Source organism: Lytechinus pictus, chromosome 4, assembly GCF_037042905.1.
Source record: "Lytechinus pictus isolate F3 Inbred chromosome 4, Lp3.0, whole genome shotgun sequence".
Taxonomy (NCBI): domain Eukaryota; kingdom Metazoa; phylum Echinodermata; class Echinoidea; order Temnopleuroida; family Toxopneustidae; genus Lytechinus; species Lytechinus pictus.
The window spans coordinates 15042913-15114674 of record NC_087248.1 but is presented as its reverse complement, the minus strand read 5'-3'; the positions used below and the strand labels follow the sequence as shown (position 1 = coordinate 15114674).

Genomic DNA, 71762 nt, shown 5'->3' with positions numbered 1-71762 from the left:
GAAAACAACCTTTATTAATTTTAATTAAAACCACCTATAGGCCTATGTAGTTGGTACAAAAAATGTTAAAACGGCTGTTTTCGACTCGCCGTACGGCCGCCGTATATAGAGCAAATGTGACCAAGGTATTAACGCCATTAATTTCCCTCCAAATATCAACTTAATCTAAATCACACACAAAATTATCAAAGTTCTTCTGAAAAGACTGAAGACTGTCTTGAATTATTTCCCATGTAGTCTAAGTCAATTTCAAAAGTGATGGAGGGACCATTGCCCACCCCCCCCCCACAGTTGAAAAACTTAAAGTTAGTAGCAAAGGTGATAACTTTGAATATAGCTTGCTCCTCCCCCCCCCCAAAAAAAAAGGGGGGCGGGGAGAATAGAGCAGAATAAGAAAAGATCAAGACTCAATTGAGCAGAACATGCAAGCTAAAGCATGGAGCTCCATGGCTAAAGGGACTCAAACACAAGACTAGTTCATCACGTGTATTGCAAAATCATCATTATGTAATATTTTCGTGTATGACGATATTGTGACCACTACACTGCTCTTGCTCTGGCACATTTTGGAGGCTTGATCAATATCAAAAATGCCTGATAAGAAAGAAATCGAAGGATCTGTGAGTGGAGAGGGGGATGCTAAGCCAAAGTTGAAACCATGCTGTGCCTGTCCAGAAACGAAAAAAGTCAGAGATGCATGGTAAGTTTCCAGTAATTGCAGTCAAAATCTGGCTCCGACTCCGGCTAGCGCGAGGCCGAGTCAGATTGGTAACTCGGGCCGGGCCCTGCACCCCAAATTACGGCACTAGGCGATAATCGAGAGAAAGCTCCGCCTCTGCTTCGGCGGCTGTGCTACTGCTAGTGCTCGTGTTGCTGGCCTAGGGCTAGGTCGCTGCGCCTTATCTGTATTTCTTCATCAAAATCTTAGCCTTTGTTTATGTCAATATTTCAGTTTATTACTGGATTATCTCATTTCATCAATGTGTATGCCCAAAATTTATAAAACAACATGTGTAGGATGATGAATTTTTCTATTTCAGAATCGGGCGGCTCAGACACGACACTGGCAGACTGGAGTGAAGACAGAAGAGTTTCAGTTTTGTGACAGCTACCCGTACTCGATAAAGTGCAACCCCCCCCCCCCATAGATCTATAGAGAACAGATTAGGTTAGGTTTAGGAGTAGGGTTAGGATATATAACAGTAGAGGCGCACGGCCAATAGGGGAGACAATCTCCCACATTATTTGGAGACTTGCTTTGCAAAAGGACAAAAGAAACAACACCAACAAAAGCATGATTTTTTCCACCAAAAATGTTGTCTCACTGAGCACGTGAGGTCAGATTCTCAGAAGCCCATTTGTTTTGTGTGTGATTGACAACAAAAATCCTTATCAAAACGAAAGTAGACGGTGAAAAGGGGTAATTTTTCATGAGGAATCTGCTTATCACATTTTTATTCGCCGCCAAGGTAATCCTTTTGCAGCAAATGTAAACAAAGGAAATTGGACTCCAAAACTGGAGACTGTCTCTGAAATTGGATACCCAAATTCTTTACAAAAGTCTCTGATATTGGAGATAATCTCCCACATTGGAGACAGTCTCCAATATTGGCCGTGCGCCTCTACTGTATAAGGGTTAGGCCTTAGCATAGACCAAAAGCTTCGGACTCTGTTTTATTGGTTGTTCCGTTGAACTCTGTTGGCTCCACTCACTAGTTACAGAGACCGAAGTTCTAACTCGATCTGTACAGGGACTCAATGGCCATATGCAGGGTCCACGGAACGGTTTTCAAAGTGGGGGGGGGGGGGGGCTGAGCATGCAAAAAAGCACAATCATATGGTAATTTTTACGTTTTTATACACGGTTTTGGGAGAAAAAAAACCAGCCCCCACTTCCGCGGCCCCTGATATGTTCATTAAGTTTGGATAAACCAGGGAAGTGAAGTTGCGCGACAGCCGAATTAAGTCACTGTTTTGGTCCTTTTAAGTTTATTTTGTCCAGTTTTGGTGCATTTCAGGCCAAAACAGAATAATAACCTTTATTTTGGTCCAGTTCTTTTTATATGATTTATGAAATAAAGACAAAAACGGATGAGCACCGTTGGGGGGATTTTGCATTTTTAACCCCCTGATGGAGGCTGCAAGACCGCGAGCCGTCTGTGTACGAGGAGAAATGAAAAAAAAATGTTAAAAAACTCCTCGAAGCAGACGGCTGCCAGCTGTCGAGCCAGCCGTGTTGAAATTACTTTTTATTTTTAAGGAGCCATTTTGAAAAAATTTTGAGAGACATTTTTCATTTTACCAGAGCCATTATTTCTATTTTTCATGATTCAACGCATGGTTTAGCATCGCTGTTTGTCCTGCTTGTTTACAAATTCATTTAATGTTTAACATTGTTTTTTTAATTGACATTTATTTTTTCTTCATTGTAATTTGTTAAATGATTATTTAATTTATTGTTCATTTAATGTTTATTGTGCATCACACATTAAATCAACTGAACATTCTTTTACATCTTTTTCAATCAAATTGATTTAGATGAAGGTTATCAAATTTGAACAGGATTTGTGCTCAGAGAAATCCTTATCATAATTTTTGATTTATTATTTGATAAAAACTCACTTGAAAATTATTTTATGAAATATTGAATGCATTGCAGCCTGACAGTGACAGCTATTACCTCAACATGTCAACTTATTTCAAAAGCTAAGCTACGCCTACTCCAGCACAGCTAGTAGCATAGGTCACAGTCAATCATTACTGCAATACAGGCGGGTATGAAACTGCATTAACGCCTTTACATGTATATACTGAGGCACTGACTGTAACCAAAAATCGGGGCTGAAAATCCTAATTTCGCCCTTCAAATTGCGGGATCCGCACCATATTTCCAGAGTACCTGGTGGCTTAGTTAGGATTTAAGAAGTGGGGTCGCCAAAAACATGCTAAAATGAAAAAATCTGTGATTTTGTTCTGAGTACACAAACTTATTTTCTAGCAAATTTAGGTTGGTATCTTCAAAAACAATTAATTTTTCTCTATCAAAGTTCCGGCAAGACAGGTGCCGCACAGTGTTTTGAAAAATAGTGCTCCGGGATATCGGAGTATCAGTGAACTGGATACGCATTTTCTGAAACGCCGTGCTCGTGACTATAAAAAGTACACTCAGTTACACGTCAAAAAGTGACAATGCATAGAAGTCTGTCTGGCTTGTACATGTATGCAAGCGTGGATGGGAGACCGGATGGGCGCGGACGGGAGCCATTTTCATGTTGGGAGTCGCTCCGTACTCGGCAGTTTTTAGGCAGTTGCGAGAGCGATTCAAAAGCACACAAGAGCGGAATCGCTCGTCGCTCCCGTCTGTTTTCAAAGCTGGGCTTTAGGGTTAGGGTGACTGTCACAAAAGGAACCCTTTCCAGCCTGGAAATGTACTAGATCTAGGGCTATAAATTTTTATAATTTTTACATTCTTTACGGTGCCTGGCCAAAGGCAATAATGTTAATGTTACTTTTAAATTATGCCCAATCGCCATTATTAATGATAGAAGACCCAAAAAATCTAGGTTAATGTTTTGTTTTTCTTATCCAAATTCACTAATTCTGATATCAAGTTATCAACAGAATTATGATGTTCCTAGTCCAATGGCCTGGGGCCGGCCTGAGTAGGATTCTTGCGAATTTGATGGTGGGTAGATGATAAATCTACATGCGTTAAAACTGTAATATCTTGTGCCTGACCAAATAAAGAATCTGCATAGATGTAGGCCAGGATCTTTTTTATTTCTGATTGCATCTTTAGATTTGATGACCGTTGGGCAGTTTCCTGTCAGAAAATGTATACCTTATTGCTATCGTAATATACAATGTGATGCGGAAGCAAAAATCACCATGTTATCCCAAAGTACGCAACCACACGATGCATGACTGTAGAAAGCAATTTGTAATCAAGGGAGGCGCGATAGCTCCGTCGTTAGAGCGGGGGTTTCGGATTCCGGTGACCCGGGTTCGATTCCCAAGTGGTGCGCTAGTGCCCTTTGGTAAGGCATTTATCCTCATTACCAGGTCCCTTGGAAAGGACCTTAAGCCGTTGGTCCCCTGGTTGCTTGCTCACAGGCATTCGTGCTTTCTTAGCAGTCGGGTAAAAAACCTCGGTATATAAATAAAAGATAAATAGTGTCAGTGAAGAGGTGGGGTGTGGGGCTACATGTATAATAGAGTTCTGTGATGATTGTGGAAGTTTTTTCATCTTGAAATAATAGACTTTATCGCAGGCCTGATTGTGGATATTTTAAACCAGGATTGGATTCCACTATCCTAAAAAAAGCCCCATCAAACAGACGTACATGTTGTGGCTAATTAAGTATGTGTGATATATTTTTTTTAACCATTAAAACAACACTTTCTAATTAAAGACATCTTGTTGACATTGCCAGACATGCTGTGACGTAGTTCCATGCATGCATTCTGTGAATCTGGCAGCCAAAAAATATCAATTGCGATGTTGCTGAAACATCCAAACTCAATACAATGAAAAATTGTTGTTTCATGCAGGCCCTACATGTATGTATTTGTCTGTTTGACAAAGAAGAGGGTTAAATTGTTTTGTTTTCATTTGTGTTCATCAAATTGTCCATTATCCATCATCTCTCTCATGTAATTCTCTGTTTGTTTTTCCAAAGCATAATGGAGAAAGGAGAAGCACAGTGTGGCGATCTAATTGAAGCGCATAAGGAGTGCATGAGGTCCCTGGGGTTCAAAATCTGACCTTTGATCTTTCAACGACAGATTTCCCTTCCATTTCAATATAGGTGAGTTGGTTTGACACCTTTACGGTTGATCATGAACGGGTCGATAAAAATCTGAAAAAATGTTGAATGTTTCAGAGAGCTCGCTCTGGGATCACCTTGCTTTGACGCACTGTGGTGGTTTATTTTTGCTGCTAAGAAATCCAGGATCTGGACAGGAATCAATCGACTGACTATTTTGAAATTAAGTCAGAAGTTTGAGATACATGGTTTTATCAGCAAGCAGATAAGATGACTATATGCAATTAAGGCTGTTGATTTTCTGCTTACATTTTGCTTTTATGAATGAAAAAGTGAAGGGAGGGATGTTGTTATAGTGTTGGATACCCCCTCTGAACCGAGCAGAAAACAAGAAAAAACATTCCAATCATGGTTTCAATTCAAGAATATATTGGCAGCGAAGCGAGTCAAACAACTGAGCTTATTACAAACTTTTAAATAGGTGTTTAGGGTGAAAAGCTGTGGAATTGCAATTAGAATTTTTCAAAAAATATCTTGTGGGCCACCTCCATACAATGTAGTTATTGGAACTCTCCAGTTTGAACACTAATTTAATCTTTTTTTCAAAATTAAACAGTACAGCCACCTATATGAATGCCCCTTTAAATATCAGATTCAGTTCAAAATGCTGGCTACAAGAATTTGGAAGCACCGAGTGTCATTTCTGTATTGAGTAATTGAGAGGATAATGATTTTTTTTTTCTGTCCTTTTTTTTTCCAGATTTATCCAGTGATTTGATTCTAGGATTCATCAGGAATGCTTTGGCTGGTACTTGGTATTCTTTCAATTCAAATCTAGTCTTCCCATCTCTCTACCGTGGTTCCTCTCAAGCAGACAGTGGTGGAACAATTTTCTGCCAAGCAAAGATGAAGATGTCAAATGACACTATATTTCAAAGATGAAAACCTTAATTATAAAAGTATGAGGGGGAAGGCGACTGTAGGCCCACTGGATCTGCCCCTGGAACTGGCTGCATTACAGTCTGGCCTCTTTTAATTGGTTATCTTCCCGACAACTCTTTTAACCAGCAACAACCTCTTGGCAGACCTTCTTTACATTAATTGAACTTTTTCTATTTACCTGTATTCTTTGTTTGAACTCTTCTAAATTCATTCAAACCAATGTAATTCATAAACTGATGTAAATTCGCCTCATTCATCCAGTCGTCGTGATCAATATAATGTAATTCATACATGTAAGATATTCATCATTCCAAAGGAGATCAGGTTTTTAAAAGAAAATATGATTGAAAACAAATAAATTGAAAAAGTACAGTGTAGACATTACAAGTAAATAAATATCAAATTCAGCGAGATAGCAGACCTGTATATATGTTCATATGTGTGCTGGTTATGACTATACATGTACCTTTCAAATTAGATTGCATTCTAAATAAGATTTTAGTTTCTGCAATATTGTGTAACATGATATTGCTAAGTTTGAGATAGATACGAGAGGTTATCACTAATTTTGATGAAAAAGGTTGTAGATATTTGAAGAAACTCACATCTTATCTCATCCTTTCTTTATCTTCCTCCATGTTTTAGAATTATACAGAGAAAATTATTTCTGAACTTACTGAAAGGAAACTTTATAACCTTCAAATGAAATGAATTAAGTACACGAACAATTTTGCCTGGATGCAATGTATCTTTATATAGATTGATTTATGTTTAATAAATTTTAAGTTTAACTGATTTACCACTTCTTACATGTATGTGTGAATTATACTAAAAGCATACATGTTATGGGGTCCATTGCTGAAAGAGTTGGAATCACTCGCAAGTCCAAAGATCAATCGCAGTTTGATTTTTTACCAATCAGAAGCACCCATTTGGGATCTGAGTATGATGATCTGTAAAATAAGTTTAAACACAATTTTTTGTGCAATGGAGCCCCATAGAGCCCTATGTGTAGCCTTTAATCTGGGCTGAAGCTTTTGTCTGTGCTTTTACATGAATCATCAGAAATACATCTGATGCCAAATACTACAAAGTCTGTGAAGCAGTCACCACCTCGGTCTTGCATTTGTTCTTGTTTATTTTTTACTAGATTTGGTGTGGGTTTTTTCGTCAAGAGAAATCAAGAACTAACACAAGATGGGAGTATATAGGCCGTCGCTGCTTTGCAGTCACATTTTGTAGTCTTCCGAATTCCAGAGCATGTATTTGTATCTGTATCTCACTATATTCATATTTTCTGTTATCAAATTTCACTGTATTCCTTCTATGCTCATGTACTTTTGTGATATTTTGTGCATTCCAGAGCATTTAATAAATAACAGATTGTTTTATGTATTCAAACTTATTTGAGGTATAGAAGGAGAAAGTAATCTTTTTGTATACTTGTTATAAAACTGGTGAGAATGGGAATATGGGGGTTCTGGATATGCCTAAGGAAATGTGAATTACTAATGGTGAATTGGTCAAGAGTTTGAGGACCACTATTTGTAGATAAAAGAATTTTGGTTACCTATTCTATAAAAAAAAAAAAAGATACAAGACTGTTGATAAATCAGGTTTATTTTCAAATTTTACTTTATGATGTAAAAAGATCCGAGGAATGTGTGAACTTGAAAGGGATGCATCTTTAAACCGTATAAAATTTGAAATTATATGAATAAAATGCAATGTTTTAATGCTTCTGATTTCTGAAAAAATGTTCAGAACTTGATTGCATTGCAATTGAATTTGCAAGTACCTGATAGTACATTACATGTATTTACTGTATGTTGATATATGTTCTGTGAACAATAAAGTATACACTAAGTTTATTGTACTTAGATGCATTTAAAGAAATATATCAATTGATGCTATGGCAAAGTATTTTTTTATTCTTATTAATAAGACAATGGTTTGATGGACTTGGGGGATAGGAAAGAATGGCATTATTTATACCATGATGATGATGATCATCATCGTTCATCACCATTATCATCATCATTATCACCATGATATCATTCATCATCATCACCATTATCATTCATTCACCATTATCAAATATTGTTGTCTGTACAACAATCAATCACTTTTCAAGACTTGAATGATATGTGTGTTTGTTAGTATTTTGATATGATTTGTCTCATCATCTCTGAACACTGTTCTGTGCCTCAGTCACACGAGCAAACTAATGATGCAGATTTAAACTCTGCAACCATGCAGTATTGATGAGTCATTAGTTGGTGTAACCGAGACATTACAGTGTTAAGAAAAAAATGCATTTAGAAAATGAGAGTGCATGAGATTGAGAGTAAAACGACACACATGAGAGAAGGGTTTGAAATGGAAAGCTGGATTTGGAATAAAGCAAGAAAAGTATACCCATTATAAAAGAAATCTGATATGAAAAGAAATTAATGAATGTATCATCTACCAAAACCTCAGTATGCTTTCATTCAAGCAGACCATCCACTCTATTTCTCTCCTCTTTCTCCCTCTCTGTCATGCATTTTGCAATCTTCCCCATCTCTCTCTCCCTATTATTTGCTTTTCTTATCTCTTCGAACATGTATCTGTTCATCATCTTTATTCATTATGTCCCACAGTGATTTAAAAAAAAACATCACCCAGAAATATCTTTATAAAAGTAAACATTTATTGTTTCTTGTCTGAATCATCAAACAGATGAGATTAACAATAAAAATGAAATTGATTTGTCCACACATTATTGAGAAATCTGAATGGAAAACCTAGCATCATAAAACACAAGTCCCATGAATGTGTGGCGGCCAAGCCTGGCCAGACATTTGACTTGCTGAACAGATCCTACAAAAGCAGAATGTGACTTTAAAAGGGAATCTAACATATTTAAAATGATTTGTGTGAAAGGAAAATAATGTGAAATGCAGAATGGTGAAAGAGGAGAATCTGTTGAAGATTTAGAGTTTTTTTAAACATGATGAGATCACTAATTTTGTACATTATTCACTCGGTCTCAAAATAGCAATATTTTCTTGAGTAGATAGTGACAAGTGGTAGGGACATCTCCCACATTTCTGAGTATTTGTTAATCAGGAATTTGTGGTTTCTCCGGAGCCTCTTTACCTTAATAACTTTTCACAACTTCGAAATTCATTTTGTGAAAAAAAATGAAAACAAAACATAACTGTCACCTATCTGCTCCTCTGGTTTCTTTTCTTTTAAATTAAAATAAATTCTCATTTTGGGTTGGATTCCCCTCCATCTAAATGCAATAATATTGATTACAAAGTGAGTGGAGAATTGAAATAGGAGAAAATCATTTTGTTAACTTGTTACAATCATATGTACAATTTGCTTTCCGAAACTGACAATAAAAGCTATTAAAACCATCAAAACTGTTTTCATTTGAATTTCAAGAGTGACACTATTGGGTTACATTCTGATATAAATAGAATTATGGATAGAATTTCATGAAATGCTTTTTTTTTGCTATTGACCACTGATTACCATTTTAAATTCACTGAAGACAGCCTGCATACAAATATGCAGGTTGGGCTATATGGAAAATGAGTTTGATGTCACTATGTTCTATTTTTTTTAAATATAAAACTGCTTACAAGTTATAAACATGACATGAAGTGAACTGGAAATTACCGGTTTCTTTGAATCGCTGTATTATTCAATCACTAAATTCTTAAGATAAATGCTCAAAAGGCCCTTTTTGAGGAAAAAAACATTACCGATGGTGCTAGTTTACTGCTAGATATCTAAGAAAATCAAAATTCAAATTCTCTCAAAGAATTAACAGCTGAAAAAAATTGACAAGTACACTTGATCGGAATGTCAAGTATGATTTACACTGAACCTTTGGCTTTAACCATAGGCAAAGCTTGGCAAAAGACATGGTTCAAAACTTCAGGAAATAAAGTACCTTGAAAAAGTTAAAATTTTTATCAGATTGCCAAAATAAAACCTGCCATAGCAACAAAGAGCTACACTCAATTTTTTGGCACATCTATATGGAAGATTTGATGCTGTTATAGATCTTCAACACTTTTTTGGAAGTTCAAGACATGTTCTCATTCCCAGATAATAAGGTCCGTCCAAGAAGTTGAACTATTCCTCAACACTTAAAAATTGTCAATGCTGTCCTTGATCCTGTGGCTGGGTAGAACTTAAACCTGCTGAATCACTTGGTTATGATCATCTTGGCTTGGAGAGATCATGAATCAGTCACAAAGCTTTAATGGTGGTTTCTTGCGGCCTCCTGACATACTCCCTGGTGCTGGTTTTTGGGGATTCATCGACATCAACTGCCGCTTCATAGCCTTCACCATGTTGATGTCATCTGGAATTTGCACATAGCGAACAAGGCTTGCCTGGACGAAGAACGAGTCCATGTGCGTTTTCTCTCCATCCATGTTCACGAACAGAACCTTGGACATTGTCACATTCATAAAACCATCGACGTCATCCACATAGCCAGTCGCTGAACATTCATTTCTGAGTTCCACAGTTGTGATACGGCCAACTACTGCACGAAGAAGACAAACCAGCGTATGTCTGGCTTTGTATTTCTCTCTTATGGATAGTGTATTTGCCATTTTCTGGGTTATTGGTGGTAAGCATTAAGCAATCTTCAGTTCATTTTCAGGTGCACTCAGGTTGGGTGCACAAGTACTAATTCCACTTCAGAAATTAGTCAAGCTCACTGCACAGAGACTGAGCTGAGTGAGTTAAATGAAATATGACCGAGTGTCACTGCACTGACCCACTGCACTGTCAGTGTCTAATCAGAAAAGCAGAACTCCAGTCCTGACTGGTCATTCAACAAAGCACAGGAAGTGACACCCGAATTCTTACACTATAAAGACAAAATATCGGGCGACAATCTAGAGAAGTGTTTGATCCCTATAACGAGTCAAAATAAGCTAGATGTTGGATAATTCTATTTTTTGCACAAAATAAAACCGGCGCGCCGTGGCGTTATCAGGTGATACATCACGTGATAAATTGCAAGCAGGATCGGGGATTTCCCGAATTTTCGTCTGGTTCGATCGCGCGTGAATTTGAGTCGATGAGCTGATGCCCGCAGTGATGGAAAAAAATTGCTTCAATCAAACGACGAGAAATATAGACTTTTTATAGTGATTTCAACAAGTTAAACATACACTGCCAAGCAAGGAACTGGTACATTGTATTAAGTCTCGGGGCAGAAGACCTGCAAAGTCCATGAACTGTACTGGGTACAATTTGTAGTGGAAATCGGCACTTGAACGCGAATGAAAATGAACCAGATTCCAGCACACGACTTCCCCTTGAACTCTGGCGGACGAAACACAAGCGAAGACCCCTTACATTCTGGCCTTTTGAACTGGCTCTGCGATGCTACTCTGATTGGTGGTGGTGGCGGTTTTGCATCTAGTAGGATTTCTGGAAAGATGGTAAATCCTGAATTATTTGCTATTTTTTATTTTTGGACTCTAAAAATTCAAATGATTTTTTAAATGGAAATTGAATCGTGACTTATTTCCAATCATTAGTATTACTATTACTAAGTAATATAGACTTAACTCAGTTCTATGATCTAACTCTAACTCTAAGTACCTGCATTGACCTGAGTCTAAGTTAGCAGGTTAGTCTAGAAACTGAGATAGGACAGGTCTATTTGAAAGCAAAACCTTCATCATGTTCATGGTCTCTGTGCTGTGCAGTTAGTTGTTTCCTAACCCAGCGGGCCGGAGCCCAGGAGTCGACCGTGCAAAATGAGGGAGACACTCACTCAAGGGTTCATTACATGCCGCCACGCACAGAAAAATCAAGCCATAGAAGTCGTGTGTTGTGGACACCAGAAGTGGGATCGCAGCACGCGCGACCCTGTCCCACTAGTTAGAAATCCACTGCCAAACGCGGTTCATGGTGCGAGGTTAGTATACAGCTATACTAATACTTAGACCAAAAGCTTCAGTCTCTGTATTTTGGTTGTTCCGCTGAACTACGTTGGCTCCACTCACCAAATACAGAGACCGAAGTTCTAGCGCGATCTGTACAGGGGACAATGGCCATATGTTTATGTATTAAGTTTGGATAAAACAGGGAAGTTAAGTTGCGTGACAGCCGAAGTAAGTCACTGTTTTTTTCCCCTTTTAAGTTTATTTTTCCCCGTTTTGGTGCATTTCAGGCCAAAACGGAATAATAATCTTTATTTTGGTACAGTTCTTCTTATATATTTTTTATGAAATAAAGACAAAAATCAATGAGCCCCGACAGGGGGATTTTTATTTGCATTGTAAGTCCCCTAATGGTGGCTGCACGATAGTGAGCCGTCTGTGTACGAGGAGAAATTAAAAAAATAAAAAATGCTTAAAACTCCTCGAAAACGAAACAGACGGCTGCCAGCTGTCTAACTAATACTAACCTCGCAATACGTGTGAGTGGGAGACACTGGGGTAGATTGGGGTCTCAATAGTAATCTTAATAAAATGTGGAAACAGAAATTATGCACTTACCATGATTATATGGATGAAGGTCTATCGTGACACACAAATCTTGACATCGAGGCACAGACTGGAACCTCAAAAAAACGAAAAGTTATGTCGCGATACCTCTCCTTCTTTCAAAATTCAAAACAAAATGGCCGATCGAGACCGAGGCTATATATTTTTTTTTTAGGTTCCAGTCTGTGCCTCGATGTCAGGATTTGTGTGTCACGATAGACCTTCATCCATATAATCGTGGTAAGTGCATAATTTCTGTTTCCACATTTTATTAAGATTACTATTGAGACCCCAAACTACCCCAGTCCCGTGTCTCCGTCGTTTTGCACGGTCGACTCCTGGGCTCCGGCCGGCTTTGCGGGCCGGAGCTCCCTGGGTTAGTTGTTTCCCTGAACTGTTGAACTCTTTACTTGGCCTAGGTCTAGGAATGTGATGATGGACAAAATTTCAGAATTTGTTTTTATATAAATCCCCAAAAAAGACTGTTAACAGACTCTAGTTTGATACAAGACTTCTCAATCATAACTTTCAAACTAACCCCAGTTAATTATTTATCCATCAAAGCGGCAGAGCTTCCTGGAATAAGTTTAATCATGTTAATTGAAATCATTGAGTTTCATTTTTCTGCATTGTTTTATAGATTGAGAAAGGAGAAGAGGAATCACTGAGTAAACTATTGGGTAAGAGATTTCTAAGGTCATATTACCAGTATTATATTTTTTTTAAACCAAAAAATTTACAATACAGTTGATCAATTATGGTTTTCTGAATTTTTTAAGAGTCTAATGCATTTATTTCTTGAATTCTTTGAGAGTTTATTTTATTGAAAATCATATCTAGTAATTGCATGCGTGCATTGTAAATAATTGTTTGAAAAAAAAAACAAGTTACCTTGATAGAACATAGTGCAAACTACCAAACTTTCATAAGATAATATTTCAGTTATAAAAAAGATTGCCAGTGAAAAAGAATTTGTTTGGCTTTCTTGATTTTCTATCAAGATCATCAATACCAACACATTTTGTTTCCCACATTACCCTGAATAGATTGCAGTTTTCATTTTGAATCAAATGTAAAAAAACTTTATGTATGTGAGCTTAAGATTATAATAGGCATCCTCTTCTTCTTTTTTCCTTCCTTCCCATTTTCCTCCTCTTCCTCCCCCTTCTGCTTCCCCATCTCCCCTTCTTCTCGCTCTTCTTTCTTTCTCACCCCCTTGACCTCTTCGCAATCATAGGTCTCCTCTTCCTCATACATTTTTACAAACTGATTTTTGAAATACTAATAACTTGTAATGAAGTTTCTTTTCATGATTCATATCAGGCCTTCCACTCACAGAGACTCACCTCCAGACTGTTCTCAGTGCAACATGCAAACATGCGATTAACAATCTAAGAAGATCAGGCGAGCATGGACCGGATGGTCTGGTAGGGTTAAGTCGCCCGATGATCAACCAAGCCTTCAGAAGAGGTAAGCTGAGGAAAGCATATAGAGGGACCCGCTGCAATGGGTTGGTTTTAGTGGTAAAGCATCCAACAATTGAACAAAATAGTAATGATTCAAGTCAAGCACAAAAGGGGGGTTTCAAATGAAACTCGGCCAACATTGAATTTTCATTTGCCCTTCCATTATGTTTTTGAAATATAAAAATATGTAATTTCTTGAGAATTGTAAAAGAACATTAATTTATTTCTGATTGTTTTCTTTTTTAATTGAAAAAGTGTAGTTTGATTTATTCATTTTATTTTTCTTTAGATGGAGGGTGTGTGAATTAATTCTATCTATTTTTTTTAAATAAAGAGCATTTCTCCTGGTTATACTCATAGAAGTGATTTAAAACTCTTGACCCTGATTGATTTTTTTTTTTTGCTGAAGGGGGGGGGGGGCTCAACATATTTAGCATGGGTTTGTATATTTATCAAGAAAGTCTATTGAATGTGAATTGGACACTGTCAAACCTAAACTTTTTTCTTTCAGTCTACAGGTTTTTGTATGGTGAGGAGGCTCCACAAGAAGATGACATCACCATCATGATTCAGAAGATTTCAATTAAATCGTCAGGTAAATTCAACATAAAAATTATATTAAAAGTATGCTTCTATTAAACTTACTATATACCGTGCCTTTCAGATGCAGAGACGTTATCTTATAATATCATTCACAGTAGGCCTACTCTACTTACTCTAGAATATATTTGTAACATTTGTAAAAAATTACTATACAGTATGAAACAAGCCTCCATATCAAATTCTTGTCGGCCCCCAAAAATTCCTGCAAATAAAATTATGGAGATTTGAAGTCACTAGCTAGACAATAAACTAGCTACACAATCATAATCAGTCGCTTGAATTCAATATCTTTCACATATTTTCTTGGTCGTGGTTTTCTTGATAGTTACACTATTTGTGTCTTTCTTTGTGATTCATATGTCAAGTATGATGGCAGTAATTTTCTTGATAAGTAATACACTACCTACTATTATTGTTCAAAACATTGTCAGAGCTCTGGTGAATCATTTGAATAAACTGTCATTTTTGTTTTGTTTGGAAACTGTAAATTTGAACAAGGCCTTGTGGTTTTATATATGTACCTTGTAGTTCTTTTCATTTTCATTTTTTTATTTGGTTATGAAATCTTTCATATGTTTTGTATTATTATTTTAAGAATTGAATATGGTATTATAGTAAACTGACTATATGGATGTTAACCTAAATAAAGTAAGCTGGATTACCGAGAACCATATACTCACCTTAATCCTGGGTCAATCCGTCTTAATCTTACAAAGGATGAAGACTTCGATGACTTGTAAGTATATAGAGCTTGTCGTAGAACTTGTAAGTAGACTTGTCGTAGAACCTGATGACTCGTGTGAACTTGAGGGACGTATACGTAGTAGACTGTAGTACTGTACTGATCGAGAGCTGAACGTGAGAATGCCTCTGATCTTGGGATCCTGATTCTGCGTACGTATGGAGGGTTTCTGGGGGGCATGGTCGCACGCACGGTCGCGCGTATTGTAGCACTTCGCGCGGGCGACCAAGTTCCCCATATTCCCCCCAACCGTAAAAATAAAGGGGAGATTGATTATTAACTGTACTTTCCTAATCACTCATGTAGATATAAAGATAGGTCTGAGGAGTGGACAAAAAAGTAACAATAAACCGGTACATGTAGTACCAAGAATAAAAACACTCGTCCTAGACCCCTGAAAGGAACTATTTACTTCCCAGTATCTCGGAAATATCACGAAAACATATACTAAGGAAATTTAGGTTTCTTTCCCTATACTCGTGGGCATTAAACAGACCCTCAAAAAACTTTATTGAACATATACATATATATGTATACATGTCTTTAGGTTACGAGCTACTAAGCATGTAGTTCATGTAGTTCATGCGTGAAAAGGACTATTTACACACAAAAAAATATGGATGGCCCCAAATCTCAATCCCCAATCTTTGGAGGATGATAACCAAGTAATAAGCCTTGCTTGGCCAGCAGACTTTAAAACTAAATTGAAGACCATATCGCCTGGATATCATTAAAGGAAATGTATAATTTTACCTGTGACGTCATTCGGCACAATGGTTGAAATAACTAAAAAACTTTGTGTGACACAACTTGGCACAATATTGTCTTTGAAAACCAAACCTATATCCGCTGGATAGTATGTAAAGAAATTTATAAACTCACTTGTGACGTATTTTGGCACCACGGTTGGAATAAATATAATATCACCTGGATATATAACTTTACGTGCGACACAAGTTGGCACAATATTTCAAAAAACTAAACCAATGTCCCTTGGGCTTTATGGAATATAAGAGTCCGCAACCTTTACCAGTCCCTGAAGACTAAGGAGGGTCCGAAAGATGACAGCCAACAGACACTTTCCACTTGGGAATGTAAAATCTGGTCTAGTTCGGCCCGGTACGTTGGGAAAACTTCTCAGTCCTTCTCCGCCACGATACAGAATAGAAACGTTCTCCGGAGAGAGAAAATACTGCATCGCAGAAGAGAAGAACCTAAGACCCCTCAATTACATGGATAGGCCGCGACTTTATCTTTTAATTAACTTCCAAAGTAGGAAGGGCAAGATTTTGGACAGAAAAATAAAACATGAGACAGGGGCCACCAAAAAAATGAATAACATACCCTATTACCCTAACAGGCCATACAGTAGTTTTGCATTGTATGTGGCTTGGGCCATTATAGTGGCCAAGGGCTGCCCCCGCAGGTTGGCTACCACCGCCCCCACATCACCCAGGCTTTCAGGTGAAGTCACCGTCATGTCCGGGCGAGGAGGGAGATGCGGAGCATCGGTCTCCAGAATTAGCCGATCCGCGGGGACGGCCCTAAGGCCTTGAATTTGTTCTGTTGTGAAGTACGCTGCCATCCCGGCAATACCGAAATAGCAATATGGAAAGGCAGCGATCCATTTCCCGGCTTGCAAAGCATCGCTGGAGAAGTTATGGATGTGTATCCTTTGGAGTGGGGAGCAGTGCTTTGCAAGAAGCCGGCGGGCCAAAGTGTGCGCCGCGTACGCGGTATTATTCTTCGAATCACCCCTTAGGTGAAGGATAAGGACCCTCCCTTGGGTGCCCTGACCAAGAAGTCGCAGAAAGAGCGCTTCCTGGTCAGGCCACCACTGGGAGTTGACAGAAAAGTCAAAGCCCAGTTCGCTTACGCCTACAACCAAGGGGCTTTGAAGTAGGGCAACCAAACGCTGCCACTGATCTTCGGTGTACTGCGAGGCCTGTTTAGGGTGTATCCCTACTGCTAATCTCCAGCTCCCGTCCCTCTTGTTGTATGGGGGGCTGTGAGCCAGCACCCGGGAAAGAAAGCCGGGGTCCATAAAGAACTCTGGGTCACAGAAGTTCAGGACCCCTCCGACTATCTCTACCGGGTGCTTTGTCACCACGCTCTTCCCCTTTCTCTTACTGTACCAACCACACCTGTCTGGGTGAAAATGGCTATCAAACCCTAGCAGAGGCGGGGGATGGGAGCTCGGAGCAGGGGCGGGGGCATCCATTAAAGAGAAATCTTCTCGGTTGAGGTAATTCAAGAGACCCCTCCCTCTCCCCTTACTATGGAAAGTACCGGGCGTGCCGGGTGTTATGGGACCCTTGCGGACCCTTGCAAACCCTCTCCCCCTCCCCATTCCTTTGGATGGCTTAACGCCCTTCATCATGACAGGGGCAGGACCGGGAGTTTCCTTTAGGGAATTAGGGGAATCCCTGGACCCTGCCCTTAACCGACTCCGTAATCGACGCAACTTACGGAGCCACGTACGTTTTTGTCTACTGCCAGGGGGCGGGATTGGGCCCATCCGTGCATCTATTTCTGCTTGCCAGGCAGCCTCTGGAGGGATAGCCTCTGGGGGGGTAGAGGGGGGCCGGGTGTCCATTTCCACCTCGAAGGTTGACTCGGCGTGGAGTTCTAGCTCATCCATCTGAAAAGAGAAAAGGAAATGGGTTACCCACAGCTACAAAAAGGACAAAAATACTTGTCAATAGACATTCCTTCCGCATGGGTAACACCAACACATGCACCATGGAACCACTCATCGCACCCATCACATTGAATCATGAACGATCCATCGTCGGGGGTTCTACAGTAGCAATACCTTTCCTTCCTCCAGTCAGGGCCTGAGGGCTTGGCCTCGTCAAGGCACCTTTTGAGCTGGTCATGGTTTACAGTCAGGGCCTTGTTCCGATAGATCACCCGGTATACATAAGGGGTATATCGCTTCACGATAATAGCCGGACCCTTCCAGGGAGATTGCAGCTTCTTGCATTTTCCCTTGGGGGTCGCCTTGGCGAGAAGGTATACTCGGTCCCCTTCTTTAAATTGCCGCAAGTATACCTTTATGTCGTAATCCCGCTTCAACCGTCGCTGTGTATTCCGGAGGGTGGCTCTCGCAGCATCGTGCGCCTCTCGGATGCTCTGAGATGAATATTCATCCAGAGGTCGGTCAGAGACGGATGGGGGAAGTGGAAAAATCAGCTCCGCTGGTTGATTAGTTTCACGCCCCAGCATCAATTGATTGGGCGTGAATCCCGTACTACGGTTGATCGTGGAACGAATCGCTCCAGCGATCTGGGCGAGGTTGTGGTCCCAATGAGTCTGGGACTTCCCAATGTAGCACCTTACCGCATCCATTAAGGTTCGGTTGAAACGTTCAACCTGGCCGTTTGCGGAAGGTCGGTACGGGGAAGTCCTAGCCTTATGTATATGGAGCAGTTTACAGATGTTCGTGAATAACCTGCTCTCAAAATTTCTGCCCTGATCAGTAAAAATCTGGAATGGATAGCCAAAGCGGCAAAAGAACTCGCTAATGGCTGCCTGAGCAGTTACTTCCGCTGTCTGAGAGGGCAGTGGGACACACTCAACCCACTTGGTGAACTGGTCCACCATCATCAAGATGTACACGTTACCTCGTGAGGTTTTGGGTAAAGGACCCATGAAATCGAGGTGTACACGTTCCATCGGGGCCCCCGCATGATAAGTTATCATGGGGTGTTTCCCATACCTCACGGCTTTCTTATTTTTATTACAGACGGCACATCTCCGAATATACTCTTGGATGTCGCCCGACATACCATACCAGTAGTATTTGGACCGAAGTTTACCTTTAGTACGGTTCACACCAGCATGAGCTGCTGAAGGAGGATCATGATTTAGCTTGATCACTTCAGTACGCAAAGACTTGGGCACTACAAGTAGGAGATTGTCATCGCCTTTACGCCAAATGACACCATCCTTAAGCACAAACAGCTCTCGGTTGACCCATAGGAACTTTCCAGCGGGGTCCCACAGAAGAACAGTTCCCTCGTCTGGTTCCTCTTTATCGAGCAGCCATTTGCGCAAGGGGGTCAGTTGACCATCAGCCTCTTGTTCTTTCCGAAGAAAGTCCATTGAGGTGAGGTCGATACCAGACCCGGCATCATGGGTTACCCCGTTGACCCTAAAAGAGAATGGACCGTCGATTGGACCAATATCCAGGTGAGTGATAAAGAGGTCCTCCGATTCTCCGGGGTCAAGGGTAACTTCCGAAACTTTACTCCTTTGTGCCAATTGGATCACATTGTCCACAGCATCAGTGAAGTGTGCCCAGTCTGTGTGGGCCTTCAGGCAGTATGCACAACCACCACAGGGCAAACTCTTGGGGTCAATACCCAGACGGTAGTTCTCACATGTAAAGTCGCCGTCGGGTATACGAGACAATGCATCGGCATTCTGATGTTTCTTGCCAGGGCGGTGTTCAACTGCCATATCATATTGGCCCAGTTCTTCGAGCCACCGGGCAAGCTGCCCTTGAGGCTCCCTAAAGTTCATTAACCATGTCAGACTCCCATGGTCCGTGCGAACTGTAAAAGGTTTTCCGAGGAGGTAATGCCTATACTGGCGGGTAAACCGTACCACTGCCAACAGCTCACGCCTGGTTACACAATAGCGTCGTTGTTCAGGGGTCAGGGAAAAACTGCCATATGCAATAGTTCGCTCTTGCCCCTGTTGGACTTGGGTTAAAACAGCCCCAATAGCTGTGCCAGACGCATCGGTATCCAGAATGAACGGATCCGTGGAGTTGGGTAGTGCGAGGATAGGGGCGGTGGTCATGAGCCTCTTGACTTCCTCAAAAGCCACTTGATGCTGGTCCTCCCAGCGGAAGTCATTGTTCCCAGTGAGGCCATATAGTGGCCCTACAACCTGGGCATAGTCTTTAAGGAAGACACGGTGATAATTTACAAGTCCGAGGAGCCGTTCCACCTCCTTTGTGGACTTAGGGGTGGGCCAGTCCACTACGGCTTGAACATGCTCTTCCTTAAGGTGGAGACCATTCCCATCAACCTCTCTACCAAGAAACTCTACCCGACGTTGGAAGAAGGAACATTTCTTTGGCTTCAACTTAAGCTTAAAGTCCCTAAATCGTTCCAACACCTGTCTGATGTTAGTGACGTGATCAGAGAAAGAGGTGCCGAGCACTACAACATCATCCAAGAAGGCTAAAGCGATATCCCAGTTCAATCCCCTGAGGATGAGATTCATTGCTCGAGAGAACGTGGCTGGGGCATTACATAAGCCGAAGCCCATGCGAACAAACTCGTATAAACCATACTTGGTGATAAATGCTGTCTTTTCACGGTCTTCCGGCCTGAGATTGACTTGCCAATAGGCAGAATTTGCATCTAGTTTGGAGAACCATGAATTCTCTGCTAAGGTATCCAAACACTCTTCGATGCAAGGAAGCGGGTAGACATCTTTCTTCGTAACGTTGTTAAGTTTACGATAGTCTATACACCAACGGACGCTACCGTCCCGTTTTCGGATTAAGACAGGGGCGGACGCCCATTCCGACATCGAAGGTTGGATCACCCCGGCGGACAGCATTTTGTTAAGACATGCTCGCTCCTCTTGAACAAAGTTCATGGGTGTACGCCTCATCTTTTGCTTGATGGGCGTAGCTTCGCCTGTGTCGATTGAATGGGTAATGGCTGTGAAATTACCCAAGTCGAATTCATCCCGGGCAAAGACACCCTCAAATTCTAGCAACAAGCCCTTTAATATTCCTTGCTGTTCAGGAATTAAGTGTTCCGAAGATCGTTTCCAAAGATCTTCCAAATGGGTGGGGATTTTGGCATCCCCAGTCAAGTCAACCTGGCTGACACTTGGAATAGGATTGTCAAAGTCGGGGGGTTCTCTAGAACCTACGCGAGAAGCCTGTCCAAGGTGTTGACCTTTATCCCAATGGATGGAAACATCAGTAGCATTCACAGCATATAACTGTATAGAGCTACTCCCAGAATGCAATGTGCGGGGAACCAATCCTATAAGGGCAACATCCGGCTCTACCATAAACTGGTCAAACGTGCAAGAAGAATCAAGTTCGCATTGTACTCGTTTGACTGACATTGGGGGGATGGTCACAGAATTTGAAACGAAAACCTGAGAGGTATCAGTGTCTTCACCACAAGTCATGGTAATGCACTCGCCCTGAAAGATTAACAAGGAATCCGGTATATTGATGAATGCACTGTGCTTCTTGAGGAGATCAGCTCCAAGCAGCATATCATCGTCTATCGGGGCAACATAGACGCATTCACTAAACGTCTGGCCACCTAGGGTCATATCAACCGGTCCTACAATTATTCCAGTCATACTCATATTTCTTCCAGCTGTATTTAGGACGACTGACCTAATAACTGGAGGAGCGGGGCGTAGTGCATGGTAGATTTTATCAGACATTATAGTCACCTCTGCAGCAGTATCGATTACGGCACGCATCAATTGGTTACCGACCAATATATTTATGCTATAAGTAGATGATGACTTTATCCGGCAGACTACAACGTCCGAGGCCTGTTCGAGGTCCTTCAGGATCCAGCTATCTAATTGCGGATCCTCTTCAGGGGGTGGCCAGGGGGGTACCAACCAGGGGCTGGGCTCCAATGGAGGCCTAGGCGTATCAATCACCTGGCTGATGGGGGGTGGAGAGGAGAGTTCCTTGACACTCGGAACTTTCCCTGACCCTTCAGTGATACCAATACCGTCCTGACCGCCATCTCTCAGTTCGGATTCTTTAACAATCAATTCAGGAGAGGGAACACCCAGTTCCTTACTTCCTCTGGGAAGAGAGTCTTTGCTATCCAACGACCTGTTAGCCTCAAGTACTACCAAGGATATATCTGTTTCTTGCTCCTCTTGAGAGAGCGAATCCTGTAAAAGTACTTTGGCATTTTCGGAATCCAAATTAGAATTGGGGTCCGCTTTTAGTGGGATCGGGGTCGGACCTCCTCCTCCGATCCCGAATCGTTTCCCAAAACTTCACAGACAAAGGAAACGCTCGGTCGGGGGCCTCGTTCTGGACACTCGTTCTTGAAGTGTCCAGACTTTCCACAGTGGAAGCAGGCACCAATACGACCCGGTGACATATTCCCTCGGGCAGGAGATGCTCTGCCTCTACCACGAGGAGAAACTACTAACTTTTTTACACTCTCAGCTAGGCTTTGAACAGTAGCCGGCAAAGACCCAAGTGCTTCCAATTGCTTTAGTGCAGAGTCCATCTTCCCTTCTAAAGCGGAAACCCTTCGCTCTAAAACGGTATACGCTGGGGAAGTATGGGGCGCACTCACCTGCCTTGCGGTTGGTTCAAGGGGGGTCTTTTCAGACAAGGAGACATGTTTAACCTCCCTGCGCGGTTTCCCATAAATAGCTCGGTGTGAGTGTTGATACCATTTAACAAGATCAACAGCCTCTTCCACAGTCTTAGGTCTGGAATTGAGTGCATGTTGCCCAGCTTCCTTATCTGCGGAGCCCTGGCAGAAACGCATCACTACCTGCTGCTGCACATATGCCTCGGGCAAATTAGGAAAAGCCTGAGAGGCTAAGGTAAGCAACCGAGCAGCCCACTTGGTGACATTCTCGTCAGGGGCCTGTCTTGCATAAGAGAAATTCATTTGCGATACCTCAGGCATTTCTTTAAGTGTGAACCTCTTTTCCATCCTATTCACCATAATGTTATATGGCATATCGGGCTCTCGCTCAAGAAGCGTGGCTAAATAGGAGCTAGCCTCCCCATCTAACGTCCAACATAAGTAATTACGCGATTGTTTGGCGTCCCACCCATTCTCACTGGCGAATAATTTAAACTTCGCAATGAAGGCTTGCCAGCTGCCCGTACCGTTAAAGGTTATGGACTTTGGCACCGAAACCAGTCGGGGTCTGTCCCCTTCCCCTGTACTGGTACTTAAGGATCTTCGTACCGGTGGTGGGTTGTGGGACTCGAAATCATGCTCTTGGGATTGGGGGGCCTGCGTTTCAGGGGCACGGTTGATGGCAAATAGTGATTGCAAAACACGCGATGATAAATCAACTGCTACGTCTTCATTTGACTGTCTTGCATCCCGCCTATTGTGGTCTTGTGTTCTTCGGGGGGATGATGACCTACGAGGGCCATGGTCAGGCGAGTGGGAACGGTTAGAGTTTGACCTATGCCAATCATCACGACCTCTACACGGACTGTGATTACCCCTATAATATCGTGGGGGAGAATCATAACGGTCATTTCGATATCGGCGAGGGGAATAGCGATACCTGTTCCTATAGTAGTCATATCGATCCCTACTGCAATCATAACGATCCCTACTCCGATCATAACGATCCCTACTATGATCATATCGATCCCGCCTGTGACCTCTAGGTGACCCTTGTCGGCGCCCACCATAATCCCGAAAAGGAGAATCAAATCGACTATCCCGGCGGTTTGTACGTGGTGATCCACGGCGGCTGTTGTGGCGACCAGATGTGGGTGACCGAGATATAGGTGACCCGTGGCTACCCCTTGGTGGGTTAGCATGATCCCTAGATGACCTAGGACTGGCCTGGTCACTTGAGGGTGACTTCATAGGGGAAGAAAGCCCATCATCCTCACCTTCCCTCGGTGGGGGTGTGCGTTTTCGCGGCGAAGAGAAAACCACATGCTTCCGTGAGGGCGAATTGCCTCTAGCTACCTTATCTCTGCGTGAGCTGGCAGCCCCTGACTCTCCACTCTCTCTCCCCATTACTATTTTAAGATGTCCTGGCAACGAATCTTGAGGATAGGATTCAAAAGGGTAGGGAGAGGGGGATTGGGTTGGCTGCTCATCGCCCTGTGCTGCTACATCACCTGCCGCAGCAGGGCCTACTATCACTCTTTCCTCAATAGAATCGGTAGAATTTGTGCCAGATTCTAAAACAGCATAAGGGGCAAAATCAAAATACCCTGCAATCTCAGAGGCATTACGTATGTGCGGAATATCTAAGAAAGTTTCCATCGTAATATCATTAGCCTCTCGGAGGACCAATATTCGCTCGGCCAAAGTACTACCAATTCCTGGGACCTTCAATAGCTCCTCTGGTTCACAACAATTAATTTGAATCTTGGACATGATTCGAGGAAGGGTGACTAAATTTTGAAAGTTCTATCTTACGCTAACAAGCACCTAAGTACTGAGTAAAGCTCCTTCGAAAATCAGAATTATCACTGATCAGTGATCACCACCAAATAGGATTGATCACTTTCAATCATCAATCTTACCAGAGAGCTAAACAACAACAACTAAAAACTAAGTTTGTTTGGAAAACCTAATTATTAAAATTTATCAAAGGTTTAAAGCTCTGATATGGCCAATATGAGGCCTATATTATTAAAGTACAAATGTGTAAATATACCGAAAATAAAACACTAGCCTCTACTCCGATGCTGAGCTAACCAGGTGCACCCAGCACCTATATGTGTACTAAGTGGAAAATGCCTCCACTGCTGACACAAAAGTTTAAATTATCTTCGGGCGTATATATATATACTTTGCTTATCCCTTATCTATAAGCTTTGTATACTGAAAACACCCTTCAGATAATTAAAAACTAAAAATGACCTTGCTTGTCGATGACCAAAGAAAATGACCAAATACTGATATAAACTAAGAATACCGAAATAAATTACAAGCACCCTATGCTCTTATAATTAGATGGAAGTTCTAAAATATTATATCTCAAAGTCAAATTTGTTTGGAATAATTCTTTCCTATATAAACTCGAATTACAGATTCAAAACTTTCTATCTCAGAACCGAATGAAAATTTTATTTTCTTCTTTATTCAAAGCAAAATTTATATAAGTATTTTTTTGTTTTCAAAGCAAAATTGACATAAGTATTTCTTTTCTCGAATAAATTCAATAGAAATAACAAGAAGTTCTAGTATTAACTAAGTTAAGTACAAATTTCTGTCCTAAAGAACTCCAAAGTATAAACCTCCAAACGATCCAGCAAAATCCTTACTCCAGATCAGCTTAAACAATCCACAAAGGCCCTATTAATAATATCGTTGTACTTTTAATTGACAGCAGGTGCGACTTTGCAACAAACTACCGGTGGCCAGAGATTGTTATAACGGTCAAAATATATAATCTTTAACTCCAATAAACTATTAAGTTTTTTTCTCTAAATAAATTCCCAACGGGTGTACGGAAGTCTGAACAGATTAAGTACGAGAGAGTTTTTTGGAACTACACTAACGCAAGTAGCGTCGGATTATAATGAGACGGACCGTATTATAAAAATACAAAGTCAAAAGTTAACTTTCAGTCCTAAAATAAAATTAGCACAATAATTGTCCGAAATACGAGCGTCACCAATGTACGTGACGGGAATCAATGAGTATATTCACTAAATCCGAAGACAAGTTAGGCCAATATAATATAATTGGTCGAGTCCCCAGACTTATGTTCAAGCTCCAAAAAATACTCTAAGTATTCACCAACTGACTAAGTAATTAATTAATATAAATACCATCCACTAAAATTTGTAGCTTAATGCCACTCTAAATATAAGCATTGGTGGCTTGCAACGGCATATAAAATATATCAATCACTCCTTATTTTATTATTTTTATTTTTATTTATTTATTTATTTATTTTTTTTTTTTGAGATGATATCTTAATACCGAGATGAAATCAAATTGATCATTAAATAAAGTCCACAAGAGAAACCCGACGTACTAAAGTCGTATGAGGGTAACTCCGTTTTAGCCAGATAACACTAGGATAATTCCATACAAAAAAGTCACGGTATAATTCAGACTTCACGCACCTATAAAACGGCAATAGTAAAATCCTCCCTATATGCAAAACGGCAATCTAAACGGCGCCGAATAAATCCGTAAAACGGCAACCTAACTGGCGCCAAAAAATGATTACTGCAAGACGGGAAAATCTGTATAAGAAATGGTCAAAATTCGTTTTCACTCGTAATATCAATACACGACCTCACGAATCAAGAACGGCATATACAGAATCATCATAACTCAACTACTCAACGTACGTAGATTCCTCGTCGTCTGCTACAGCTAAAGGGGGGAAAGTCAGGTTAAGCAATACGATCTTTCACCAATCACGCAATCATTAAATCACCAACAGCCAAATTCAACAATAAATATATATCTCAGTTACGTACAATTCCTAAATTTAATTATCCTACATCAAAATTCAAATCCTAATTTAATTAAATCCTAACAGGGAAAGGGGGTACATACAAAATCATCGCCAGAACCACACCCCAAGCAACTCTCAGGCAAGGCATACATTCAGCCCTAACACACAATAGAATGCGGGGAGCGGCGAACAATAGAAAACGTTTAACGCTATTTGCATAAATGGCGTGCCCTACGTGGCGTCCTGCCACACCCAAAATTTAAACCGGGTTAAGGGGATAGTGTAAGGGTTTAAAACCTACGCAAAAACGCTGAGAATAAGCCCTAAAACACTGCTATTATTTGTTTAAGATAACTATAATACAGATCTATATCGCTGTAGGACGGCGGATTGAATCAAAAGTTTAAACAATTTATAAAGAGTGCGATTTACTTTGCCGCCCTACGGTACACTTTTCCCTACTTTTAAGCACTTAAAACGATGTCTAGCCAATTTAGTTTTCTGCGCCGCTTTTTTTACTGCATTTACAAAACTAGCGCAGAGTCGTGTTCATACGCAGCGCCAATATATAGTAAACTGACTATATGGATGTTAACCTAAATAAAGTAAGCTGGATTACCGAGAACCATATACTCACCTTAATCCTGGGTCAATCCGTCTTAATCTTACAAAGGATGAAGACTTCGATGACTTGTAAGTATATAGAGCTTGTCGTAGAACTTGTAAGTAGACTTGTCGTAGAACCTGATGACTCGTGTGAACTTGAGGGACGTATACGTAGTAGACTGTAGTACTGTACTGATCGAGAGCTGAACGTGAGAATGCGTCTGATCTTGGGATCCTGATTCTGCGTACGTATGGAGGGTTTCTGGGGGGCATGGTCGCACGCACGGTCGCGCGTATTGTAGCACTTCGCGCGGGCGACCAAGTTCCCCATAGTATTAAAAATAAATTTTATCAAATCAAATTGAATCTTCTTATTGGTTAGAAATTTTATCATGATTTATTTATTTATTTATTCATTTTTTGATAGGGAACAAGAAAATGGCTAACGAACAATACTAGATATCGTTTTTTCTTCATGATAGATTTGAATGGTGTTGGAAATCAAGTAGTTCTCCTGAGTTTGATGTTTTGTTTGGAAACTGTAAAATTGTACGAGGCCTTGTGGTTTTATATATGTACCTTGTAGTTCTCCATTTCATTTTCATTTGTTAATTTGGTTATGAAATCTTTCATATGTTTTGTATTGTTATTTTAAGAATTGAATATGGTATTAAAAATAAATTGTATCAAATCAAATTGAATCTTCTTATTGGTTAGAAATTTTTATCATGATTTATTTATTTTTTATAGGGAACAAGAAAATGGCTAACGAACAATACTAGATATCGTTTTTTTTTTCATGATAGATTTGAATGGTGTTGGAAATAAAGTAGTTCTCTTGGGTTTGATGTGGATATCATGCTGTTTACTACAAAGATGGTCCGTGGAACTTCAGCTTGGCTATATAGAACAGATGTTACAGACAAATGATGAGGTATATTATTATGTCATGCTGACATTCCTGCAAAATTGATGTTCTTTAAGTTTCTGTGGTCCATGTAGTTTAGGTATTTATAGCATTGAAATATACTTCTAAAGTTTTCCATGATACTCTCACCTAATTTGGTGCGCCATCTATCGGTTGCAATGGACAGGCCAAAATTCTCGCAATGCCTCATTGGAAAAAGTCGACATCTGTTTGCTGTGCTAGTGCATAATATTGTGTGCGATTATGCTGCGCTGGCCGACATGGCTCGACCGGCTTGCATTAGCTGTTTACTAGGGTCCAGGAGGTGGGAGAGAAATTTGCAGCATATTTCTTTGCAAAATTTTGATCTTTTTTTTTTCAGTAAATTTTTCCTACGCTTTTGCCAATTTTTTTTCATTTTTAAGGCATCACAGTCACATTAAAGTAAACTAGCACTAGTGCGCTGCCTGCTCCTGTGCGCGAAGTCGAATGTATTGCTGTACACATGCTTGACCAAATTATTTCCAAACACCCCCTAAACAAGTTTTTTCTCTGTGTGCAAAATAACCCCCTCAACAAGTTTTTCGCGGGCTTTATTTACACATTTTGGCCCCTAAACAAGTTGTCGCCAGAATTAGACCCCTGGGAAAAAGCTTGGGGAAAAAACATACCCTAAATACATTTGACCCCGTGATTGACAGTTGACCAGTCTTTTAAAACCACCCTTTTTCTTGAAAATCGGTGTTTTTGATACCCTTAAAGAGGGCACGCGAAGCCCTCGTCCAAAACTGAAAAAACACCCCTTTAAACACATTTTTTTGGTCATGCATGTGTACAGGAATATATTAGACTGCCCCCCCCCCCCGGATGGTAACAATAGGGCTCAGTAGCCAAAAATCAAAAGCAGAGTTTCCATGGTAGTTACCATAACTGTATGTCTTTATGAAACTAGACCCAAACTCTGGTACAATTCAATGATCAAGTGATCAAGAACAATTCGAATTAGTATTAAAACCAAAAGTAAATGGTAAAAACTGGGAATGGATGAAACAAAATATAAAAGGGGCAACATTTGTAAGAGTGGTATTAAGTTAACTGCATTGATTTATCTATAAATTTATTGATAAATACTTCATATCTTGGGTTTTTTCAGAGTCAGAGACATAGCCGAGTACAAGCACAAGATTCAACTCATCACCAACAACAGACTGCAACAGAGAATTTGGGTAAGGCCATGGCAATGAAGCTGGTCAACACTGACTATAGTTGTCATCGTCGGTTACCATAGAAACAGTCAGGGAACAGCACTTCTTGGTCAATTAAAATTTGGTATTTCACTGAAATTGTTGGAGCTGATGATTTACTTAGTTCTGACAACTTTCATGAATTGGTGCTCTATATCCATTTCCAAATATTTGCAAATTGAGAATATGTGCACAACAAGATGTGTGTGAATTACATTTTCTTGTAAAGCTTTGGCTAGACATTCTTTCAAAGCATTTTGCATGTATTTGTGGAAATACATGCAGAAAATGTTTTTTTTTTTAAATATTACCAAGCAATTGTATGTCAATGTCATCTTTGGAGATATTTATGATCAATCAGAGGAATGGAGATGTTATAAAATAATGTGATAAGCACTATACAAGAACTGTTATTATTATAGTTATTATTATTATCGTAATTATTATTATTGTAATTATTATCATTATTATTATAATTATTATTGTAGTTATTATTATTATTGTAATTATTATTATTATTGTAATTATTATTATTACTGTAATTATTATTGTCCATATGTTGTATATAACATAACATAAATTGTTTTATTATTTCAGGTTTCAGAATGCAGTTGAGAGGTATCATAAGCTACCTGAGAGTATGTTCTTTGGTTCAAGCTGAAGAATGGATCAAATGTGTTGAGATTATCAATAAAGAGCTGCATTCTATACCGGATCAACTACAGGATCAAGTCCAGTATATAAGAGGTCAGTTGAAAAAAATGAAAATCCATATCCATTTGTTGTTGGAATGGATTTGGCCTTTAATCAGCATAAAAGGATTAAGATAGATAGAAGAAGGAAGTGAGAGGAAGAGGAGACCCCAAAAAATGTATTTATACCATTTCTCTCTTATTTACTCCCCTCCCCTTCAACTTGATATAGAGTCATTTTGACAAATGGTGGTGAAATTTTCCCTGCCCCTTGAGTTTTCAGCCTCTGTATGAAAGTTTAGACTTACAGGTACTCTTTCTGAACTTTTGTGACATTCTGGTTGCAATTTGATTTGATTCCATGCCCATTATCTGGAATACATGTGAATTTCAATTAATGTATAATATGATATTTATTGTAGTTTTCTTCGTATAATCATAGGCGGCGGAAGCCAAAAAAATTTAGGGGGGGACCACCCAAATTTTTTGACAAACCCCCCAAAAAAGGTATCAACCAAAATTTTAGGGGGGGACCATTGAAAAATTTTTGGGGGTCCAGGCAGGAAACAAAATTGACAAGCAAAAAAAAAAAAGGGTTATCAACTACAAATTTAGGGGGGGGGGGATCGGCAACCCCCCCCCCCCCCCCCCCCCCCCCGCTTTCACCGCCTATGCGTATAATCAAACCATTTAGGGTACAAGCCCAATTACTACCATACTAATCAAACTAATGAAAAAATTGAAATGTTTTACAAGGATGTCATCTCCTTCTCCAGCCTTCTGTCTATATCACCATGGCAACTTCACTGAAGCGCTAGATGCCTGTCAGCGACTGACTGAGATTATCTCCAAAGATGGTGTCTCTGTCCAAGTATACAACCTTATGGGATGCTGTCTTAGGCAAATGGTGAGATCTGTCTTCCTATTGGTGATGTAACACTGATGACAAATATTATCAATAGATAGACATTTACCAGGATTTAAGAAAGTATAGGAGGGAATTATCCATCCAAGGTTGGACTGGCAACGAGGGGGGGAGGGGGCATTGCCCGTCAAAATGAGGATGAATAATTTTCACCAATAGTTTTGAACCTTTGTTAATTTGGTTTGGAAAATTAAATCTCGGTAATCTTGGCACATGAAATCTTAGTTTTGCCATATCCACATTCTGGACCAAATTTGTTCAGCCACTGTGGTCAGCGGAATCTGATTAGATGAAAGATGAAAATCCATATTTTATTGTTCGAAATAGACATGAAATGTAATACTCCGAAAATTTACTTTGCCCAATTGATCGTGGGCCTGGCAGCTGCTATGCAGCGCCAGATTGACGAGGCTCTATCCCTTTAATTGTTGAACATGGTAGGGGCAACTCCCTCTTTTAGCGTCTTTTGGTCTGACGCGGCCGGGGTTTGTACCCCCGACCTCCCGGTTGTGAGACGGACGCTCTACCAACTGACCCAACACACCGGTTCTAGTGTCTACAACATTACATTACCAGGGAAAAAACCTGTTTCTCAGGTGTACCCCAGTGATTTAACAGTGTAGAAACTAATCAGATTCCATCAAGCCCAGTGGCTAAACGAAAGAGGCACTATAATTTTCCATTGTATTTTAATTTTTTTCTTGAATTTTAACATTGGATATTTACCGGTAGATAACTCGAATGAGCAAGCATGACCATGAATTTTGTCTCATTCTCTTGCTACCAGGGAAAACCTCATATGGCACAGCAGCAGTTCAGGAAAGCTCTTGCAAGCTGTTCAGTCATTCCACCACTGTCCCTCTTCAACCTGTCTGTTACCTATAGAGATCTGGGGGATGAAGACGCAGAAATGAAATCTCTCCATCTCTTAGTAAAGGTCAGTATATTTGCTCTCCTTTCAAGCATAAAAATTAGTTGAAATGTGCGATTTTTATGACAATGAAAAATCTGCAGAAGGAGACAAAGTTCTCAATTTGCGTATAATTTGTAAAACGTGTACCGAGTGTGATAATTGAATAATTAAAGAAATACTTCACTGAACATGGTATCTAAAGCACAGAGAGAAGGATTAATCAGCAGACCTTTAAGTGTAATGATAATATGGATTTATAAATGCCTATCTAGTAATAATCTCTGATTGAAATACATGAGACATAACTAGTGGACCACAGTGCCCCCACTGTATGATTTTAGAAAAAAATGTAGTCTTTAACCAAGTGTAGAGCTGTAGTGTGAACAGGGTTTCAAGAATACTTAATGTTATTTATAGATGTCTTCTTCATTATTCTTGTTCATCCTCTCTCCTCTGTTAGTCATCAAAATTCCATCTTTTCTTCCATCACCTTCTTTACATTCCTTTCAACATACCAGATTCATTCTTCCATCCCTCTCTTTTGTTCATGCTCATGTTCACACATACTTGACTCTTGCCAAGTTCTTATTCTCTGATTGGTTCTCTCCCTCTGACTTAAGTTCATTAATATTCAATAGCAGCTATTCATATCCATGTATATTCATGTATTTCTTTTTTTTGCTACCTTTGCTATTTGAATATCCATTATTTATCTTTGTTATATATAAATCAAGCATGTACATTTTTTATGCCAAATAAACCCCTGAGGTTCAAAGTTGTTCAGCCCAGGGCAGTTCATCACAGGCAATCATCGAGTAAGGTTGTCCACTTCATTTCTCTGTAAGTTAGAACTACACCCCTTGCCTACCGCTCTGGCCACTTTACACAAGGTTTGTAATCACTTTGAAAGAGATACAAAACGATGTCTGATTTTAAGTACACTATTGGTGACAAATCTCTAGGATTTAACGCAGGGCAGTGATGTCTGTCGTTACACTAAGGTTGCTGATTTTATAAGTAGGCTAAATGTCACACAGACTTGTGTAAAGTCGTCAGACTTCTGTCGTCACATATATTATAGGCCCTTGCGTTAGACCAGACTGCAGATGAGAATGGAGACGATACCTTTATCAGTCCTAGTCCTGCATGGCCAGCAGTGCTGCTACTTCCAGTTTCTTGGACAAAGAGGAAGTCTAATTTTCCCATACAATCCTTTGATTATTGGACAGGGGTCTACATCCTGGCAAAGCGTAGCCATGATCTCAACCAGTGAGTATTTTATAGCCAGGAGGGTCTTTCATACAGCTGTTCGTAAGTAAAGAACGACTGGTGAACCTTTCTAACACACTAAATAATCACCAATGAACAATTAATGGTCAATATCATTTACCACTAGAAAGGATCACCAGTCTTAACGTACAAACAGCTTTATGAAACAGCCCCCGGCCCATCAATGGGGTTAGGCAACCCCCCCCCAAAAAAAAAAAAATTTGCCATAACCTGACCAACCTTTGCCAAGTCAGCTAAATCATATTTTTATTTAAATAGGACCCCCCTCCCCCACAAAAAAAAAAAAAAAAAAAAAAAAGGTGCTTGCCAACCATAACTTTAATTGTTTGCTGAATTATTTGTTTTGTTTTACTGGTGAATGGCAAGGTAAATGTTCATCCATGACTGGGAAGGAGAAGAAAAAACACTGACTGACTGACCCATTTTGTTTTACCTCCATTGCAGCAAACATATATTATTTTAGGCATTACTATAATGTGTTTGGTTTCTTGCAATCCAATATCAATTTCCTGTATGTAAATTAAATTTCCTGCATGTAAATGTCACTGAGTCGTTCTAAAACCTGTTTTCCATCTTGTTGTAACACATTGATTTCTCAGAATTGCACATGAACCGCCCTGTATGGATCTAGGAGATCCCTGTGCTAAACATTTTTCTCACAATTGTTCTCGGTTATGTCCCGGAGCTTCATATTCTGGATGATTGTTACATCATAAAACTGAGAAGTGCACTGCATACACCTTTCAAATCAAAGTGCATACCCATTATATAAAACAATGGTAAAAATGCACTGATTTTCTCTTGTGATATAATTTAAAGAGTGCTGCTATCGTCTTCACAAAATAAAAAACCCAACACGTCTCCACATCACAGAAATTGTACTGCAGTCTTGATCTGCCTAATATCAAGGGAGCATTCCATGAAACAAGTTGTCAGTGATTTTCACTGACTATTTGTTATAAGCTACTGAAATCCTTGCATCTGATTGGCTTAGAGCAATTTAGTCAGTGAAAATAACTTTATTTTTGCTTCATGAAACTCTCCCTGGTAGAATGATGAGCTTGGAGCATTGCCGTTATTGCTGTTCACTTTGTATCTAATTGTGCAGGACTGACATTGCTGTTGATATGTTTATGGCCTTACTCTCTGACGTTGGACTACTTGAAAACGGCTCTCTGGCCTTTGTAAGTTTGTTCAGTTTCATTGCAATACAAGCCTGTAAAATATGGTTGTCATCAACAAAAGCATTAGACCATGAAAGTAGGAGAGGTTGATATTTGCCACATTGAAAAATATCAGGAGCAAAAAGAAGAAAAGGAAAAAAAAGTGTACCCCTCATATGCCCTGTATTATTACTATTTCAAAGAGTTGTGATTAAATCAAATGAAGCTCCAATTGACATTGTTCTCACTCTTTAATAGTTAGGCACACTATTGAGATCAATCTTAATTTGAGTTTTCTTTTTTGGTAATCAATCATAAGACAAATTTTTGTAAATCTTGAGAAATTTGAAGGAATTTGAGGGCAATTCTACAAAAAGAATCAACTTTTTGGACGTCTGACACCTCATTTTTTCCATTCTTACTTCAGTTCATGAAATGCCCAAGTAATGACCATTTGAGAGCAATACAAATTTGTATATAAGATCTACATGCAGAAAAGAGAGTCAAATAAGTTTATGAAGGTCCCACATTATAGGGGGTTGGCTGTATTTTATAGAATCACTTTCAAATTAAGAATTCTTTTCATTCAGATAACATGTGCATTTGCAAAGTATTTTTATGGGAACATGTTATTTCTAAAAATTTTACTGGAAGAGGGAGTGGATATGTATTTGATCACGGATGGTTTTATCTATCTTTTCAGGATAGAGGCAGCCGAGGTAATTCACTCCTGCCTCCTCTGAAAACCATTTATTTGGATGCTGCCACTGCCCTCCTGAAGGCAGGCAAAACCCAGGAAGCACTGGCGGTGTGTGATAAACTCCTGTCCAAATCGTCTCTTCTCCAACATGACAACATACCAGATTCATCCTCTGAGATGGATGATGATGAAACCAAGAGGTCATCCCGCAGGTTCCCTTTCTTGGTGCCATGTGCAACACCGTCTTCCGAGGAGCGTTCCAAGGCGGAGAGGAGCTCACACCCAGTCAACCAAGGAGGCGGGGATGGTAGGGATGGGAGTATACCTGGATGCAGCAGTGGTTCCGGTGGACATCACACCCTTGGACATGGTATTAATGTTGGCCATCATGGTACTGGCATGCAAGGTCAAAGCGGTTCTGGGGACACTGTAGGCAGAAGGAAGAGGCAGCGGGAGCAGAATGAGACCTTGGCAGTCACAGGAACATCCTCATCAACACTTGAAAACCAAGTCCACATTGACAGTAGCAATTCTGATAGTGGAAGACAAGAGAAGGAAGAGGATGAAATCTACACCGCACATGCCCTGATACTGCAAGCACATTGCCTCTTCAAGGAACATAAAGCCGAGCTGGCCATGACAGAAGTTGAGTGTGCTTTGGGAATCTTGCAGACCAGTATAGCGGAAAGAGTCGAGGATGGCCAAAGGATAGAGGAGAATGAGGGCACAGATGATATCAGCAAGGCTAAAAGGAGAAGAATCGATTCAGGTAAAACATATTTTCTATCTGCTAAAATCTGATTAATATCAATTATCATGTTATGAGTCATGATGATATTGCCAAATAGAACCCCCCCCCCCAATAAAAGGGAGTTGATGTGACCAAATTGGTGAATGATATTATGTAGAAAAAAAATCCTAAACAAAGATTGTCTCAATGACTGCTCACTATAGGAAGGGAATTTCTCTTTTTACCTCTGAACTCTTTTCTTGAATTTGTACTGTTTCTAGACTTATCCCGTATACTGTATGTATCAATTATTATCTTTCAAATGCTAAAACAGTGATCTTTTAATCTCTTTTGGTACAAATGCATGAGTCAACCCGCCCTGCCACTTTTCACATCAGTTACTAGTATGTTACCTCTCACCAAAGGAGGGTGCTGGTGGCATGATGATTTGGGGTTGTCTGTCCATCCGTCCGTCTGTACCATATTTTTCGAGTTATCAACTTCAAACTTTACTCATGTATGCATATAGTAGGGGTTACAAGGTTGAAGGTCAAAAGTAACAAAGATCATTATTTGATAATCGTAGAAGTTTGGTGTTCTGATGTGCGTACAGTCAAGGATCTGTCTTGTTCAAGTTGTTTTGTCTCAGCTCCATATTTTAACCTATTATTTTCTGGGTATTTCTAGTCTTGTCAGTCAGGGATTGGGGGGCATTATTACCCCCTCAAAACCTCGGCTGCAAATTGTGCGATCACAACAGAATATTGCACGATGGTAAAAAAACTTACATGATCTATAAGGTTACATGGCCAGATTTCACTGAATCTCTTTTACATGAATTAATTGTGCTAATTTATGCATGAATTTATGATGTGGCTGTAAATCTATAAATAAAGCAATCATTCTGTCTCGGGACTCATTGTAGGATTTTGATCACATGCACATAAACTTTAAAATTGGTATGAAAATGTTACTTTCCACTGTAGGTATTTTATTGTTTTAAAAATTTCCTGTGTATTTTTGTTTTTATTTCTATTTTTTCTATTGTTTCTTTGATGGTTAATGTGGTTGATACTTTTCCAATAATTAAGATCAATCTCTTTCTTAGTATTGTAATGTTGTCAGCATCAATTTTTCATATGTCTTGAATTTTATTTCCTTTGCATTCTTGAGATAAAGGGTTTTGACACCTGTCACTTCTGACTTTATTTTCCAACATACAGTATCAGATGGCCTGAAAATACCAGACAATATAGGAAGCTCCCTATTCGACAGTCAGTCAACGCAGTCATCAATCCTGAAATCTATTGCATATCAGCTCAAAGCATCAATTTTAATGAGTCAGAATCAGCCACACGATGCAATGAAAGTCGTCTTGCAAAGCCTCCACTGCTTTCCCAGTAAGAAATTGTGGCTTTAGTTTGAAGTCTTATTAACCTTTAAAACATTAGTAGGTAGACCTTGGAGTGATATTATAGTATCCCAGTTAGAAACTAATTTGTGGCTTTAAAACTGGCGAACCCTTTATATCCATAAATCATTCATACTTGTCAATGCTAGGCCTGGAAATGATATTTTAGTATTCCAGTGAGAAACTCATTTGTGGCTTTAGTGCGAAGCCAATATTATATTAACCCATGTAACTGTTCAATAATATATGTAGGCTTGGGAATAATATTTGATTGCTCCATTACATATCATGGAATCAGTAACTTAAATGGGCTTTGCAATTTCTTATCTATGGACTCGTAACTAAGGAATATTTTAAATTATCAGATATCAGAATTCTTTTTCCATGCATGAACTTCAAAAATGGGAATTTGGCATCGTTTCAGGTATTGCACGATACATTGCCCAACTTGATTTAAATGGATGCATATTATTCTATTGAACTCTTAGATATTTGTCGATAGTTTAACCATCTTTTACCTCTTTTACTTCCTCTCTTCCTCCTTTTCGTATTTTCCCTTTCTATTTTTTCTTCTCTCCCATTCTTGTCTCTCTCATATACACTTCTCCCGATTCCTTTCCCACTCTCTCTTATCCTCCCTCTCTCTCACTCACCCTCTCTCATCCTTATCTCATATGCAGGTAATACAGATTCCTTGAGGACCCATGCAGTAATCCTGGAGAAGCTAAATAGAAAGGGTGAAGCTGTCAAAGCTTGGTCCAGACTAAAAGAAGCCAAAGCAGCGTCTGGGAAGGTCCACTCCCTCTCATCATTGTACAATGAAACCTGCCTACAAAGACCATGCAGTAATCCTGGAGAAGCTTGATAGAAAGGGTGAAACTGTCAAAGCTTGGTCCAGACTAAAAGAAGCCAAAGCAGCATCTGAGACGGTCAACTTCCTCTCAACATTATACAATGAAACCTGCCTAGAAAGACCATGCAGTAGTCCTGGAGAAGCTTGATAGAAAGGGTGAAACTGTCAAAGCTTGGTCCAGACTAAAAGAAGCCAAATCAGCATCTGGGACGGTCCACTCCCTCTCGTCATTGTACCCTGAAACCTGCCTACAAAGACCATACAGTAATCCTGGAGAAGCTAAATAGAAAGGGTGAAGCTGTCAAAGCTTGGTCCAGACTAAAAGAAGCCAAATCAGCATCTGGGACGGTCCACTCCCTCTCATCATTGTACCCTGAAACCTGCCTACAAAGACCATACAGTAATCCTGGAGAAGCTAAATAGAAAGGGTGAAGCTGTCAAAGCTTGGTCAAGACTAAAAGAAGCCTCTGGGACGGTCCACTCCCTCTCATCATTGTACAATGAAACCTTACTACAAAGACCATGCAGTAATCCTGGAGAAGCTTGATAGAAAGAGTGAAACTGTTAAAGCTTGGTCCAGACTAAAAGAAGTCAAAGCAGCGACCGGGACGGTCGACTCCCTCTTATCATTGTACAATGAAACCTGCCTAGAAAGACTATACAGTAATCCTGGAGAAACTTGATAGAAAGGGTGAAGCTGTCAAAGCTTGGTCCAGACTAAAAGAAGCCAAAGCAGCGTCTGGGACGGTCCACTCCCTCTCATCATTGTACAATGAAAGCTGCCTAGAAAGACAATGCAGTTACCCTGGAAAGGCTCAATAGAAAAGGTTAAACTGTCAAAGCTTGGTCAAGACTGAAAGAGCCAGAGCAGGCTCTAAGGCCGTCCAGCTTCTGTCATCATTGCACAATGAAATTTCCATACCAAGACCAAGGGGAACAGTTGTAGTTGTGTAATTTCGACAGGAAGTCTTTATTGACGAATTCCGTCAGTGTGTGCTCCCATAAGAAACCATCTATTACAGGCAAATAACTGGTTTACAAACTGATTTTAGAAGAAAAAGCATTTTGCATATTTCTTAATTCTGAAAAAAAGATAGCATAACCTTATTTTTGGTTGAGAATAATTGTAATCACTAATATCAAAACTTTTAATAATCGAATTATACCCAAAAAGGAAAAGAAATCAAATAGGGGAAAAGGAGAGAACTGCATTCAATTTTTTATGCCAAAACAAGTGTAATTGATGAAAATAAATTCATAATATGGATGTGCATTAGCCTGTAGTTTTATACATATGATGTTTAGTGTTCATTTAAATAGAATAAACAGTTGACAAAACAACTATTTAAAAAGGCTTGTGATTTGTCTATGTAAAGCCCCCATCACACTTATTCGGAATCAGCAGGAATCAAGCAGAAGCTGGAAAGAAAAAAATATTCAAAAAATCTAGAAATTTTGGGGAGGAACTTATGAATTCACCAAACTGGAGTTGAAATTCAGAAAATTGACGTGTATCATCATACACTAGTCAAAATGAACCGCAATGGAGTCAGATTGATAATTCGTGCTACGTTCTTGGACATTCTAAATATCCTGACTGCATTCTGAGTGCATTCGAAATATTTTTGTCATTTCTTTTGGCCATCCCGAAGGTTTTGGTCATGTTCAAAACATTCGAGGGATATTTTCGAACGGTGTTCGAAGTAGATTTAAATGACCAACTGGTGGTCAAACAATAGTCCTTTCATTCAGGCCAATTCTGCTTGATTCGGAATAAGTGTGATGGGGGCTTTAAGTTGTTTGTGACCAGAATTATGTAGTTTAGTGATTTCATCAGAGTATAGCGTATCGCATGCAAGTTTACTTTTAAGCCCAGTGCACACTACACAATCTGTTTGCAAAAAATCTTGAATAATATTTGAGAATTCCAACCAATAAAATCTTAAGATCAAAGGTCTGAATAGTGTTATGAATCAAAATTCTAAATCTAGTATATCAAACATCTCTATAGGAATAAAAGGGTAATCAATTCAAAATTGTAGTAGTGTTATATAAGTCTTGTTATCAACCGCAATTTGAAGACAGGTTAACTTTGCTCCATACCACAAGGCTAATACTGTAAAGCAGAATTTTTAGTTGTGTATTCAAGTCCTAACATCAACCTGATTCTTTTACTTGTTGAACTTTCAATATAGTTGATGCAACAAAATGCAATATGTTAATAAATTGTATCACAATGGATTGTATGTGCAGGGGTTGTACAGTACAGCTGTTGCAATGGTACCATACATCATCGAGCTAGGTTTTGGGCTATCTTTTTTAATAGATGACATCATAAAAATGACTATAGTGAATAGAATATGAGAACACGTTTTGATCATACTCTATACTAAAAAAATCAATACTCATTCGATATTTAAAATATTTAAAAATCCCAATATGCATGTCTAAGAAGCACACGGCAGTTGGTTTACACCCAATTAATGACCTTTGACCCATACATTTTACCAGTGATGGTCTTGCATTAAATCCTACAGTATATATATATATATATGCAGCAGGAAGAATCGCATAGACATTCAAATTCCCTTTCCCATGCTTTGTTTCTCTTATTATCACAACTATCACAAAAAGTAATTTTCTGGAGTCTCGGGTGAAAATATGCTATCGAGTCCTGATCAGTCGACTGAAATACATGGGTCCATAATTGGCAGTTATTCTGGGCACGACAAGCTGGCCATAGCGACAGTTCGAGAAGAAGCTGAAGACACCATTGTATGCTCTCGCTAGAGGTGAAAGGTCAGCCACGGTTGCTTCGATGTTGAATTCCTCCCGACATCTTGTGAGGGTGCTCTGGATGACTCCATCGTTTTGGAGGGGTGACATGGTACAGGTGGAATACACCACCGTTCCTCCGGGTTTGACTGCCTGAAGCCCGGCACTGGGTGGAAAATAAACCAAAACAGAAAGAAAAAAAATTATAAAACAGATATTGAGCACTAGTTGGAAAATAAACAATGCACCAGAAAGAAAGTTATAAAACTGACATTACGGTTTTGGAACAGACATTAGTTCCGTAGTTCCACTGCACCTGAAAGCCTTTTGAGGATGAGTCCTAGGCCCAGTTGCATAAAAGTTACCATTATGGTAACTTTGCCATGCAATGGTAACTTGCAGGGAATCCTTCATTTTGATTGGCTGCTGATCAGCGTTACCATGGTAGATACCAATGGATGGCAAAGGGCAAAGTTACCATAATATTAATAGTAACTTTTATGCAATGGGGCCCTGGACCCAGTCACACAAACAGTTGCCTGGATTCATATCAAAATTTAATTTCAATTGCTCTACATTTTAAGCACTACACTACATGTATCAATTGCAATATGAAATTTATTTGAATCAATCTGACACTTTGTAAGATGGAGGCCATCAGGCTCTATATAAAAAAAATCAACTATGACAACACTACAGAGAATTTCACATTGATTGAAAAAAATTAGCTTGCTGCAAGAAGTTCAGCACTGAATTGCAAATTTGCAATGAATCGTAAGACAGGTGCTTTGGGGACCTCAGATAAGAGTTTCATCAATTGACCATAAAAGGACAAGTCCACCCCAACTTAAACTTAATTTGAATTAAAAAAACAAAAATCCAACTAGCATAACACTGAAAATTTCATCAAAATCGGATGTGAAAGAAGAAAGTTATGATATTTTAAAGTTTCGCTTAATTTCACAAAACAGTTCTATGCACAACCTGGTCGGGTATGCAAATGAGAAGACTGATGACATCATTTACTCACTATTTCTTTTGTATTTCATGATATGAAATATGATTTATTCCCATTTTCTCATTGTCCTTGAAAAAAAGTTTAATTCCTCCCTGAACACATAGAATTATAATTGCCTTAACATTTTATGGTTGGTCCTTATTGTCAAATCTGTAAAAATTGAAATATTCTATATTTCAAATAATTAAAAACAAAGAAATACTGAGTGAGGGACATCATCGACTCTCTCATTTGCATGTCATTGAGTTGTGCATATAACTGTTTTGTGAAAAATAGGCAAAACTTTAAAATGTCATAACTTCCTTATTTTACATCCGATTTTGATGAAATTTTCAGCATTATGCTAGTTTGATTTTTCTCAATTTATTCAATTCAATATTTTTCTGAGGTGGACTTGACCTTTAAGCTTAACCCTAACTTCTTACCAGAGTAGATCTGTTTGTAGTTGTGGTAGGTCCCATCTTTCTCTTGATCGACTCACTTTGAAAATGTTATTGTCTGGTTGGGTTGCAGACACTCTGTCTGTGGAGCAAGGCACATCTACTAACACCTGCAAAATATAAACATTGTAAATATAAAGATGATATTACATTTACTTGTAATCACATACATATCTATGAAAAAGAATTTTCTGCAGAAAGGGCGTATAGACACATGTTGAAATTAGAAAGGAAAGTGGAGACATGTAAGCAAAGAATACTTTGTCCAATAAGTTCTCTTTGATGATAGAAATCATTACATTTTCTTTCGACTCATGTTTCAATGATTATCAGTCTAAAAGAGTCCAAAAGAGTAGACCTGTTTACTAACATATTCAAATTGCATACTTTGCAAACTTACTTTAGTTGTTCTTGATATGAAAGCTTGCCAGACATAGCATTAGGTAACATATGCAAACTAGATAGATTTCAAGTATAGTTTATTTCATAACGTACAGGTTACAGGAATAGCTCATTTCTAGGTTCCCAAGAAGAATCCAGGCCTATTCAAACTATATCCAAAATCAAGTGAATACAAGTCAAATAGGACTATGACAACAGAAGTGAGCATCAACTATGACACCTTGTAACAAATGTCTAAGGCATTCTTTTCAGCCGGAATTCCACTCGGCACCATTTCCTCCCCAACCTTATTTCTTTATGTATACACAAAACTATGGGGAATGCGGGGAAAGCCACATAGAAAGATACTGAGTGGAGCGTTGTGGCCTAGTGGATTAGTCTCCGGACTTTGAAACAGAGGGTCGTGGGTTCAAATCCCAGCCATGGCATAGTTTCCTTCAGTAAGTAATTCATCCACATTGTGCTGCGCACTCAACCCAGGTGAGGTGAATGGGTACCTGGCAGGAATTAATTCCTTGAAATGCGTGTGCGCTGTAATCTTAGTAATTACGGCTGCCAAGCTACAGCTGGGGTAATAATATCCAAGTCCTTTGGAAGCGTATAGACACATTATTCATAATGTGATATGCACTACACAAGAACTGTATATTATTATTTCTGCTAATGAACACAGCACAAGCTTTTATAAATCCACTGATCAGGGAAACTATGCTTTGAATGATTAAGACAAAAGTTGACGTAGCACCTAGCTCAGGCCACATTCACACTCTGATCAATCAAACAATTCTGGGGCACATTTCATGAAAAGGAGTTGCAACTAGGGGGTGTTTCACAAATCTTTATTAAGTATGAATTAATTCGCACTTAAATGCCAAAGCGTACATGATATGCAACGTGCGATCTTATTGAAAGATACGCAGTAATGCGCATCCTCATGACACGATCTGACCAATGCGGTCAAGTCTTTCATACTTGGTATTTAAGTATGACTCTAGTCATACTTAAATCTTTGTGAAACACCCCCCAGGGCTCAGCAACTAACCACACTCGAGGATTCCATGGTATTTGAAATAACGGCAAAGTTACTATAGTTGTAAGTCTGCATGAAACCGGCCCTGATATGAGCTTGGTTTGATTTACTGTTACTTGTTATTGGAGTCATTTGGGTGTGGTAGGGAGGAAAAAACAATTGGACCTTAGTACATACCTTGTCATATGCATTCGGTTCTATCTGGCCCCATTCACATCCATCTAATCCAGACACGCGGATGGCTCCACTGCTTCTTATGCTCCTGGGTAAGCAAAGTCCAAGTACTTCATGCAGACGCCGCCTCCGAGATAATACCTTTTCATTGGTAGTCAGGGTACCTAGGTAGAAAATATAATAGAATATTGATAGCCCCCATTACGTATTTCAAGCCTTCACTTTTTTTATTGGAAATACAATACCGCGTACACTGCATTTTATACACATAGTTATGAAATTTCAAAGAAAACTTCCATCTTGTCTTTATTCATTTTTTTTCTCAGTCATTTTGTCCCAAGAGATAAAGCCAGCATAAAGAGATCCAGGGATAATGCCTCACAGTCACAACATTTGACGAGTTAAGATATTTGGCCATATATTATTTCTATGGGTCAAAGTATATGACTTTATGTCAGTTTGACAGTACCTTGTTGAATACAAAAGGAAAGACTATTTAAAACTAGAAATACTGGTAAGTTTTTCCACCCCAAAGTATTTTTGTATTTGTTGTTGGGTTATTATCTTTTTATTATTCTTATATTTTTTTTTTGGGGGGGTTGTTATGATATATTAACCTTTCCATAGAAATAGTCAACAATGTTAATGGAATCTCTAAAATACGAAATACCTAGATCCTGTAAATTCATGGAATAGAATTTTTAAAAGAGATTTTATGTGAGACTCACTGATCAGCATTGACTGTAAAATAGCCAGAGTTTTCCCTCCTGGTCCAGCACAAAGATCCAGGACCACATCATCTCTTCTAAGATCCATCGCCAAGACAGGAAGAACCGAAGCGGGATCCATGATGTAATACTGAAGATATGGTAACTCCCTGCCCCTCTTCGCCTGTGGCAACCTCTTCGGAGATGACTTGTGTAAGAAACATCTCAAGTGGGGACTTACCTCGAGCTCAGCTTCCACAACTTTGACGTAGTTAGCACCGGAATGCTCCGACATCAACTCGCTGTCCCCGCTCCCTTCCAACTCCATCTGCTGCAGGAGGTCCATCCTGTGCTCGTAACCAGGAGCAACAATATATTGTCCATCCCACCAAGGTTTTGTCAGATGCCCTGCTTTTTTGTTCTCAAGTTCATCATGTTCAAACACTCCCTCCTCTGAACCATCTTCTTCTCTCGCCCTGATGATCATCTCTCTTTCCTGAAGCTTCTGTGCTACTGCGACACTATCTAATCTTGTACTTCCTGAAGCACTTTGGGATTCTTCATCAACTCTGGTTCCATTTCCTGAGGTACTCTGATTACTCTCATTGACCCCTCCTTTTAATCTCTGAGAGTGAGACCGAGTTTCACTTTCTATCCTGAGGTGTCCTGCATGAGGTTGTACAAAGTCTTCTACACCTATCGAATGAAGTCTATCCAATGTCTCTTGCACATCACTGTAATTGTTGAGGAGAGCCCCTGAATTGGGCATGGACAGCAAGGCTAGGCGAATAGATGGCCATTCGTCTCCAAACAGCGGCCGGTAGTTTTGGTCGAAATGCTTAAGGGCAACTTCTGTTGGATCATTTTTATGTTTTCCATATGACTGCACAAAAGAACAAAATAAGGTGATATACATTTACAGAGGGTATAATGTGCATTAATATCAAATATACTCATATCCATATTAGCAAGTTACTCAATACAAAAATAGAACAATTTACAAAGTACATGTAGAAGAAAAACATGTGAAACCAATTAACGATTATTGCCAGACATTTTTTTCAGCAAGTATCTAGGCTAAATTGTTGCAAGTATGAGAGAACTGGCCCTGCATGGAGCATATGTTGTGAAATTGAAAATATTAAAACTGTCTATTTCATCACATTTTTGTTAGACAAGTATTTTTCATAGTCTGCATTTAAACAAAAAAGAGAGAAATTCTGCAAATCTGCAACGTTTTTTCAATCTTGTTTTAAATTTAATTATTTGGGTAATATTATTGTGATTATCATAATTTGAATTCAACATTTCCAACAGCAAATAGATCTAACTTCTAAGTTAGATCTATATCAAACAAAATTAAGCAAGGATCTTACGACGTTACAGCTACATGACATAGATTTAACTCAACTTCTCAAGCGATGTTCGTGCAGGCTCCACTCCACTTCACTACCGCTACACTACGCTCCACCTACCCGTAGTGTAGCGGTAGTGAAGTGGAGTGGAGCCTACATGTAACTGCACGAACATCGCTTGCTGAGCTGAGATCTAGTCCACGTACCAGTTTGGCTTTTGTCTTTTTCCCTCTGTAGGTTATTTCTAATTCTTTGAACCGTCGCACTTGCAGGAATCTGGAAATTCGCCTGGGCACTTGTGACATCATAATGTAGAAACTATCTGCAGCAAACGTCGTAAAAACTCTAATATTACAAGTTCACATGAAACACTCTCTGCACGTGTTAGTAGAGGGATGGTTTGTTTACGTCGGCCCTTTAAACCAAATACTGAGCGATTTTCCAAGACATACATTGGTTGGCCAATGATGAATACTTCACAAAGTTCTGACCAATCAGAGAATGCGACACATTAGCACAACTTAATGTGGGAGTGCGAGGATTCAGCTGACCGTATCATATGAGAAAACGCCACGTCGCTTTGTGAATAGTCCGTTCTTTTGCCTTTGGAGCAAGATTATTGCAATTATTCGCTATTATACTCTGAGTCTGAGTCACCTTTTGTGAGATATCCCACCATGCAGTCTACATACTCGAGGAGGAGTCCAGGTGAGTGGTAATTAAAAATTATCAGACGTATTCATGTGCTCAGTCCCACCTAATTTCGTTCTGTGTCAGTGACAGTGAAAGTGTGACACTACTGTCAGTGTCATAATCATTTAGCAGTGATATCCAGTCTTGAGCACTCTGGGGCTACACCGCTATTCCAACGCGTGTTGGAAAAGTCGACGCCAGACGGGTATGTTTTGGCCTTGAATTTCCAGCAAATTAATCAAAATTACGGCCTAAATTTAGGTCTATGTTATCAATTATATACTAATTTCATAATTATAATGTAAAACGGGTACTCACGGGTTCTTTTCTTTCCAAATTTTGTGTTTTCATCGCCTCTTCTGGCCAACTCTTGCGATGGATTTTGTCGCCATAGGATCCTGTACGTGCAAATCCAGGGCGAGTTGTCACATGACGCTCGCGAGTCTCTAGGGGTAATTAGACAGCTGGCAGCCGTCTGTTTTGAGGAGTTTTTTAACATTTTGTTTTTTTTTATTTCTCCTCATACACAGACGGCTCGCTATCGTGCAGCCACCATTAGGGGACTTGCAATGCAAAATCCCCCCGTCGGGGCTCTTCAATTTTTGTCTTTAATGAAATTTTTTTTTGAAAATTAATGCGACCAAAATACAAATTAACATTCCCTCTTGGCATTTATTGCCAAGAAACGGAGAAAAATCAAGTTAAAAGGAACAAAAACAGTGACTTACCTCGGCTGTCGCGCAAATTCACTTCCCTGTTTTATCCGATCTTAAGTACATAAACATATGGCCATTGAGTCCCCTGTACAGATCGCGCTAGAACTTCGGTCTCTGTATTTGGTGAGTGAAGCCAACGGAGTTCAGCTGAACAACCAACATAACAGAGACAGAAGCTTTTGGTCTAGGGGTAATGGCCTTTAATCAAGGCGTTCTTTTTGCTATAATTTTATAATGACGCTTAAATATCGAAATCAATGTAGACGAGTCTGTGCAGGGGCATAACAGGGGTATATAAGAGGGGGCATAGTACATGTCGCATGTGGAAGATAAAAGTTACGTAATGTAAGTCCCGAGCACTAGCGTACCTAGGGGGGGGGCAGTCTGCCCCCCCCCCCCCCCCCCCCGATGAGTCACAAACCCATGCAAATTACATATCTCTGCCCCCCGGCCCCCCTGACGAGCTTGAAAACCTATTTTGCCCCCCCCCGACGAGCTTGAATACCTATTTTGCCCCCCCTGGCGAGCTTGAAGACTTTTTTTTTGCTTGTCAAATTTTTTCTGGTACGATTGAAGACCTTTTTCATTGAAGAGCCTTTTTTTCCTTTTTTTTTGCTTGTCAAATTTTTTGGCGGCCGATTTTGCCCCCCTGTGGAAAATCCTAGGTACGCCATGCACTGCCCGCGCTACATGTATGTTGGTAGCCCTGGGACCTCTGGATATTAACTAATCCAATTTAATTACAGATGGCAGATTTTTTTATTATCTGAGTAGCCCCCCCCCCCGGATTATTTGTTCTCACATTACTTTCCTTTTTAAATTTCCTTTCGTTCTTTCTTTCATTTTTCTTTCTTTCTTCCTTCCGTTGCTCCTATGTTTTTTTTTCAGGTGAAATCCACTCGGGGGATGGCCAGCCATGCCCCCATCTGTTTATGCCTCTGAGATGTAGGCTATACTCATGATCTTAATCTTCGATTTTCCAAAGTAGGGGGGTGCAATTTCTCAAGTAAAATTTGACAACCCCCCCAAAAAGGTTATCCCAGAAAAATTGTCATTTTGTCTCGCGTAAGATTTGACAAGTAAAAAGAAAAGATGGTTACTAAAAATAAAAGACTCATTTTGTCCGTGTAATATTTGGCAAGCCTCCCCCCCCCCCAAGTTTAACATATCGGAGGCGCGATGGCTCAGTCGGTAGAGCAGGGGTTTCGGATTCCGGTGACCCGGGTTCGATTCCCAAGTGGTGCGCTAGTGCCCTTAAGGCTTATCCTCATTACCAGGTCCCTCGGAGAGGACCTTAAGCCGTTGGTCCCCTGGTTGCTTGCTCACAGGCATTCGTGCTTTTTTAGCAGTCAGGTAAAAAATCTCGATATAACATAACATTGAAAAAAAGTGAAGGTCATTTTGTCCTGCGTGAAATTTTAAAAGTAATAAAAAGATGGTCACTAAAATTGAAGTTCATTTTGTTTGTGAAATATTTGGCAAGCCCCCCTCCCAAAAAAAGGTTTTAACTAAAAATGATTGAAGGCCATTTTGTTCCTCTTAAAATTTGTCAAGTATAAAAAAAAAAATCACTAAAAAATGAAGGTCATTTAATTGTCCCACGTAAAATTTGACAAGCCCCCCCCCCCTAAAAAAAAATGAAAGGTAGCTGATAATGATTGAAGATCATTTTTTCTTGCATAACATTTTACAAAAAAAAGTGTGTCACTATTTGGCGAGCCCCCTACCCTCCAAAAAAAAGGTTTAATTAATAATGATCGAAGGTCATTTTGTCTCTCGTAAAATTTGACAAATAAAAAAAAAGTTGTCACTAAAAAAAGAAGGTCATTTTGTCGCGCGTTATATTTGGCAAGCCCCCACCCCCCCTAAAAAAGTTTGTCATTAAATATAGAAAGTCATATGTTCAAAGTAAAATAAATTTGGGAAGCAAAAAAGAAAAGGACAAAAAAGAGCAAAGAATATGAACAAAATATCCCCATTACAAATATTGCTGTGATTCTCATAAGGAGGTGGGGGGGGGGGACTTAACTTTGTACGAACGACATTTTTTTTTTACATCCAAAATATTGACTATGAATCTCAAAAGGTGGAACGGGCCAGAAATGCTCAACCCCCCCCCCCCCCCCCGATCTGCCATTGATTCCAATCGATAATGACTTTTCCCTGCAATACTGATGCTTGAAATCAAGATACTGAAGATTGATATATTGTAATATAAATTATGAACGTCTGACAAAAAGATAACCAACCGATCACCTGACCGATCAGCTGACCAGTACGTGAATCACATCGTAGTTGATCAGTCCCCACAGCGTTTGGAACGCTCACCAAGAATTCAAGAAAAAAGACTGAAAATGTAAGTTTAACCTCAATCCATTAAATTTCAAATGTCGTAGAAGTTTCCTTATCATGTTTAAAACTAATTAATACCTAAATTGTTACCATCCACTATGTATTAAGGCGTACATTTGCCAAAGTTCTTGGGTGCAAATAGAAACGGCAATGTCTAACCGGTTTTATCACTGATGTCGCCTATGAGGTCCATACATGTAATGTTTGGACCTCATTGGTACTAGGAGTGGTCTTGAGGACTCCATGATGTCTTTTAAAAAAATTTGACATATACTTCTTCATCATTGGAGTCTTGAATCCCCTCCCATATAAGAGAGACATGTAAACAAAGATGGATTTCCCTAGGAAATCATCTTTTTTATTAAAAATCACGTAAATGATCGTGATTTTATTAATTTCTCCAAACCTTCCTACGCCCACTCCTAGAGTCCTAGTACCAATGAGGTCCAACATTACATGTATGGACCTCATAGGCGACATCAGTAGTATTTTTGGTTAGAAATCTCTGAGAACAGGATATTTATATATTATATCACAAGTACAAGCTATATTCCTTTCTCTTAATTTTTTTATTTAAATTATAATTTTATAGTGTAAATGCATCGTTAGCAACAACAAAAAAAATGAAAGAAATGAAGGGGAACTTACATTTTCACGGCTTTTTCCTGATTTTCTGGGCAGCTGCTCTTCTCTTCTGACTCGCGATCGAAGCTGATATGAAGATCACGTGATTCGCGTTCTCGTCAGCTGATCGGTTGGTTATTCTTTTCGTCAGACGTTAATAATATATATTTTATAATGCTAGCATTCATCGCTAATTTAGGTGAAAGAGATTGAAGTTAAACAGCGCCAGGTCGGAATCATAATTATTTTGGAAGAGTGTATTTATACACTCGATCTCATACCTGACGTAGACGGCGCTATTCAACAAATGCACAATCTTCAATATAAAAAATAAAACAGAAAGAACGCCTTGAACACAGGCCAAAATGCCTAACGATTTCTCCGCGGCATTAACAACTATCGTAAAGGGCGCTCCATTTATCAATAAAGATGGATGCTAAGCTGTCTATGGCGACAAAATTTGCCGCAAATATTTACGAAGAATTGTGAGAAATGGTCTGAAAATGCAACAAAAGAACCGGTGAGTACCGATTAAACATTATCAATTTATTTAATAGAACATATTTAATGACTACAATGTAACAACTTCTAGATAATATTGCTTAGTTCTAAGCTAGGGCGGCCCAAATGCGCGTGAGTGGAGTCCCAGTTTATTAGCACGGGTAAGTATTGGGGTGTCGCCTAGAGTGCCTACGCCTAATGCATGAGAATGTTTAAAAAAAATATTCAATTAAAATGTGAAAAAATAAAGGTTTCTTACCAGACCGATGTCGTGTACCTCGAGCGAAGTTCGTGCAGGCTCCACTCCACTTCACTACCGCTACACTACGCTCCACCTACCCGAACTTCGAGACCATGAACTCGATCGGATATTCCGACTGACAAAAGGTGGGATTTTATGGGGAGAAAATACAAAATTCATGCAACATCACGATCTTTAAAAACAAGTACAACTAATATTCTTACTTTACACAAAGTTTCACTTCTTTTCCATGCTTCTATCAGTCTCAAAATTGATGATTTAGAGCCAACACGAAGTTCCTCACACGTAATAATTCGCTGCCAATTTCAGAACATCGCATGCGCGCGAGGGTCCGAGCTCGGACCAGACCCGGTACCTCCCGCACGCGATGTTTTGAAGTCGGCAGCGCATTAATATTTATACGTGTGAGGAACTTCATATTGGCTCTAAATCATCAATTTTGAGACTGATAGAAGCATGGAAAAGAAGTGAAACTTTGTGTAAAGTAAGAATATTAGTTGTACATTACATGTATGGACCTCATAGGCGACATCAGTAGTATTTTTGGTTAGAAATCTCTGAGAACAGGATATTTATATATTATATCACAAGTACAAGCTATATTCCTTTCTCTTATTTAAATTATAATTTTATAGTGTAAATGCATCGTTAGCAACAACAACAAAAATGAAAGAAATGAAGGGGAACTTACATTTTCACGGCTTTTTCCTGATTTTCTGGGCAGCTGCTCTTCTCTTCTGACTCGCGATCGAAGCTGATATGAAGATCACGTGATTCGCGTTCTCGTCAGCTGATCGGTTGGTTATTCTTTTCGTCAGACGTTAATAATATATATTTTATAATGCTAGCATTCATCGCTAATTTAGGTGAAAGAGATTGAAGTTAAACAGCGCCAGGTCGGAATCATAATTATTTTGGAAGAGTGTATTTATACACTCGATCTCATACCTGACGTAGACGGCGCTATTCAACAAATGCACAATCTTCAATATAAAAAATAAAACAGAAAGAACGCCTTGAACACAGGCCAAAATGCCTAACGATTTCTCCGCGGCATTAACAACTATCGTAAAGGGCGCTCCATTTATCAATAAAGATGGACCCTAAGAGGGTCCGAGCTTGGACCAGACCCGGTACCTCCTGCACGCGATGTTTTGAAGTCGGCAGCGCATTAATATTTATACGTGTGAGGAACTTCATATTGGCTCTAAATCATCAATTTTGAGACTGATAGAAGCATGGAAAAGAAGTGAAACTTTGTGTAAAGTAAGAATATTAGTTGTACTTGTTTTTAAAGATTGTGATGTTGCATGAATTTTGTATTTTCTCCCCATAAAATCCCACCTTTTGTCAGTCGGAATATCCGATCGAGTTCATGGTCTCGAAGTTCGGGTAGGTGGAGCGTAGTTTAGCGGTAGTGAAGTGGAGTGGAGCCTGCACAAACTTCGCTCGAGGTAGATGTCGTGTAGATCCCTCGATCCAAATGTACACAACGCAAATACAATAGGGACGTCCCTTGAATTGCTTACGTATGACGTACATCCGGTTAGCGATGCCGTTTTGAAGAACAATTTATAGATAAAAATTATTATTTTACAAATAATAAAATTCATTACGTGATTATAAATAATTAGTATAATACTGCTAATTATTTATAATCACGTAATGAATTTTATTATTTGTAAAATAATAATTTTTATCTATAAATTGTTCTTCAAAATGGCATCACTAACCGGATTATTTTTTAAACTAGATTCTTGATTCATTGTATGCGCAATTCCCATAATTGTTTGATAAAATATAGACACCAATAAATGCAATAACTTAAAAAACATACTTTTTATATTATTTTTGCTGACGATAATACTTTTTGGAAAACATTCAAAGTGATGACAAATTAGGTCAAATGAAGATATTGAATTGAAGACCAAGTGGCAAACCACTGTAGAGTGTATAATCTGTATTGAATGATTATATTCTACATTCTTTAAATTCTTATTTCCATAGCTGTAAAGCGGTTAATGAAGGAAGCTCAAGAGCTAAAGGATCCTACGGAACAGTACTTTGCTCAGCCACTAGATGTAAGTGATGCCTGAATGGTAGATATGTTTTTTTTTTTTTTTTTTTTTTCAATTTCATACATGTGATGATCATCAAACCTGGGGCCTGTTTCATAAAACTTGCTGTTATAATAAATTGCATTAACAGTTAAAAGCTACTAAAATCGTTCCATCTGATCGGCTGATAGTAAATTTGTGATAGAACTTGTGCATTTCTTATTATAACACTGTCTTTATGAACCAGGACCCTGTTGTATGAGAAGCTGGCTGGTGATGGGGGGGCATACCTTTTTGAAAAAGAGGTCCCCTTTTTCAAAATAAAATCCTTTAAGGACAAGTCCACCCCAACAAAAAGTTGATTTAAATAAAAAGAGAAAAATCCAACAAGCATAACACTGAAAATTTCATCAAAATCGGATGTAAAATAAGAAAGTTATGACATTTTAAAGATTCGCTTATTTTCACAAAACAGTTATATGCACATCCTTGCTGGTATGAAAATGAGGAGACTATGACGTCTTCCACTCACAATTTCTTTTGTATTTTTATTATATGAAATATGAAATATTCTAATTTTCTCGTCATTGTCAAGTGATACAACGATTAATTCCTCCATGAACATGTGGAATTAGCATTGTTTAATACTATATGGTTTAGTGAAGATGGTCCTTATTGTCAAATCTATAAAAAAAAAAAAAATATTGTTTAATTTAAACAATAAAAAACAAAGGAAATAGTGAGTGATGGACATCATCGACTGACTCACCTAGTTGTGCGTAGCACTGTTTTGTCAAAAATAAGCGAAACTTTAAAATGTCATTTCTTATTTTACATCCGATTTTGATGAAATTTTCAGAACTATGCTAGGTTGATTTTTCTCTATTCAAGTCAGCATTTTCCTGGGGTGGACTTGACCTTTAAACATCGGCCTCACATCATTTGTTTTGTTCCTCCCTTTTCCCCTCATTTGTCCAGGAATAGAATTTCAAAATCTGTAGACATGAGTCCATTTTCACAGAAATCCTTTGACGTGGGTGCCTACATGTATTCATACAACAAATGAACCCTTGGATGTGGGTTTGGGTTTGGGATTAGAAATCTCAGCTGCAAACGTCTGGTCATTGTTATCTTATTATTTCAATCTGAATCATAAGCACTAGTTCTGAATAGTTTCGAATCATTCAAGTGTCTCAAATTGCAATGGTTGCAGTAGAAAGAAAAATCTGTCTCTTACCCACTGATGCATGCCCGGTGCAAGGAGTCCCTATTTCATCACTCCGCTGTACAACAAAAGACTCTGAGATCATTACTTTAGTGTGACCATACATTGTTCAAAATAAATATTTATGTGTACAGATCTACATGTACATGTAGATTACAATTTTCAATGCATTGCAAGGATAAAAAATCATGAATATAATGTCTTTTTTTTCCATGAGAAAGAGGTAGGCCTCCAAAAATTTGGAGGTGATTAAATTCTAATAGGCAAATTAAAAACGAGTCAGTTTTTCTCATTGACTTTCATGGCATTACATTGCAAGGGTACATTTATGTGGCAGTAGTGTCTCACCTCATATTTGTGATTTAATGTTTATATTCTATGCTAATATTACAAAATATTTTTTTCTTTTATTGCATCAACAGGACAATTTATTTGAATGGCACTTCACCGTAAGAGGCCCACCAGACTCTGATTTCTCTAAGGGCGTGTATCATGGTCGTATCACCCTACCACCAGAATATCCCATGAAACCTCCTAGTATCATGTTACTAACAGTGAGTACTCTCATTATTTTGTAGCATCTATTAAAGAAAGAAAGATATAAAGCTTTTTTGAAACTGTATTGTCAGAGTGAATTCTAAGAAATAACTTTTTATTAATCAGTATTTACAACAACATAAATAGAATGGTGATTAAAAAGTATTAATCAAGTTTGAAAGAGAGTTAGCTATGACATTTTGAAGTTTTCCTCATTTTTTGTGTGCATGTGAGCCACTTTTGATGCATATACATGTAGTTTCTTTGATAAATTGTCCTTGTTGATATTTTGAAAAGGCAAACATTGTATACACTTCAGTACATGTATGAGTATGCACACACGGATGTTCATGTGCGTTTTTATATTTGCATCGTTTGTTATCAGCCCACTGGAAGGTTTGAAGTCGGCACCAAGATCTGTCTGTCCATCTCTGGTCATCATCCTGAAACATGGCAACCGTCATGGAGCAGTAAGTGGACGTCAGACCTCCCACCTTCCCTTCTCTCTCCGCCCCAGTCGTACTCACATTTCCTCCTTTTCTCCCTCCCCCTTCATTCCTCTCTCTGTAGATCTAGGCCCTATTGTATAAAATTATGGTTACTTTGCCATTCAATGGTAATTTCAATGAAATATTTTATTATTATAATTATTAAATAATTATAACAATTGAATTTTTTTTTCTGTAAAGGAAGACAATACAAAGTAGGCTTATACATAGCACTTCAAAGAGCAAGGAATCAACATTACGATAATACGAATGACTGGCAGTTTAGCATTGTTACCATGGTATTATTTGGCAAGCTACTTTGCATTCCAGCTGTCCTTTTAATCCTAAATAGACTGGGCTATTTTGACGCCTAAAAAGACTGGGGGGGCTGATTCAGCCCCCCTTATGATCTCGGCCGTCGATCGCGCGATCGCGACGAAAATTGGCATGTGCGTTACCCATGGCATTATCTACAAAATTATAATATCTCATTGCTCATTAATCATGCTAATTTATGCGTAAAATCATAAGTTTGCTCTAATTAATAAAATAATGCCCCTAAAACGCTAATTTGTGTTTCACATATTCTAGACAGGCATCTGATCAAATTTATTTTTCAAAAATTTCAATATCACATTTATTTTCTTATGTATTCTATTGTTTTCTAAATTTCTTATGTATTTCTCTGTTTTTCGACTTTTTGTTTTTTATTGTTTTTTCAATGGAAATTGTCGGGGGCTTTATTTTGACCATAAACAAGATAAAATTGATTGATTTTAAGCAGTAAAAGGAAAAATAATGATACATTTTATGAATTTTGGCTAAAAACACTATTTGCATTGGATTTGTACACAAATTCACGTTTTTGAGTAATTTTGGGTCTGCATGCACTTACAAAATGTTGCGTTATTTCGGAACCGCGTACCCGGGGGTCACAATTTTGGTCTCAAAATTTGCGCGAGACTTGAAAGTAAAAAGTCAGCGAGCGACGCGGTCAAAAAATTTCGAGTGGAGGATATATCGCGAAAAATGTCGGGGGGGGGGGCTGAATCAGCCCCCCCACCCAGTCTTCTTAGGGTTGATCTGCTGTTTTTTGCTTCTTAAATAATATTCAGATTCAGTAATCAATGAATATATCAAATACTCTTTATACCCTAACTATCCGTCAATCTTTGTCTGGACAATATTCTTATTATTTTCGAGATTGAGGTATGATGAATATTTTTTATATTATTTTTATAGGCAGAGAATTATTCACATGTATGTAATAGTATGTTTTCTTTCATCACACAGTCTTCCCACTCACTTAATTTTTTCATCACGGAAGAATAAAATTTTGCAAATTTCATATACTTCACAAGATCATAGTTATTTCATAGTATACTAAAATAGTATAATAAAATCTTCCTGAAGGAATGTATGTTGACAATGATTTCAATATAACAATGAATTAAGTTCTGTGATATTGCTGTTGATTTATAAGCAACCTATATCTCTTCTCTTAATGTAGTTCGCACGGTCATGCTGGCTATCATAGGCTTTATGCCAACGAAGGGTGAGGGTGCTATAGGCTCACTAGACTACACACCAGATGAGAGAAAAGTGCTTGCCAGGAAGTAAGAATAATTATGTTTCAATTCCTAAGGCCTATTACAAAAAATGTAATCAACCCTAAAAGGGCAATTTTTTTTACACCCATGTAACAGCCAGAGGGGGCAGATTAAGCTCAGCTTTTCTAATGTTGATTTATGTATATATATTTTTAAATTGTATTTATTGCATTACAAACGATTGCAATAAAATCAACTCCTAATCAATCATGAGTCATGGACATTGTAACCAATCATAAATAATAAAAAGATGAAAACAACAGTTGGAAAAAAAGAGCAGCAGCAGCTTACAAGCTTGATGCATTGCAATAGCGAGAGGTCACAACAATATAGGTGAAAGTAACAAGAGAATACCAAAAGCACACCGGATACAACCCCACGATCCAATGTCTGATCCACCCACCTCACATTTACTTCTCAGAATAAATGACAGGAACTTCTTACCAGTTTTTTAATGTTGATATATTGTATTAGATCACAAGAATGGAAATGTGAGGCTTGTGGAACACCAAACCGTAGCATCCTTCCTCCCGTCACAGCCAAGTCAGCAGCAATGCAGAAGGAAGCTGCAGAGCTAGCCGCTCAAATCCAATTCAAGGTAATATACTTTATTTAATCCTCAAAGTTAAAGGGATTCAGTAATCTTTGCTAATGTATGTTTGGATTAATTGCTGGGTATCAAAGGTTGTTGTGTATTGGGAGAAAAAGCCGCCAGATATATGAATATGTTTTAATGTTATGAGGATCAGATTTACCTACTTGTGTCCCAGTTTTTTTTTCTTTTACAAATTTGTATCATTTCAATATCTTTTTATGAATGATTAGCAGACATATTTACTCTTGCTTTGTGATTATTTTGACAGAAAGAGGAAAAGAAGCAATCAAGTACATCGGAATCACCATCAACCCCTCCAGCCGATGCACCTGCCGCAGCCCCAGCCAACGGCCAAGTGCCTGCCCCCCTTCCACCGCACCCTTTTGATATGATGAACCCCGGTATGGGGATGGGGCAGATGCAGCCTCCTTTTATGCCTTTGCCACCAAACTTCATGATGCCAGGCCAGGGACAGTTCGGCATCCCCAACCACAATCCAGCCACGCCTTCGCAGCCAGCGGAAGTCAGCAGTGCCCAGCCACAGGTGGCTGCAGATACGAACAGTCCCGACACTCCAAGTGGTAGCAATCAGTCTTCCGCGTCTCCGCCCGTAAGCCAATCACCGCCTACGAGTAACGGTTCAAACAGTGATGGGGTGAGACAAAGAACTAATGTTCCTAGTCAATCCAATTCGTCTTCCCCTCCCAACCAAAGCACCAGTGGACATACCCCCCATCGTCCGTCAGAGGAACGAGGACTCCAGGGGATAATGTGCCCCTTGGTTACAATGAGCATCTTCAGTTTCGTCATTATCGTCCTCATCTTCAGACGGATGTACATCTCGTATGCTTACAAATTCACCTGATAACCAATTTTGAGGATTCTGTGGTCTTAAGGAAATAAAGTAATCCATTTCAAGGACCTGAATGGGAAAAAACACCTCTACCCTTTCATGTAAAACAACCCTTTTTAAAATGCACATATATGCTATATGCGGATGTCTGCTTCACAGCAACAACAATTAAAGGGATGGTCCGGGCTGAAAGTATGTATAGCTTAATGAATAGAGTAGAATTCACTGAGCAAAATGCCGAAAATTTCATCAAAATCGGATAACAAATAACAAAGTTATTGAATTTTAAAGTTAAGCAATATTTTGTGAAAACAGTCGTCAGGAATATTCATTAGGTGGGCTGATGATGTCACATCTCCACTAGTTCTTTTGTATTTTATTATATGAAATTAAGTTTATTCAAATTTTTTCCTCCAAGAACTAGAAAAATTGGATTGACAACTGATTTAGTGCATCAGATATTTATTGCTGCAACTTATTTCATTATAAGGGAGACATATTATTCACACAAGTATGAAATAATGAAAAAAATGTGATTTTATGTAATAACATAAGAAAACGGAAAGTGGAGATGTGACATCATCAGCCCACCTAATGAATATTCATGACGACTGTTTTCACAAAATATTGCTAAATTTTAAACTTTAATAACTTTATTATTTGTTATCCGATTTTGATGAAATTGTCGGCATTTTGCTCAGTGAATTCTACTCTATGTATTAAGATATAAATATTTTCAGCCCAGACCATCCCTTTAAGTGGCTCCCACACGTATATTCTTTGATCTTATACACATGTAGACGCCAAACCCTTGAGTTCTGGATGAATCTTGCAAAAGTTGCGGGGGTTTTTCACAGAGTTAAGTGTGACTTAGAGTCGCACTTAAATTCCCAGTTGCATGCGGTATAAAAGGCAACATCGCATCGGTCAGTCATGTTAAGAGGACATGAGCTACAATATACTTTGTGATAATCAGTAAGATTGGGCATGACATATCATGTGCGCATCAGTATTGAACCACACTATGCGATTGGTTGCGATCCAAATTTCAAATTAATTGTTATAACATTTGATATGGATATTCCAACCAATAAAATATTACGGATCAGAGATTAGAATAGTGGTAGGAATACTGAAATCAAAATTCAGTCCATTTAAAGCCTCCCCGAATGAATAAAAACAAATTCAATTCCAAATCATGATGACGTCATCATCGGCTGCGACTTGAAGCCGATTTGCAGTTTAGTCTGACCATGGGGCTTGTCGCAAAGTAAAAATATGATTTTAGTTTTCTTAATAGCAATATGCCAAACTTTAAATGAAATCATTTTACATCTTGGAACTTTCATATTTAATGCAAAATGCGATTTCTTGAAAAATTGCGTCACACCAGATCGCATAGTGTGAAACAGGCTTTAGTCACATTTAACTCTTTATGAAACACACCTCCCCCCCCCCCCCCCCCGAAGAGCCTTTAAAGAAACTACCATTTTAATAATAATAATAACGGTACATTTACCCAGGGTAGCCACCTCAGTTCCGAAAACTGTTCTCCCAGCGCGCCCTGCTATTATTATTTCCCTCCCGAGAACAATGCTCTCATCTTTATTACAGGGAATGTGCTGTCAGTAATTCAGTATTCACCTAGCCTCTAGTCAAGCCCTTGTTTCTGATATGTTCATATTTGATGCTTGTTGTCAGACGAATCAAAAGCCACTCTGCATATGTATTGATCACATAACATGTATGGCGCGCCGTTTGACCAATAATTCAGATAAACACTGTTTATCGCCGATAAACAGTGTTTATCAAGCGATAAACACTGTTTATCGAGAGAAACTATGTTAATCGACTGAAAAACACAGTTTCTCTCGATAAACAGTATTTATCGCCGAAAAACACTGTTTATCGCCGATAAACACTGTTTATCGAGAGAAACTGTGTTTATCAGTCGAAAAACAGTGTTTATCGCCGATAAACACTGTTTTTCGGCGATAAACACTGTTTATCGGCGATAAACAGTGTTTATCTGAATTATTGGTCAAACGGCGCGCCATAAACATGAGCTGTACTTTCGCAGATTGGTCAGTGAATCCATATCTGTCATATTTATCATGCTAAAAACTTTACACAGCAAAGATCGATCTTAACTTAATGCCAGCAAGTTTTATTTTAATCTGTATCACGGCGGAAAGTAACCAAGGACACAAGGTATTCTGAGAAGGCAGCTAGTAAACACCTTGATAGCTTTTATTTTGTTATCTCTAACTACATATATTGCATAAAAGTTACAATTATGCTTACCCTACCAACCAATGGTAGCTACCATGGTAACGATGCTCAACAGCCAATCAAAATCAAGGATTCAATGAAAGTTCCATTGGATGGCAATTAACTTTTGTGTGATAGGCATTTGGATATGATGTGCTATTACAAGCTATTTGTACACACTGACGGATTCCCCCCCCCCCCCCTTGGAGAGCCATAATCAAAATTTGTAATGTAAAGTGGACGAAATGACCTCTGATTTTAGGTGAAACTTTTTTTTTTTTTTTTTTTTTTGCTTGTCAAAATTTCATCGGAAAAATGTGCCCCCCCCCCCCCTTTGGAAAACCCTGGATCCACCCTTTGTGTACATGTAGATTATTGAAAAAGATTAGGCCTGGGAGTTGACTCTGAACAGTTGATGCATTCGATCAGATTACCAACAATGGGCAACCAAGTACTACTTTTTGCACAAATCGAATGCTTGCCAGTTGTGGATTACTGATTCGAGACATTTGATTATTAAAAGTACATGGCATTGATATTTGAAAACAAAGTGCAAGATAACAAAGGAAATGTAATGAAATTGAAATCCAAACATTGTGAGACGGTCGTGCTGGCAACTGCGCATCATTCAGCTGTGTTGATGTGCATGTCATATGTGCTGTACTGGGACACTCAATTGAGTCAGCTTTGCTCATTATTTATATGTGACCACTATTAGGTCATGCAAATAGTTCAAGCTTTTGTGATTTCTGATAATCTAGGAATCTAGATTGTTTCGAACCGTTTGATTGTTTACCCTAGGGAACAATTGCACGGCATTCATCCCAGGCCTAATGTAGATTATTGAAAAAGATATTATGATTCCTTATCGATTTCCGTAACACTTTCCGTGTTGACTTCTATTGCATAGACAAGGAAAACTATCACTTTCTAGAGAAACTTGATGTATAGTACGCACACTCGTTTTTCAGCTTTGCTTCGCTAAAGATATCTACTTCCAGCTTGCCTCTAAAGTTATAATTTGACCATCATCTTTACCAGATTATATTCTTGATATTCACCATTTATTTACATATTAGTTTATTGGCATTATATCCTTTTTTCTAATTTATGACTACAATTATTGCACTAATTAACAGAATTTTGCACCGTGAAGTGAATGGATACCTTATCCTTTTTTATACATGTATATGTTCCAGAATCTGGTCCAATAATGTGCAGACATTACAATAGCAACTCTTTCTCATTTATCCCTATTTACCTTTCCCGATTATTCATGTTTCCTTGGTTCATTTGGACCATTATACACAGTTTAGTACTTATGGGTCTTCCAAAAACTCTTGTTTTTCCTTTGGAATATTTAGGGTTGTATACTAGTAATATATTATATGAAATAGTTATGTAATTGTACATAAGAGTATTATTTTGTTTCATAATGCCATTCCAAATATGTATATGGACCGTAATAAATAACACAATTGAGTAGATTACAGTTGTAAATTATGAGATTGATTTATTTTGTGAATTTTAATTGCTAGTTTATCACTGATTGAGTGTATCATTGCGAGGTAACAGAAGTTTCAAAAAAAATAATTTTTAAGTAATATGTTCAGGGGCACATTGAAGTACATTTAACGGGGCCCAGGAGAGTTAACTAGTGTAAGCATGTGGTCTAGTGGTTTATACCCTTGTCTTTCAATCGGAGGGTCATCGGTTCAAATCCCATTTCAGGAGAAAGAATTCATTGGAGTGTGTGGTTTATACCCACATGTTTCAATCAGAGGGTCGTTGGTTCAAATCCCAGTTCTGGAGAGTAAATGAATGGGAGCGTGTGGTGTAGTAGTTTGTCCTCGCCTTTCAACTAGAGTGCCGGGGTTTAAATCCTAGCTGTGGCATTCATATTTTTTCCTTTGGTAGGAAACTACGGTAATCCACATTGTGCTGCACTCAATCCAGGTGAATTATTAATATGATTACTTGGCAGAAATAATAGGCAGCTTTGGATTTGCATAGAAACTAATTGACATGTTTATCTGACAAACACACTGTTCTGTGTAAGTAGGAAATATTTTTGCCCAGTAACCATGTTACATAAGTTGCAGTGCAAATCTAAAGCTGCTTATTCATTCCTTGAAACATTTTTGGACTGGGTTGGTGGCCAAAGAAATTTCCTTTACACAATTCATCTTCCACCTCCCCCCTCTTTCCAAAAGCCCATCAATTCAAGTCATTCTCTTCACGTGCATAATCATCATCCGTGTCTGCTACCCCTTAGATTCTTGCTAGTCCCTATTCCCCTACTTCTGCACCTGAACATGCCTTCAAACCAACCCAATTTATACTCCTCAAATTGTTCAAGAGCTAAAACAATAAACTACTGGAATTTTGTGTTTAGGATTGGCCAAATTCTTATTTTTTGTCGAATTCTGCTCTTTGAAGTACTGAGAAGTTTACCCAAAAAAATACAAGCAATATAAAAGATTGCTAGATTTCTATTTTTTAAAACCCTGTTAAGAAAATCCAGGGGAGATGTTCCACAAGAAGTTAAGTATGACTTGCTTAGTGCTGGCGCGCACATGATATGAAACGCGCAATCTTATGGATTAATATGCAGTAACACACGTCCTCTAAGAACGATTTGGCCAATACAATGATGCCTTTAATACAGCACGCCACTGGAAATTTAAGTGCAACTCTTAAGTCATACTTGACTCTTTGTGAACCCCCCCCCCCCCAATTTGTTGATGGCAATTAATTGTGGATCATAAATGTCCTCATTTTCTTTTTAATACTTGCATTGCTTATGGGGTGCTAGTATGATGCTTGAAAACCAGACACCTTTGACAGGACAGAAACAAATCAGATATCCTCACACAATTTAATGCTTTTCACTCTTTATTCTTTCATCATAAATAATGCATATCAAAATATGCATTTATTGGCAGGATTGATTGGAATGAATTTAAATGCATAGATAGTTATCATAATCAAAAGGATAGGAAGGATGATAGATAGGGGCTGTTCCATAATACCAACACATTCTTCTATTGATTTTGTCACATTGATTGTGTTCTATTGATTGTGTCTATGGACCCCTACGAAAAGCAGCATTTGCTGATAGGGTGTTCCATCCCACGAGTGGTAAATAAATATATAATCACAGCTGTCATTTATATAACAGACATTTCTACTGGCATTCGCAATACTTAAAATTCTGATGGTTATAAGGAACAGGTTGGTGGGTTCTGCTCATTCTTAGTCCACCCAGACAAAAAAACTGACTTGAATAAAATGAAAAAAAAAATCAAACAAACACAGCTGAAAATTTCAACGAAATCGGGGGAAATTTTCAGACATACAGCATTTTACAATAGGTTTATTAGCAGGGGCCGCGGAAGCGGGGGGATGGGAGGGGGCTTCAGCCCCCCTACTTTTTCAAAAACTGAACAAAAACGTAAAACTGACCATAGGATTGTGATTTTTTGCATGGTCAGCCCCCCACTTTAAAAACCGTTGCGCGGCCCCTGATTAGGTTATAATAATGGATATTCCATATGATAAAAGGTGAGATCATAAAAAATTTATATTTCATATTAGAAATTAAAAAATTATGATTAGCTGATGACATCGGTTCTCACAAATTTGCAAACCAACCAGAGAGTGTGCAGAACTCTATTGTAAAATGAGCGTAACTTTAGATTGTCATACTTTACATCAGATTTTGATAAAATTTGAAGCATTAATTTTGTTTGATTTTCCTATATAATTTTAATTCAAATCAAATTTTTGTTGGGTTGGAGACTTCCCCCATAAGTACTTACTTAAAACTGATAAAATGAATATCTAAAACAAACACATGAAAGCATCTTGTCAAGGCATACATGTAGATAAAAGTTTGTTCTGTTCCTACTGTTGTGCTGCTATGAATTACTTGTAAATGTCACAACTTTCTTCTCTCTCTCTCTCTCGGTCTTTCTCTTTGTGCATCTACAAATTGTGCCAAATGCGATATATTCAAAGTTTGGCATGTAGATGGGAAATAAGATATATTTTAGTGTCATTAAAACACAATATCCAACTCTTAATTATCATTAAAACATTTTAACACCGACTGTTAACATAAAAAAAAAACTTCATATCTCCCCCTTCTTCTGAACAAAAATAAATTAATAAATATAATTATTAATTAATGAAAGATAAAAAGTATTAAAATGGATGAATGAACAAATATTTGAATTAAAAATAATTAAATTGAGAATAAAGCAAAAAAGAAAAGAAAAAGAAATAAATTATAAATAAAAAATGATAACATTGGATGACTAACTAACAACACAATAATACCAGAGTTGTTCAAAGTGCAGTTCAGGCATAAAAGATCATGCTATGATTGCCATCTCCAGAGAATTTGGTCATGGTTTAAAGTAACTTCATCATACAGATCGTATATGATGTTGACTGATAATATAAAGATTTTTTAATATATAAATGGACTCGTCTAATATGAACACAAAACTACAAATGTCACTGACATGTAGATGATACCATAAAAAAGGGGGAGGAAGAAAAGCAATACACAATTTATATGCTTGAAAAGCAGCACATATACAATTATTCAAGGAGATATTGATTATACATATTGCCTTCTCTCTCTACATAAGAATCAAAGTTTAGCAATGCCTTATATAACTATCTAAGGAGGGGGGGGGGGCAAATCTTCAATATAAATGTCATTACCACATAGATGTTACCATTAATAAAACAATACATATATATTTATATGTTTGAAAAGCAGCACATACTGTACATTGAATTCAAGGTGATTATTCATATTGCATTTTCTCTCTCCATAAATCAATTTTTAATAGTCCCTTATATATTATCTAAAGTACTAGTAATTATCCAAAGCTGCATGGGCATGAGGACTTTCAGGAGGGGGCAGGGGTAAAGAAGTTTTTTTTTTAAATCAAATATCAGCAATGGATTTATAACATCTGCCTCTGCATCACACACTGAAAGAGGGTGCACATTTAGCTCTCCGACTTGTGCTCTTTTACCACAAACATGCCATTGTATTTTGGACTTCTGGATCTATTTCTAGTACTGAGAAGTCCATCTTACATGCTTTTTTTAATAAAGGTAGGGAAACAATGATTTTTTTTATACCTTTAGTTCAACACTTGTTAGCTGATGCTACCATAGTCTATGTAACAATACTTCACACACCTAGGTTTTGAAAATCTTTGTCCCGTCCTACAAAGCATTGCAATCAATCCAATCAATCGCAACTATGGAAACACTGGTCAAAACAATGACATGTGCACAATCCTGCTCATAATCAAAAGACGCAAATTGATATACATATGCATTCAATATGATGGCCTTTAATAATAGAGGTAATATGCATATATTTTTACTATATCAAATGAAAGTACCAAAAATATATAATTTATAAAGGCATAATGTGGTTGACAGGAATTACATTTCTTTTCATTTCTTTCCAAAGTTGGGATCGATTGGATCAATTGTTGGGGAAACAGGCCCAGTTATCACAATCCAATAGAGCGATCTAATCAGAGGCTACCGAATGCAATAAAATACAGAATTTCTAAGGCCCAGCCATTATTTCATCACTACATGACAGTTCCCATGACCACTCTTTCACAAATAACCTTCACCTTTGCATTTGTTTAAATGTTGCTTAATCGAGAGCACCGTTCTTAAAGACATCATTGGATCATCAATTGGTGGATTTGGCAAACTCTTGGGAAGCAGAAAGCAGCTTGTTGCGATAATCATAAAGGCTCTGCCAGTTCTGCCTACTGCTATTCAGTTGATTGTTCTTGGCATGTTCGTAGGTGAAATTGGGAGTCTTCAGCTCATACCTACATGTATATCAAGTGTGAGATCAAAAGAAGAGAAGAAAAGTGGAAATAAGAAGCAAGGAACAAACACCTCAAACCCTGCTGTAAGCAATGATGATGAATCATTAACAGCCAGATACATACTGTATGTATTCAGAAAACTTGCAACATACATGTATTTGAATGTCATGACATTAGATTTTAATTACATGGCACCAGCCAATAGCTGCTCTGTAGCAAATTGGATTCAGAAAATTTGTTTACAGCAGAGTCTTTGTATCCCAATTTCCCTTGAGACCCCATTAATCTTCATCTTTGAGTAAACCAGGGACCCATTTCATAAAGAGTTACAACTATGGAAAGTTTGACATTATGGCAACTACCATGATGGAAACTTGGATTCTGATTGACTGCTGAGCTCTGTTACCATGGTAGTTGTCATCATAATGGCAAAGTTACAACAGTTGTAAGTCCTGTATGAAACAGGCCCCTGGAGAGCATTTCACAAAGCAGTTTGTCAGTGAAAGTAAGAAATATGTGAACAAAAGCACTGAAATATCTGTACCTGTATCTGATTGGTCACAAGTGATGTTAGAATCATTTTATCATATCAAGTGCTCCCCTGTAAGTTTTAGGGGAACCTTACCACTTTGGGACTGGCCCTCTGATCCGCTCCAGCTCCTCCTGCCGCTTGGTTTCCAGGATCCTTTGCTCCTCTATCCTGAGCCGCTCCATGCGGAGCTTAGACAGCTCATACTCAAAAGGAGATGCAACGACCCTCTCATCTATGAATTGCTGGGATGCCTGAGGTAAATAAAAGTGGAAATATTATTATTAGCAGATTTTTCTAGAGAAAATTGCTCTCAATTTCAAATACTGGTGTATTGTTGGAGCATTGTGGCCCAGTGGATAAGTCTTCTGACTTTGAAACAAAGGGTCGTGGGTTTTAAAAACTTTGAATCCCAGCCATGGCGTAATTTCCTTCGGCAAGAAATTCATCCACATTTTGCTGTACTCAACCCAGGAGAGGTGAATGACTACCTGGCAAGAATTCATTCCTTGAAATGCCTCCCTGCTGCAAAAGGGTGTGGGGCTAAAGCCAAGCGCATAGGGACATTATTTCAAAATGCGGCATGTGCTATATGAGAACTGTGTTATTATTAAGAGAAAGAAAGACATTTTATTCAATATTTGATACTGATGATTTTAGTTTTAGTTCTTTATACCCAAACAGTCATTGTGATTTGAATGCACAATCATGAGTGGTCTCCATTATGGTATTTGCAAACCTCACTAGAAAGTGATAGTATGCTAACAATGGGATGACAGAATTTGTTTGAGGCAGCATCTCACCCAGACATTGCATTTCTGGGTGAGAGGCTACTATGTGCATTACAGATACAAGTTATAATAATACCATGTACACACGTGGGGTTTCACCTAGTACCCAAAGATCATGAAGTGGTCATGTGATCCAAGTATGCCATCTCGTAATATGAAATGATTGAAAAATTACCTTTAAGTAGTTATAGTCCTTCACTGCCTTCAACTGCGGATCCTGAGTGGAGACACCCTGTGAGAGTCTGAGGGACATGCCATTAGCTGGAAAGCCATTCCGAGATGAACTCCTATTCATAGCTTTCAGGTTGTGATGCCTGTCAGAGGCACTCATTGATCTGCCATTAGGGAGAGGAGGTCTGCTAGAACCAGTCCTCCTCGGACCAGCATCACTCATAACACTCCTTGTAGTCCTGTCTACTACACTTCGGGTGCTGGAGTCCATGGGTGGCGGGGGAGTCAGGGTTTGCATGACTGCAGGCACTTCGTTGAATGTCACCGGGAAATATCTTCTCACTTCTTCATCAGACGAGATGCTTGATGCAACCTTTTTCTGTGCCATCCCTGTACCTAGCATACCTGTAGTCCTTTTTACTGATGACACTGTGTGTTCCTTGGCGCCAAGGCTTTTAAAGACAGGATACTCTGTTTCTTGAGACAGATGGATGGGATCAGTAAACCACTGCGCAGTGGCTTTACTTTTGGCCTTGCCGGCAAGGCTTTGTTCATGGAGGTGATTCTCATGAGCATCATTTGCAATTAGGCGCTGAAGTTCCTCTTCAAAGGTGTCATCAAGACTGTTTTCATCTTCATCCCGTGGCCTTTTGTAGTCATCTAGAGTCTCATTGAACGTCACACTTTTATTGAGGCTTTTGTTCAGGCTACTGTTGAGGCTACGTAGATCAAGGCTCAGCTCAGAACTTTTGGCACGGAGGTTGTCCTGAATTTCTTCATAAGGGTTTTCCGGTGAAGGCTCGTCTGTCCAGGACTGCCTGGTGTCCCTAAATGACTCTCTCCCTGTCCACGCACCATTTTTGGTGTTGCGGAATGTAGACGTCTGTGACAAGTTCTTTGTGCTCAAGGTTCGCTGTGAGTTGGTCAGATATCCAATGCTTTTATCTCTGTTTGAAGAAACATAATAAAACAAAGGGATACTTTCAATAGAATTGGATAAAAATGGACAACCACCCATTAGGAATACCATGTGCACCCTCTAGGACACACAAGTATGCTAACATCACATCAATTGAATACAGTAAATGATGCCATATGATATTGCCAGCTCCAGCCCGTCTCAAGCTTGAATGCCATTCATCCGTACACTAAACACCATTGATAAAAACTGCCTTAAAATGTTTCTGCTTGCTCTTTATCTTTCCAATATCGTATATGGAGGTAGGATTCTTGCCAACTTTATGATGACTGGGTATATTTGCGAATATAGCCAGATATCTGTGTCTTATCTCCAAATTCTGTGAAAGGATGAGCTCATAGAGAGAGTTGCATGCGTCGTGCCTTGATTTTACCATGCATGGCAGCATGTATTGAACCCTTGAGTGCCACAATCTAATCTAAATAATTAATATCAGAGTATGCTTGACAATTAGTCAGCAGGGTAAAAGATATGACAAAATTTATGACTGCTCTCTCCCTAGCATAACTTTTGTCATATCTTTTGCTTGTATAGGATTACATGCATTTAAAGCCACATATTTTTGGTGCGTGCTAACGACGTTAAAGAGAAGAGACAATTTTTGCGACAAAAGTTATGTTATAAATATGACATCCACCAAGGCACCAGAATACTGATTTTGTCATATCTCCGAGAAAAAAAAAATATGGTGACATCAGAAAAGACAATGTTCAGAATACCACCTCGGTCTTGTTGGTATGGCAGTGAGTCCAATCTTCGCTCGTGTCCATACTTCGCGGACGGTCATTATCTAAAATCTTAAAATCTGACATCATCAACGTAAAAAGCGACATAAATTACCCTTTGGTGTAAGTTTCTATAGGATGAGTTCAGTATTCATGAAAATATTGACAAAAGATCGGCAAATTTGTCACCGTTAGCGCCCGTTTTGAAGAAATCTTTATATTCTCAACAAGCATCACGATATCACCATTGCAAGCAGAAATCGTCAAAAATGTGAGTTAAATGTGGTATGATGGGGTGTCCAAACTTCGCGCACTTTTCAAAAATATTCATCAGGCTGATTTTTTTTCACAAAATATTCATAATTCATACAAAAAGAATTCAAGAAATAGTTACCACATTGACGGCAAGATCGTAAAGTATAAAATCATGGACGAAAATGTGAAGTAGGTCAAGGGCTTTCGCCGGTATCGCGATCTCAAAATTCTATTCCGATCGGCGAATGCGCGCTGTGCTGGAAAACCGTTCAGAAAAAGTGTGACCTAACTTCGCGGACCAAAGTTTTTGTGGAGATTTAAACAGAAACTCAAGCTGAAAAAGTGAAAAATTTATATCAGATTGATGGCAAAATGCTATAGAATCGGTTAGTACCATATTTAACTCACATTTTTGATGATTTATGCTTGCAAAATGGTGATATCGTGATGCTTGTTGAGAATATCAGATTTCTTCAAAACGGGCGCTAACGGCGACAAATTTGCCGATCTTTTGCCAATATTTTCATGAATACTGCACTCATCCTAAAGAAACTTACACCAAAGGGTAATTTTAGGTCGCTTTTCACGTTGGTGATGTCAGATTTTAAGGATATTGGCTAGTTTTTTTAGATAATGACCGTCCGCGAAGTATGGACACGCGCGAAGTTTGGACTCACTGCCATACTAACCGATTCTATAGCATTTCGCCGTCGATCTATTAAATATTTCGCTTTTTGAGCTTGAGTTTTTGTTTAACTCTCCACAAAAACTTTGGTCCGCGAAGTTAGGTCACACTTTTTCAGAACGGTTTTCCAGCACAGCGCGCATTCGCCGATCGGAATAGAATTTTGAGATCGCGATACCGGCGTAACCCCTTGACCTACTTTACATTTTCGTCCATGATTTTATAGTTTACGATCTTGCCGTCAAAGTGGTAACTATTTCTTGAATTGGGTTTGTTTAAATTATGAATATTTTGTTTAAGCCTGATGAATATTTTTGAAAAGTCCGCGAAGTTTGGACACCCCATCATAATCATCACTTCAATTCATGCAGCATCCGAATTGAGATCGACTGAGATCCTGAGCAGTCACAGATAGGACAGTGCAAACCCATTTCAATCAAAGAAAATCGACTTCAAACTAAGGAAAGGTTAATATTATAATTTCCACATTTCGGACGGGTGTCCAACATTCTGTCCCCCACACAAGTTCTAGCTAACGTCAGGTCAGCCCTCCACGCAAACTCCAAGCCGACGCGGCCGGAGATCTGGTTCAAAAATACCTTAGCGACCGCTCTCCACGACCATGTCTTCACGAATCACAAACACAAATATCTGGATACAAAATGCAGGAAAATGCACAATACTATTGCAATGAAAGTACGTTAAAAAAAAATCACCTGACGGGTGTCCTCCGACCTTGAACAACGAAAAAACTGTCTGGATTTTGATCCATACTTCGCCAAAGAACCGGCTTCAGACATCGCAAACAAGGCGGAAGTAAAAGTGCGGCAATAGCAACGCGCATGCGCACAAGAGCTAGTGCAAAATTTATGCAGTTACTGTAGCACCTAAATATTTCAAATATGCAAAAATTAAAAAGGGTTCATGACCCATGTGTGTGCTTGATTTTTTTTTTGCTATCGAGCTCTGAAGTTCACTCATTTGAAAGGTCTCGAGAAATAAGCAATAAAAGTAATTTTGCATTTTAGACCACACGAGAACGCCCGCCAAAACGTTGAGTTTATACCTCTATCACTCAGTCAAAATCCATCTAATTTAACTAAATTTTACCAAAATTTACATAGTCCATCAATTAGCGGTCAATTGGCGCTCAATTAGCATTCTGGTATTCTGAAAAGTCACTTAACGCTCAACTAGCTCAATCAAATCGAGGAAAGGGAATGGAATGGAAAGAATTTGTAGAAACAAGTATAAGGATGGGGGATATGCCTATTTTTCGCAGTAAAGAAATGAGAAAATTCGAAAAGGAAACATACTTTGTTTGCATAGAGGAAATATGGATATTATCTTTTTTATTATTTTCTTTTATTATTAGCATATCACACAGTATTTCATTTTCTGCACATTTGACTATAAGGAGACTATCAAATCA

The 71762-nt window shown here is 38.8% G+C and overlaps 6 protein-coding genes across 6 annotated transcripts; 3 read left to right on the top strand and 3 right to left on the bottom strand.

The window, feature by feature from the left end:
• The first annotated feature begins 8391 nt into the window (after positions 1 to 8391).
• LOC135153989 (uncharacterized) lies at positions 8392 to 15604 on the top strand. Its single transcript, XM_064098999.1, has 5 exons — positions 8392 to 11170; positions 12864 to 12903; positions 13547 to 13693; positions 14201 to 14284; positions 15582 to 15604. Exons 1-5 carry the CDS (start codon positions 11009 to 11011, stop codon positions 15602 to 15604), a joined length of 456 nt encoding a protein of 151 aa, XP_063955069.1. The 5' UTR covers positions 8392 to 11008.
• Positions 9956 to 10330, bottom strand: LOC129258948 (U7 snRNA-associated Sm-like protein LSm10). The gene has a single exon (XM_054897199.2). The coding sequence runs from the start codon at positions 10328 to 10330 to the stop codon at positions 9956 to 9958; it is 375 nt and encodes a 124-aa protein (XP_054753174.2).
• Positions 15605 to 27447: 11843 nt separating the features above from the next.
• Positions 27448 to 38966, top strand: LOC129259478 (uncharacterized). The gene is made up of 10 exons (XM_064098466.1): positions 27448 to 27734; positions 28861 to 28933; positions 29549 to 29698; positions 30420 to 30550; positions 31356 to 31505; positions 32563 to 32750; positions 33880 to 33955; positions 34638 to 35403; positions 36588 to 36764; positions 37456 to 38966. Exons 1-10 carry the CDS (start codon positions 27600 to 27602, stop codon positions 37638 to 37640), a joined length of 2031 nt encoding a protein of 676 aa, XP_063954536.1. The 5' UTR covers positions 27448 to 27599; the 3' UTR covers positions 37641 to 38966.
• LOC129259479 (5-methylcytosine rRNA methyltransferase NSUN4-like) lies at positions 38733 to 46032 on the bottom strand. Its single transcript, XM_064098467.1, has 5 exons — positions 45736 to 46032; positions 44196 to 45057; positions 43471 to 43631; positions 41847 to 41971; positions 38733 to 40569 (listed from the first exon to the last, which is right to left on the bottom strand). Exons 1-5 carry the CDS (start codon positions 45835 to 45837, stop codon positions 40293 to 40295), a joined length of 1527 nt encoding a protein of 508 aa, XP_063954537.1. The 5' UTR covers positions 45838 to 46032; the 3' UTR covers positions 38733 to 40292.
• A 13-nt stretch (positions 46033 to 46045) lies between these two features.
• On the top strand, positions 46046 to 58151 carry LOC129259480 (ubiquitin-conjugating enzyme E2 J1-like). Its single transcript, XM_064098469.1, has 7 exons — positions 46046 to 46237; positions 52685 to 52758; positions 54382 to 54513; positions 54882 to 54966; positions 56495 to 56600; positions 57069 to 57192; positions 57458 to 58151. The coding sequence occupies exons 1-7, from the start codon at positions 46207 to 46209 to the stop codon at positions 58052 to 58054; spliced, it is 1149 nt and encodes a 382-aa protein (XP_063954539.1). The 5' UTR covers positions 46046 to 46206; the 3' UTR covers positions 58055 to 58151.
• Positions 58152 to 63190: 5039 nt separating this feature from the next.
• Positions 63191 to 71163, bottom strand: LOC129258953 (uncharacterized). The gene is made up of 4 exons (XM_064098468.1): positions 71047 to 71163; positions 67691 to 68633; positions 66821 to 66978; positions 63191 to 66195 (listed from the first exon to the last, which is right to left on the bottom strand). The coding sequence occupies exons 1-4, from the start codon at positions 71100 to 71102 to the stop codon at positions 66051 to 66053; spliced, it is 1302 nt and encodes a 433-aa protein (XP_063954538.1). The 5' UTR covers positions 71103 to 71163; the 3' UTR covers positions 63191 to 66050.
• Between the last annotated feature and the right edge of the window lie 599 nt (positions 71164 to 71762).

Bases quoted from the DNA above. Each gene is read 5' to 3' on its own strand.
- LOC129258953 (XM_064098468.1), bottom strand. From the start codon at position 71,102: ATGGATCAAAATCCAGACAGTTTTTTCGTTGTTCAAGGTCGGAGGACA. The intron at 66,979-67,690 runs GTAATTTTTCAA...TATTTACCTCAG, and splicing joins AGGACTATAACTACTTAAAG to GCATCCCAGCAATTCATAGA. The intron at 66,196-66,820 runs GTAAGGTTCCCC...ATATACATGTAG, and splicing joins AGAGGGCCAGTCCCAAAGTG to GTATGAGCTGAAGACTCCCA.
- LOC129259478 (XM_064098466.1), top strand. From the start codon at position 27,600: ATGATAGATTTGAATGGTGTTGGAAATAAAGTAGTTCTCTTGGGTTTG. The intron at 27,735-28,860 runs GTATATTATTAT...GGGTTTTTTCAG, and splicing joins TGTTACAGACAAATGATGAG to AGTCAGAGACATAGCCGAGT. The intron at 36,765-37,455 runs GTAAGAAATTGT...TCTCATATGCAG, and splicing joins AAGCCTCCACTGCTTTCCCA to GTAATACAGATTCCTTGAGG.
- LOC129259479 (XM_064098467.1), bottom strand. From the start codon at position 45,837: ATGATGTCACAAGTGCCCAGGCGAATTTCCAGATTCCTGCAAGTGCGA. The intron at 43,632-44,195 runs GTGAGTCTCACA...TTTTCTACCTAG, and splicing joins TTTACAGTCAATGCTGATCA to GTACCCTGACTACCAATGAA. The intron at 40,570-41,846 runs GTAAGAAGTTAG...TTTTCCACCCAG, and splicing joins CTACAAACAGATCTACTCTG to TGCCGGGCTTCAGGCAGTCA.
- LOC129259480 (XM_064098469.1), top strand. From the start codon at position 46,207: ATGCAGTCTACATACTCGAGGAGGAGTCCAG. The intron at 54,967-56,494 runs GTAAGTGGACGT...CTCTTAATGTAG, and splicing joins ATGGCAACCGTCATGGAGCA to TTCGCACGGTCATGCTGGCT. The intron at 56,601-57,068 runs GTAAGAATAATT...ATATTGTATTAG, and splicing joins AGAAAAGTGCTTGCCAGGAA to ATCACAAGAATGGAAATGTG.
- LOC129258948 (XM_054897199.2), bottom strand. From the start codon at position 10,330: ATGGCAAATACACTATCCATAAGAGAGAAATACAAAGCCAGACATACG.
- LOC135153989 (XM_064098999.1), top strand. From the start codon at position 11,009: ATGAAAATGAACCAGATTCCAGCACACGACTTCCCCTTGAACTCTGGC. The intron at 11,171-12,863 runs GTAAATCCTGAA...ATTGTTTTATAG, and splicing joins GTAGGATTTCTGGAAAGATG to ATTGAGAAAGGAGAAGAGGA. The intron at 12,904-13,546 runs GTAAGAGATTTC...GATTCATATCAG, and splicing joins ATCACTGAGTAAACTATTGG to GCCTTCCACTCACAGAGACT.